Raw genomic sequence first — 72,089 nt, 5'->3', positions numbered from 1 at the left:
GTCCGTCCCAGCAGCAATTAAGTGGCAACAGAAAACAAAGATGTCAAGAACGAGCTGTGATTTGATTTCCGCTCCATGTTGGATATGCTCCGAGGCTACTGGGCCGTGTCATTTCATAATCATCTCTAGCATCCAATTAGATTTGGACTGTCTTAAATAATCCTCAGTTTATCTAAGGTAACTGGGCCTAACATAAACAAGGAAAATAGATTTGGCCCACTCAAATGCAAGTGTACAAGGCCTTCACTCAAAAGCCTAACACTGAAACAAAGGCCATTGTCTCCGAGCTGTGAAATATGGAAAAATCTTTTTTTTTTTTTAAATATTTTTTATATGGAGTCCAAAATTTTTTTTTTTTTTCTTGTTTCTTTTCTTAATACATGTCTACAGCCAAACAGTAATATATTATAATATTATGTACAATTACTATTTCTTTAAGCAACCCTAAACCCTAAACTAAAAATACGACCACAAAGTCATTTATTCAAGGGGAAAAGAAAAGGAATACAACCACAAAGATTCAAGAAAAAAAAAAAATTCAACCATATAGCTCAATCTATCACCATGGATTAGGAGTAATTCAAAAAGGTGGTGGATCAAACTTCTCCAAATCATAATGGTAAAATTGCCTAATTTCTTCATCATCTAAATTGAACAATCCAAAATCAGGGCCACCATACAAGTAGTCCACGTCCATCTCAAATCATTGATCATTCGTGAAATAAATTGAATTTGATACGCATTCTGAAAAATCATGACTGGACAATGACATCGACTGATTTCCACCCAAAAACATAACTTGATCCTTCAAAGACTCCACCTTTTCCAACATTTTCTTGCTGAAATCTAACTTGTAGACGCAAAACAACTTTGTACGGTATGGACATACCAAAGGTTGTGCGCCACTAGAACTGAGTAAGTAATATTCATCAACATCTCCTTCTGCATTTACAAAATTTCCAATGGTGTGTTGGATGATCAAGAAGTCACTTGATGTCTTCACCATAAACAATTGAGTTGAAACTTTGTCTCTAGGAAGTTAACCATCAACATGTTTCAGTGGTGTTGTTGAAGGTTCAATGCCTAAGATTTTCGTTGGAAGAGCACTCTGAAACTCCCACACTTCCACCAAACCATTGTATCTTAATGCATAAAGCCGATTATCATGGCATATAATGTCATCTTGTAAACCTTCTTTTCTGCTAGATTAAAAAAGCGGCTTGTTGTAAAGTCACCTTCTTGGTCACTAGGAAGCATAAGCCATGGAGTACTTTGAATGGAATGAGGTTGTGCTTTTGATTGTGTAATTGCAAATCTCCAGGAAGAACACACAGCTTTGCAGCGAATAGTGTCAACAAAGGGAACCTTTCTTAGGATGAGTCCTAAGAGTTCAGGAGGGAGGTCTGACCATGAACACGCTGATGAGCACTTTGCTTTAGTTTCAGTCTTCCATGCTTTGCTAAAAAATTTTCTTATTTTTCTAAACCTCTCGCCCATGATTGATTTTGTGTTCTATCGACTAAGGATTTTTATCTGGAGTTTTGCTGTTTGGGGAGTTGCGTCCGGAACTCAACATTGGGCCACGTGGTCCAACGGCTACCAGCGTACTTTTAAGCTTACAAAACCATTAAAGTCAAAGTCTAAGAATCACGATAATTGTTGAATAAATATGTAATATGTGTTTGATATAATAGCTTTGATTATTAGTTGTAATAGTAGTTGAAATAAAATAGTGTTTATTTAGATTTAAAGTAATCATGTACTCAATAATGTAAATTTAAAGATATGAAAGTAAAGTCACTTATCTTTGTATGGTTTATAACTTCAGTTGTGTAGCATTAGTGAGCTGATAGGATTTTAGCAGAATGCCAGCGGTAGAGGCTAGTTAAGCTTGCCCCTCTTATCATGCATTTAAATGAGTTTAAACATTGGTTAATAGTTGTAATAGTAGTTGGAATAAAATAATATGTATTTAAATGTGAAGTACTCATGTACTCAAAAGTGTAAATTTAAAGATCATGGAAGCTAAGTCACTTATTTTTGTATTTTTTGTAGCCCCAGCTGTATAGTGTCAGTGAGTTGGTAGGATTCTAGCAGAATGACTCTAGTGGTAGAAACGAAATTTGCCACGATAACTTCAAGATTGAAGGGGAAAAATTGGTGCAACTGGAGGAAGAGAGAGTATTCCCAGTTGTGTGTAGGGGCTAGTTAAGCTTGCCTCTCATATTATGCATTTAAATGAGTTTTCCCCTTGACAATGCTCTTTTAGTTGTTGTGAAGTCATGTATAGTGTTGCATTTTGTGAGAAGGGCTTTTGCATAGAGTACTTGTGCCTTCTAAGAGAAGGGTTTTATGTAAGATGGATTTGTGCCTTCCATGAGAAGGATTTTGATATGAGATCTTGGTGCCTTCTAGGAGAAGGGCTTTAGCATTAGAAGTTTATGCCTTCCATGAGAAAAGCTTTTGGTATGAGTGTTTGATATCTCTTGAGAAGTGTGGAGATGGTAAAAGATATAGATGTTTTTTGGGATGTAGTATTTGTAATATGTATGATATATGGAAGTATGAGAGATATAGAGGTTAAAGATAGTAAAAATATGAAACTACTGGAGAAGTTGTAGAGATTGCTTTCCAAGAGGAAAGATCTTGTAAGAGAAGAGTATGGAAATGTGTTTAGGTATTTATGGATAGGAGTAGTAAGATAGGTGCCCCTCTTATTATGCATTTAAATGAGTTTTTCCCTTGGCAATGTTCTTTTAGTTGTTGTGAAGTCATGTATAGTGTTGCCTTCTGTGAGAAGGGCTTTTGTATAGAGTACTTGTGCCTTCTAAGAGAAGGGCTTTATGTAAGATGGATTTGTGCCTTCCATGAGAAGAGTTCTTCTCCCTTGTCCCCCCTAAGATTTGGCCAAAAATGGTATGTTTAGCTTTAAGATGTTCTTGCTAGTTTGGGTATTAGTTGCTGGGGAAAGAGAAGCAGAAAAGGAAAGTATAGCAGAAAAGGAAAGTATTTTAGCAAGAAAGAGATAGTTACTTTTGTTGGTTTTGGTTTTAGCCAAATGTGGAAAATCAGTAATGCTAAGGCAGTTGGGTCAGCTGTTACATCTATTCTAAAAAAGCTGTCTTAGCTGTCAGGAAAAGCTGTGACAGCTATCATGAGACAGCTATCACAGCTGTCATAAGACAGCTGTTGCTTTGGGCAGAAGCAGATGAGGCTAGCTAGGTGATTTCAGACTACTAGAGAGGACATTCAGCATTTATTTCATGGATTTGGCTGAAAATGGTAAGATCTCTTTCAAGAGTATCTTGTTATTTTGGATATAGAAGTTGGTTCCTGGGATTTCAGCATTAAATGGCTGATGATATCACTTTCAGCCAGGTGTCAAGTGCTAAATACACTGCTGGGGTTCTGTTGGAAATGTTTCTTTTTTTGGGCATTTGTATTTTTGGTCCAATGTTCTATTACAACACATTTTTAGCAAATAATAGAAGGATTGGTTGAAAGTTAATAAAACTTTAGAGATTTAGTCAAGGCCTCATTGTGTTGTGACATGATCTTGGTGAGCAAGAAGAGTATTTAATACTCTGTTCTAGCAGCTGGCAGAGAAATATATGGTTTGATTGTGGCAGACAGCAACTGGGTGTTAGAGATATCATGAATATTTTGTATATAATTGGAGATTAAAGATAGCCAATCAGATTAGGCCATGTGTTTGAGTTGGATTTTAGTTGAAAGTAGTAATAGGATTTATGTAGAATAATATAATGAAGTTTTTAAATTTGTATAGCAACAGTTGGGGATTGAATGAACAGTTATTTTCTCAGCAGTTAGATGGCTAGGGATATTGAATATTTGTCACACGATGAATATTAAGTTTTAGGAAAAGAGCAATGGGGAATTTTATCATCTAAAGTGCTATTAAAAGATGCTTACCATATGTTATCCGCTATACATGGACTCGTCAGAGTTCAGGGAGTTGGAGAAGACATGCCAAGCAACATGTCTCTTTAATCAACTTTAAACCGCTGAAGCTTTATTGAACATACCTCTTGACCCTCCAAACCACCAATACTAAAATTTCTTCAAAGAGACTTATGAGCTTGGATCATAAGCTGAAGATGAGATGACATACCTCGGGTTTTGTTGTCATTTTGTGTAAATATGGAATCTTGTTGAAAAAGCCGTTTGCCATGAGTGTAAGAGAGGTAATATGGACCGTGAGCTTTGATTCATTGTGTGAGCCCAATCCATATGTTGATGTTGATGATATCATGGGTTATGATCCCAATTGATAAAAAGGAAATGTGGGCCATGAATCCGCCTTTTGAAGTAAGAATCTCACGGGCCATGTGAGCCCAATCCATGTAGTTGAATAAAATATGAGCTTATTTTGGATTTTAAATAGATTTATCCAAAAAATCAATAATATGTTGGTGTGGCATGGGTTGCCAAGGAAGTAGTGCCATGTGGGGCGAAAAAATAGTCCTCAACAGTGGTTCCCATATATATTATATAAGAAAAAAAAACTTAATCTTCTCATAATGTACCAAAAACCTAGAGCCTCCAACCCTATATTATATACTAATTTCTTGCATGGTTAGTTGAGGAGGGTTGCAAAAATTAATAACTACCCAATGAAATGGTGCAATTGTACACCTACAATAGGAAAAATAGGGCTGGTATGGTTTGCCAAATGAAAAGTTACATCTTTAATTGTTTTTAATTTTAGACGTGGCAGTAATTTATGTTTCTACGAAAGATTAAAGAGAAGAAGTTACCAAATGAAAAAATTGTTTATTATTATTTTTGCTACTATTGTTGTGACTTGATTCCTGGATTTTTTCACTATTAACCCATTAGTTTCTTGTGTTTTAAAAAAAGATGAAATGGAAGAAGTTGAGAAGAAGTTACTAAATAAATATAAACCACTATCTATACCCAAAGGATTATGACTCTTTAACAAACACCTTTTCATTTAGAATGCACATTTTTCATTCAATAGGCACATTTTCGTTCAACAAGTACCTTTTCAGTCAATAAACACCTTTTTGTTCAAAAGGCACAACTGTTTGATATTTTTAATTGTATATGTGGCATAAATTTGTTTAGCCACGTGGCGCAATAATGAGTGGTCAACAAAAAGTTAAACGTTTTGACTATTAGTTATTATATAGATTTTTTTCAAATCGAAGAAAGGAAAAGTGTTACAATTTAATAAAAAGTTGGTATGCACATTAAAATACATAACCAAATATTGTGTGAAACTCAAATGCCCATTCCAAAAATCCACAAAATATTAACCAAAACTCAAATCACACCAAAGTGATGAAAATACAAAACTTGATCGGGAATTAAACACCTAAACATATAAACCAACACAGATATACCAAATAGAGCAAAATGCACTGGCTTGAAACAGAATTGAATTGAATAACATACTAAAATTTTTGGTAACACTAACATAGCAAATTAGATGCGGTGGTTAAATAAGCATTAACAAAAAGAACCATTAGAGAAAAAATATTGTTGATGATGTGGTGTAATAAGAGTTTTGCAAAATTACATATGATGCTTCCATTATTATATATAGGTATAGATATTTTATATAAATCTTCTTAGTTACCCTCTCACTTTGTTCTAAATTTCAATGTAGCATAAGTTGTATGAGACTGGAAATTTAAACTCTTTGCCTTTTCTATTGGCTGCAATAATTTGGAAGTCCTATAGAAAAAAAATACCCAGTATGATATAGGATTCCTACTGCTATGAAGAAGCCAAATGAGTATCCAATCAACACTCCTTCCCATGAGAGCCATGTCTCCTTACTCTCATCTTTTGATGTTTCTATTGATGTTACTCTTTTGGACATGACACCTGAATTTGCAATCCACACAACCCACTATTATTGGCAAAAAGGTTTGGATCATTCATGGTGTCCATTTGGCCACCAACTAGAATCTTACCTGTGAGTTCATTGTTACTCACATCCAAAACAGACAATTCTTGCAGCTTTACTAGTGATTGTGGAATTAAGCCCGATAGTTTATTATGCGACAAATCCAAACTCTCTAGACTTTCCATGTCACCAAGACTTAAAGGTACCTTCCCAGACAGTATGTTATGTGAGATGTTAAGAAGTTTTAGACCCTTCAATTTTCCTAATGAAGTTGGGACTTTACCAGAAAGTTGGTTCATTGACAAGTCTAACAAAGAGTAAAGCTCAAGATTGCGGCTTGAGAGAGCTTGACTCGACTTCTTCCAATTCACTGTCAGATCATTAAACTCGATTAAGATGGTGTAAAACTCACGGATTAATGAAGTTCTTTTTGGTATTTCAATCATACCAACAAGATCTCCAAACTTTGCAGGGATGTTCCCAACAAGATTGTTGCTTGAGAGGTAAAGAATTCTGAGGCTACTAAGATTGGAAATACCATCAAGGATGGAACCTTGGAAGGTGGTGTTTCGTAAATTTAGGACTTGAAGGGTGCAGATTTGGCCAATAAACTTTGGCAATTCACCTGAGATTTTGTTGTCATGGATATCTAAATGTTCAAGCCGACCCATGTTGGTCAAGTTTCTGGGCAAGTTGCCAGTAAACTTATTTTTTCCCAATACAAGAATTCTAATATCTAGGGGAAAGTATGTTGGAATTTCACCAGAGAATTCATTGGAAGAAAGGTCAATGTACCCAAGCAATACATTGGATCTAAAATCTGGTAAGTTTCCAAGAATCTATTGCTTGACAAGTCTAATATTAAAAGGTTATAAATATTGGCGATAGATTGAGGAACCTTCCCTGAAAAATTGTTTCCATCAAGCATGAGAATTCTGATTTCAGTAGCATTACCAATGTTGTTTGGTAGCTCTCCAAAAAAGTTGTTTCTAGATAGGGAAAGAATTGATAAACTTCGAGAGTTGAAGAGACGAGGTGGAAGCGAACCTTTAAGACTATTATCTGATAGAACTATACTTCCAACTTCCATTTCAACAAGCCATTGTGGATATATTCCTTCTAGCTTGTTCTCACTCAAGTCCAAAAATTCAAGAGTCTTCTGTTTAGAAATCCAATATGGGATTTCTCCTGTAAGACCACAAGACTTCATATACAAATGAGATAGCATACACTTTGGCTCTATCTTTGCATTGCTATTCCAAGTAAGATGATTCCCCCCCAAAAAAAGACGCTTCATGCTCTTGATATTGAACAACCAAGATGGAATTTCTCCACTTAGAAGGTTGTTTTCAAATTGAAGTGTTTCCAACTTCTTCAATTTCTTTATGGATGATAGAATTCTCCCTGTCAACTTGTTGTTGCTCAATTCCAAACTAGTTATATTGGATAGACTGCTAATAAAAATTGGAATCTTCTTTGACAAGAAATTGTTCCTCAAGTCCAATACTTCCAACTCCTTCAGATACAAAAATGAAGATGGAATTTCACCAAAAAAACTGTTGTTGCGAAGATGTAGCTGCCGCAACCTTGTCATATTCCCTATCTCCTTAGGGACATTTCCAACAAGATAATTTTCTTCCAAGTTCAATACCCGCAAGTTTTGAAGAGAGCCCACATCCCCAATAAGAATACCATTGAATGAATTGCTACTTAAATCAAGATATTGAAGATACCTCAAGTGAAAAAGTTGAGAGGAAATGGAGCCATTGAAGAAATTATTCTTCAAATCAAGATAAACCAATTTGCTTAAATTGGCAAAGGCGTCACCTGGCAATTCACCTTGTATATGATTCCCAGCCATGTTAAGCAGCATCAAGCTTCTAATGCGAAAGAGTGGTGTCAAGATGGTGGAAGTCACCACTATGGGCTCCGTAGATTGCATGGAGACAAGGGAGTCAAGATATAGAGCAATCACAATCCTTGGATGAAAACGAGTACTATAAATGACCCTTTCCCAATTGCAACAATCTGAGCTGGAATTCCATGATAACTCAAACAGTGGGATTTCTAATGAAGGTGAACTTGTAGTTTTGATGAGAGAGGATTTAAACTCGAGCAGTGCTTGTTTTTGATCTTCAGGACAACAAAGAGAAGGGGTGAAAAAGATGAGAAGTGCTAGAAGCAGGGTGAGTTTAGCCATTGTTGGTGTCTCCTTTGTTCTTTGTCGGATGATTATAAATAGTTTTTGGAAGAGTGATAGGAAGAGGTTCACATGCTGCACCACTAATCGCGGTGTACTCAAAGTCTAACTCAATGAATATGTAGCCGTAATTTTTTGAAAATCGGTGGCTAAGGAAAGAGAGACTAGAAGGCATTTTGGCCAGTCTGGTCTCTCTTTTCATGGCGTGAGTTTACTCAAAAATTTGACTTCTATTAGGACTTAGAATAAAGAGAGCAAAACATGAAGAGCGTCGTGACTTGTGATATTTTGAAATTTGAACAAATGATTAAGCACTTCCTATAAAACCAAAAAAAAAAAAAAAAAAAAAAAAAAGACAATGATTAAGAACTGCTGAATAAACGACTTGTCGTTTACCTACTACTTTTATTTATTTATTTATTTATTTTTTGACTGGAAAGGTAGAATTTATATTAAACAATGAACCAAGGTATAAGATTAAAAGAAAAGGTCCTGAGACAAATTAGGCTATACCAACTAGCCTGACACCCAGGGCAAAGACAGACACAGGGAAACATCAAATCACCTATCTTCTCAAAAACAGAATTTGCCCGTTGGTTTCCCACTAAAACCTCCATACAATTCCATGCAGAGCGTAACTTTCTCCATGACGTACTGCAGCGCCAAAAAAACAAGTCATATTACAAGCCTTCCCTACCCCGTCCCCTGCGGCCTATATCGTCCTTTGCTGGGCCACCAGTTCCTGATATTCATGCAGGAACGATATTGCACCTCGAAGGATAATTTCAGGCTAAGTTTGCAAGTTCTCGAAGCAGAACCTGTTTCGTGCATTCCATATGGCCCAAGCGATGATAGACCAGCGCTCCATTTCCTCTTTTGGCAATCTTTCTAACATACTTTGTGTCAATTCGAGGAAGTCCGAGGCTTGAGCCACACTTTTCTGAATTTTTCCCTTGACCAGGGCCCACACGTTGCATGCTAGGGGGCACTCCCACAAAGTATGACATACCGTTTCTCTAGGCTGATGGCAGATTGCACAACGCGGCTCCACCTACAATTTTCTCCTATGCAGGTTATCCCGGGTTGGCAGAATATTAGAGCAAGCCCTCCACAAGAAGTTTCTCACTTTAGGCGGAGTATTGAGTGTCCATATTGACTTCCAAACCCTCCCAAATACCCCAGCCCTCGAATGGTCCCCTTCTATCGGGTTTAAGAGTCTCAGCGCCACCCTATATGCTGACTTGACGGTAAAACTATTTGACTTGTTCTCTTTCCATCTTAGTACGTCGTTGGCTATCGTGTTGGTCAAGGGTACACGTAGTATATCATCACACGTGTATCTTTCAAACCAAAAAGATAGCTTGGCTCTATCCCATTGCCCAGTGTCGACATCCACCAACTCCCTAACCTTTTGTGGCCGAGGACCTTCCCTTCGAAAACATGGTGGTCGAGGCAGCCAGTTGTGAGTAGCAATGCCTACTGATGAACCACTTCCAACCTTCCAAGCCGACCCTTCTAAAATCACGTCCCGAGCTTGTAGTAAACTTCTCCACACGTACAACGGATTACTCCCTAGATCAGCTTCCAAAAATGGGACCTCAGGGAAGTACCGGGTTTTGTATACTCTGAAAAATAGGGAGTTCTACTGGTGGATCAGTCTCTAGCCTATTTGGCTAGCATGGCCAAGTTGAAGGCGTTGATGTCCCTGAAACTCATTCCACCCTTCTTCTTTGGCCCGCACAGTCGCTGCCAATTTATCCAGTGTATTTTATTCTCATTGCTAGTTTGACCCCACCAGTATTTAGCAATGATGGAGTTGATATCATTACATAAACCTCTTGGAAGCTTGAATAGGCTCATAAAATATGTTGGTATAGCTTGTGCGACTGTTTTAATCAACACCTCTCTGCCCGCTTTGGAAATGAATTTTTCTTTCCATCCAGTGACCCGCTTCGCTATTTTTTCCCGAAGGTCCTTGAAGGTACTCATCTTATTCTTCCCCCCCACCATGGGCAGCCCCAGGTATTTCTCAAGCTCCGACACTATCCGAGCATTCAGCATGCTACGAATTCTTTCCCTCACTGTCACGTCTGTGTTGGGGCTAAAGAACAGAGTTGTTTTTTGCCGGTTAATAGCTTGGCCTGATGCTTGCTCGTATGTACTCAGTATCTGGATAAGGCGGTTACAATCTGTTGGGGTGGCTGGGCAAAACAAGAGGCTATCATCCGCGAAAAGTAGATGAGAGATGCTTACTCCCCCACGGCAAGACCTTAACCCCTGAAGTTGTTGTGATTCAGTCACTCTACGGATCAAAGCCAATAGTCCCTCAACACAAAACAAGAAAAGGTATAGCAATAGCAGGTCTCCTTGTCTTATGCCTCGCGCTGGGGAGATGAATCCCCTTGGTTCCCTATTGAGGAGGACTGTGTACGTAGTTAATGACACACACTGCATGGCTAAGTTAACCCATTTTTCAACAAGCCCCAACTTCACCATAATTTTATGCAGAAACTCCCACTCCACGCGATCATATGCTTTACTGATATCGAGCTTCACTGCCATGTGGCCAGTTTTTCCTTTCCTTCTGTTTCGCATTCTATGCAACATCTCATAGGCGACTGATGTATTATCGGAAATAAGCCTACCGGGGACAAAGGTGCTCTGCGAGTCAGATATGATGTTCGGCAGGAGAGGTTTAACTCTATTTGCCAAAACTTTTGAAACTATATGACTCACCACATTGCTTAGGCTGATAGGGCGGTAATCTGCAATTGTTTGCGGTTCCTTTACTTTTGGGATAAGTAGGATGTGTGTGAAGTTCATCTTATTGAGCACATAGCCTGAGTTAAGGACTGAGAGCACTGCTTCCGTTACGTCACCGTCGACAATGTGCCAATATTTTTGAAAGAAAAATGGTGACATTCCGTCCGGACCCGGGGATTTTGACGGGTGCATTTGGAAACAAGAATTTCTCACCTCCTCACCACTGAAAGGTCTCAGCAGCTCCTGGTTCATCTCTTCTGAGACTACTCTATCCACCGCGGTAAGCACCTCGTCTATATTGTTTGGGCAGGATGTAGAGAAAATCTTTTGAAAGTATTCCTCTGCAATCCTCCCAATCTGCTGCTCTCCGGTCCTCCATACCCCAGTCTCATCCATTAGACCTTCAATCTGATTTTTTTGACGTCTTTGGCTTGCCCGGTTATGGAAAAAATTGGTGTTTTTGTCCCCTGCGGGAAGCCAGACAACCCTTGACTGCTGCCTCCAAAAAACCTCCTTCTGGTGGAGTAAGTCATTTATCTCGCTTCGCATCGTATTAATCTGTTCCATGTTTGCCCCATAACCCAAGTTGAAGTACCTTTTGCTTTTCTTCCAAGCGGTGTCTAGTGTTACCAAAAGCTTCCCGACTCCAGGCCACCAGTTGCATCCGGCAAGATTTGACTTTTTCAAATAGCCGAAACATAGGGCTACCATTAGGGGGCTGCCGGGACCATGCTTCCTTGATTTTTCCCTCACAATCTTCGTGGGTAGTCCACCTTTCTTCAAACCTTTGAATCCACTTTCGCCGAGGTCGAACCTATTGGTTAACATGCTGAGTATATAGTAATATAGGATCATGGTCCGAGTAGGATACCTGCTGGTGGATCACTTTGGCCGTGGGGAACAACTCTTGCCACTTGGTGTTGGCACATCCTCGGTCTATCCTTTCTTCAACAAAAGCATCCCCCGGTCGTCCATTCTGCCACATAAATGGGTAGCCTTGGTAGCTTAGGTCCTTCAGTTCACAATGCAAGAGTGTTTCCTTAAAAGCCAGCATGGGTGCCAGTGGTTTAGGATGCCCACCTTGCTTTTTAGTGGAATGAAGAATTTCATTAAAGTCGCCGATGCAGACCCATGGAAGAGAAGCTCTTGCATGCAAGTGTCGGAGGAAGAACCACGATTCATGCTTTCGATGGCCTTCCGGTCTGCCATAAAATCCAGTTAGACGCCAAGGCAGCTGATTATCCCCTAGGATATGTGCATCAATGTGGTTTGGGGAGAATGTCTGAATGTGCAGGTTACATTCCGCCTTCCAGAACATACCCAATCCTCCTTTACGCCCTTCACATGGAACAGCCAGGACATATTGAAAGTTAAGATCATGACATAGGTTACGCATCTCTGCTATAGTTCGCTTTGTTTCCATAAGGAACAAAACGGTGGGTCCTTTACTTCTCACTAGTTCAGTGAGTACTTCTACTGCACGTTGGTTCCCAAGCCCCCGGCAGTTCCAACTTAAGATGATCATAATGCTTGGCGGGGCTGCATCTCAGCCTCCGCCTTTAAAACAACACTGCAAGTAAGGTCCTTCCCAGTTTTAAGTTGCTTCTCATTTTCTGTGTCTTCAGTTTCGCTCTCCACAGGCCCATGCACATACCCTCTCTTTGAGCCTACCTTCTCGGTCTTCTCGTCTTCATTTGTCCAACCGTTTGTATTGTTTCCCTCATCCTTGTCATTCGGTCTTGTTCTTCTTGTCCATCTCGGTGCCTTTTGTTGAGGGTGAGTTATGCTTTTGTGGTTCACACTACATGCATCTCTAGTTGCCCTACTTTTAGGGTCCACGTGCATGGTTTTATGTCTGTCATCGTCCTTAGTGTTACCAAGGTGTGGGCACATGTTCTTGTCTCCAAACTCCCCTTCCTCACTGTTTCGTTGGGTTGTGGTCCTGATTTTGTCGCCGAGAAATCCGTCTGTTCCCTTTTCAATGCGTTCAGAAGTAGAGTTTTGTGTCAAGTCATTTCCCATTAAATGTGTGCTGGGCCCACATGCGACTTCAGCCCCCTCTTGTGTAGAAAGTTGCTTACTTTTCTTTGCAAAATCTGAATCATGTACCGACCTGTCAGGTTCTGTCATGCTCCTAGGGCTTACATGGAAAAGTGGCTTCCTAATGCGCTCGCCGTCGCTATCATCCTTCCGCTGTTGTGGGGTGCTTCTTCCCTGTTCTCTAGGTCCGCCCGTGCCTTGCCGTCCCCCTGCTTTCAACCATTCGCCATATGGGTTGTTAGTAGATTCACTTGGGTTCGAAGATGAGCACCGGTGAGGGCATATCTTCATATCATGTCCTAACTGCCTGCAAGAATAGCAGAACCCCATGATCCTTTCATACCTAAATGCAACCCATGATTTGTCCCCCTCCGGGTTGACCATCGGAGCTCCTCTCTGCAGAGGTTTGTCCAACGATACCTTACCCGGAGGAAACACGCCTGCTTTGCTGCAATGGCTTTGCCATCCACGTCCATAACCTTACCCATCGCACTCCCAATCCTCTTCCCGGCTTCTTCATTCATAAGGTCGAAAGGCAGACCCCACATCTAAACCCATAAACGTATACTAGGGAAGAAGACATTGAGTGCGGACATCCCTTTTTCCCACCTCCGAAGGACTAGGAGATGATTATCAAAGGACCACGGTCTGTTGTCTTCCACCCACTTCATTTGACTCACTCTCCAATAAAAAATTAAACTGAAGGAGTCCCGCACCTACCTCCACAATCCTAAGGTCACTCCCCATACGCTAAACTGACCATAGCAAGCTTTTTGCCGCTCAAAGGTTAAGAGTTTTTTCACAAAGAAAATGTCCAATCATACTAAGGGAACATTCCTCCAGAGTTTCTCTACGGTGGTTCACTTGTACTGCTATATCCGTCTCTTCCTCCTCGGTGAGGGAGATCTTCTGTAGTCTCTCCACAAAGTCCTTATCCATGGTCACCACTACTGCTGAATGGCGTAAGGAAGTCTCATCCACAGTGAGAAGGAGCACTCCTACCAAGAGGAGAGAAAAAAAAACTCTTTTTAACTTTTATTCACTACAACAAGTTGTGTACCACTCCATAGTGTTGTTTAGTTCTGTAATTTTTTTTTTTTTTTTTTTTTTTGAGAAGGAATTAGTTCTATAACTTAGGTTGCATTTAACATTGGCTGAAAAAGCCAGCTTTTTTTTTTATTATTATTTAACTTATTTTTACTAATATTTAGCTTATTTTTTCTATTATTCATGAGTCTCATTGTATTGTTTCAGTTAGATTTTAGTTTTATTTACAGTACTTTTAGTAAAAAGTTTTTAATTTCAGCTAAATAAGTTGTTCTCAAACGGACATTTAATTTTTGGAAGATGATGTAATTCATGCAATGATATTTCATATTTGTTTCCTTCACATGCAGTGCTCATGCTTCATTAATATGCGTGTCTTCTTTTGATTGGATATGTGTTTGTTAGCATGTGTGAGTATTTGTTTAATTAATTTTGCTTGTTTTTCAAGTACGTGTGTGTGTATATATAAAACAGAGCTTTATTTTATAATAAAATATTTTTATTGATTTTTTACAAAAAAATTTTAAATCAAAATTTTTTTGTTAATAAATTAAAACTGATGCATTTGAGATAAGAATAATTTCAAAAATGATAAAATTGATGCAAATTAAATAATAGATGTCAATTTCATTTGAATAAAGTGTACTGTGTAATATAAAAATATATATTTAATAGTGATAAAAAATAAATAAATATTTTTTTCTTTTATAAATGACAAAGTAAATTATATCCCAAACTTTTAACTATAGAATCATGATATCTTCTCTTCTTTGGGGTGGGGTGGGGTGGGGTGGGGGGGGGGGGGGGGGGATATCCTTTACTCTCTTAATGCAAATGAACACGAGCTTGTTTTTAAAAAAGAAAAACAACCTTTACTAAAGAAATTTACTTTTATTTTTATAAATATATGCTTTATATGATCTCAAATTAAGGAGTTATATAGGGAGTAGTGAATGTTAGTTTAAATGAGTGTTTACTTTTTTTCAAGAATAAAAATAAATTGGAGGGTGTCATTACCAAAAAGCCACTCATGGTTTTTAGATTTTAATAATAAAATAGTGGGGGAGAGATTATTTTTGAAAAGTAACTGAGAGGGTTCATGGCCCCCTCTCTGCTTATCACTGAATGTTGACAATTTACTATGTAAGAAATTGGTTTACAAAAATTAAATTCTTAGACTGTTAGGAGAAATTAATCATCATTAATGATTTATACATTTACAACAATTAAAAAAAAAAAAAAAACCGTTTAGGGTTTTGATTGGATTAGGTTTTTATTTATCTAATATGTTGGAGGACTTGTTAGAGACCTAGAGGTTGGAAAATAGCATATAATTTTTTTAAAGGAAATTATTATCATAGAATTTGGGTCTTTTTCTATAAAGGAAGAAAGGGGGGTTTTTGTAGTGGGGGACTTAGACCTAGGCCTAGTTGGCCTACATTGTTGGGTTAGCCTACTTATCATTAACACCACTTTTATTTCATGATTTGCGACCTATCAATTCAACAATTTGTAAAAGAAGTTGTGTAGGTGGACTTATTCTAGTTAATTAGTATTTATATGACCAAACTATAATTTTTGTCATTCCTTATATATTTCTCACCATGTCAATTTCGTCCACTAAAAGTTGGGAGGAGTAGGCTAGAGATTTTTCAAATGTTGTGTTTCTTTGTTCTTTGTTGGATGGTTATAAAAATTAGAGTAAAACATACTTTTGGCACATAAAGTTTTGAGTTATTTTCATTTTTGCTTTTATATTTCAAAATTTTCATTTTGACCTTTCATATTTGATAATGTTTTCATATTAGCTTTATTGATCATTTCTATTAGTAATTAGACCATTAACTGCCCTACATGTTTTATTATTTAATGAAATATTAGCTTTTAAATGTTGTGGAATGCAAGAATTTCGTTGTTGTAGGCCAAAAAAAAAAAAAAAAGGACAAAATGACCAATTCGAAAACAATTAAACATTTAGGGTCAAAATAAAAATTTTAAAACATAAAAGGGTAAAATGAAAACAACCCAAACTTGAATAGCTAAAAAAAAAAAAAAAAAAAAAACCAAAAAAAAAATATATATATATATATATATAAATTTAAAATATTAAATATAAAAATTAAGTTGGGAGGAGTGGGTTGCAAGATAAATAAAGTTTCACCTATTGCATTAAAAATCATGGATTTAGTCAAATAAATAAATAATTGTGGGTTCCAGTTAACTCAACTACAAAAGTTTATTATCATCAAATAAATTTTATTGTTATCAAATAAGAAATTGGGGGTTTGAACTCGTTTATACCAAAAATCAATTGGTACCTTAGCCTAATTGTAGAGGACACTCTATAAATTAAAATTCTATCAAACCTATTATAAAAATAGTAAATAATTGATGATGTGAGACTCGAGGGAACATTAAAAATTCTATCTATTTCCCTTCATCAAATTTTGACAACATTAAAGTTTAAAGGGAAAAGTGTGATTCTTAAAATAAATAATCAATAAAAAAGAAAAGAAAGGTAAGGAGAAGCACTAACATCTCCATGAAATTTGGATGTGATGTGGGTTTAAATTTAAGTGGGTATACATTTGTGGTATTTGAATGGGTCTGCTAATGAACTTCCCTAATGGGCTTTAAAATCCCAGTCGTTTCGATGAATCTCCTTGAAGTCCTTCCCTAATGGGCTCCTTAAGTCCCTTAGATCTGATATCAAAAGCCTTATGATGACAGCCGAGTGCCTACTAGACAACAATCTCATCATTTACTACAACTGTACGTGGTGGAATTTTACAACACAGCCTTGCGGGTTCGGCTATTTGATTTTTCAGCTTAAAACCCATTCTCCCAAAGATAAAACATGGTTGTATGTTAGTTCTATAACAAATTAAGCCCTATGGAACTAGTTATTCATTCCTTCTTACAAGTTGTGATGAAGACAATAATTGCAATCTACACATTCACACAATGATTGAGCTTTTTATATATTTTCTTCTAGCCAAAAATATATATATATATATATTTTTTAAATTTAAAAAAAAAAAAAAAAAAAAAAAAAAAAAAAAAAAAAAAAAGAGGAAAGGAAGAAAAACTAAAAAGAAATGGTATGACGAGAGAGAACAATTTACTTGAATTTTATATTCTTATTTATAATGTTATATATTTCCGTGTAGCTGCCCTCTCACTTTCATTTACGTTTCAATTGCACAAATAATTTATTGATACTTATGAAGGGTTATTTGTTACATTGTCGAGTTGAAGGATACATTTTGTGTCTAGTGCATTTTTGCACTGGACACAATATGATTCGAACACATGATCATGCAAAAATACACTAGACACAATAGCTTCACCCTTAATTGAAAGCCTTTACCAGTCGGGAATTAGACATTTGACTATAAAACAAACAACATAACTTGCGTGAGGCTAGAAATTTGAAACTCTGGCCCATTTCGTTGGCTTCTATGATTTTAGGAAGTGGTTAAGGAACAAAATACCCGATATGATCTAGGATTCTCACTGCTATGATGAAGCCAAATGAGTATCCAATCACTATTCCCTCCCATAAGAACCATCTCTCCTTATTCTCATCCTTTAAAGGTTTTGTTGGTGATAGCTCTTCTAGACATGGAACTTGAATCTGCATTCCACACAACAGACTATTGTTGGCAAAAAAGTTTGGATCATTCCTAGCGTCCATTTGACCACCGACTGGAATCTTACCAGTGAGCTTGTTGTTACTCACAGTCAAAACAGACAATTGTTGCAACTTCGCAAGTGATTGTGGAATTGAGCCTGATAATTTGTTATGTGACAAGTCCAAACTCTGTAGGCTCTTTAAGTCACCAAGACTTATCGGTACATTCCCATGGAGGATGTTATGTGAGATGTTGAGAAGTTTTAGACCATTCAATCTGCCTAATGATGCTGGGATCTCACCAAAAAGTTGGTTTATTGACAAGTCTAACAAAGAGTAGAATTCAAGATTATGGCTTGACAAACCTTGTTTCGATTTCTTCCAATTCACTATCAAATCATTATACTCTAGCGAGATGGTGAAAATATTAGAGAGTGATGAAAATGATTTGTTTGGTTTTTCAATCATACCAAGAAGATTTCCAAACTTTGCAGGAATTTTGCCAACAAGATGATTGCTTGAGAGGTCAAGGATTCGGAGGCAACTACGATTGGAAATACCATCAGGGATGGAACCTTGGAGGGTGGTGTTTTGTAAATTTTGGACTTGAAGGGTGGATATTTGGGTAATAAACTCTGGCCATTCACCACTGATTTTGTTGTCATGGATATCTAGTTTTCTCATATTGGTCAGCCTATTTTTTCCCAAAGCAAGAATTTCAATTTCTTGGTAAAATTTTGTTGGAATTTCACCTGAGAATTCATTAGAAGAAATGTCAATGTACCCGAGGAATACATTGGAGCTAAAATCTGGTAAGTTGCCAAAAAATCTATTGCTTGACGAATCTAGTAATCAGAGGCGATATATATTAGAGATAAAGTGGGGGAACTTTCCCTGAAAAGTTATTTTTAGCCAACATGAGATTCAAGATTTCAGTTGCATTACCAATGTTGTTTGGTAGTTGTCCCAAAAAATTATTTCGGGAAAGGGAAAGAATTGATAAACTTTTAGAGTTGAAGAGACAGGGTGGAAGAGAACCTGTAAGATTGTTATCTGACATAATTATACTTCCAACTTTCATTTCAGCAAGCCATTGTGGGAAAATTCCTTCCAGCTTGTTCTCACTCAAGTCCAAAAAGTCAAGAGTCTTCAGTTTAGAAATCCAATATGGGATTTCTCCAGCAAGACCACAAGATTTCATGCACAATTGAGATAAAATACACGTAGGTTCTATCTTTGCATCACTATTCCAAATCAGATTGTTTCCTCCAAGAAAAAGATGCTTCATGCCCTTTATATTGAACAACCATGATGGAATTTTTCCACTGAGCAAATTGTTTTCCAATTGAAGTTTTTCCAACCTCACCAATTTCTGCATGGATGATGGAATACTCCCAGTGTACTTGTTGCTCAAGGACAAACTAGTTATGTTGGATAGTGTTGGTGCAAACACAATAATAATGGAAATAATACACAAAGAGAAACTGAATAGTACTTCTGAATATTATTAATATAAAGAAAGGAAATACACAACACTATTTGGACTGAAGCGCGGCACTCGCTCTCTTTAAGGAGATTCAAGCCCTTGGTTGGCTAACTCTTGTAACCGGTGCAGACCTTTTCTGACTTGTCTCCCCCAGGATACAACAGCCCAACAAGTATTGTATGGCTAGAACAACCTCTGCACAAAGTGTTTAAGCCCAAAGCTCCACCAGAAAGAACACCCTTCCTTGCCAATAATCTCTCTATTTTTTTTTTTTTTTTTTTTTTTTTGTGTATTGTGAATTGCAATAACATGGATTGGGTCTGAATGAGTCTATTTATAGGCTCAATGGGCCTTACGAAATTACTACCCAATTTATTCTGATTAATTAGGTCCAATAATTCTGATGTAATGGGTGTTACAAGATTAATTGTTGGATATTAATCTGATGGGCTGGAGTTACACAATTAATGGTAAGATGAGGAGTTTCTGAAGAATGAATAGGCCCAAACGGATAGTCCATTAAGTGGGTTAATGACTCTTCATTGTCCATAATAAAAATGGAGTATTAATTCGGGCCATTTACTCACCAACGGATATGGTAATTATTTTGAATGGGCTGTTAAGTAGGAGGATCCAAGGGGTTGATTCATTTCCATTTTTGATACCTCCACTCTTCACCTCCCCCTTGCACACGTATCTAGCCCAATATCTGAGACAATTCATATTAGCCCATTAATTACCACAATTAAAAAGAATAGAATAGTCTCTCTCCTTTTCAATGTGAGATTAAACATTTTTCACAACTCTTCATTTTCCATATTCACTCCCACATCTTTACATTTATGTTATAACATTTACTCATTTTAATTATTTAATATTAAAATGTTCCAACAATCCCCCACTCATTTTAATATTAAATTTTAGTTAAAGAGAGATTATCAGGCAAAGATGGGTCACTATGCATCATGAAGGTGTGCTCTGCATTGAACCTTCACTTAGTAAAATAGCGATCTCAACTCCAGAGTCGTAGTGGTCTCCGACTTGAACTAGGACTGCTTTAGGGAAATTAAGCATCACTGCTTACACATAACAACCCAGGTGTTGACATGAGCTTTTATAGCTAGCACTTTACGGCCATGTGCTGATCCTGGTTTCATGAGTGTATTTGAGATTAAGTCAAAATCTCATAGGGAGCGGCCCCACCCCCACACTCACATAGGTGAAATTTGTCAAGGGTGCTCATGCAATTCTGACACCCCACTCATATGAGCTACAAATTTCATTAAGAGTTTTTTACTCAACCTCTCCACGTTACAGGATAAATGCACTTACATCATAGGGATGAACAATTAAAAAATTATTTACAGAATAAATAATTAAAAAAAATAAATAAATAGTGCATTTCTTACGACCATCATATGATTCGTTTTTCCCATTGAACCCAATTCTCAAGATCTCTGGTCCTTGGGTTGGGTATCCTCATACATGGTTCATGATTCTATGGACTTTAGTCCCATCCCCCTCGATGTATTCCAGACTCTATCTTTTGCCAAGGCCTTGGTAAATGGATCTGCAAGATTATCATTAGATTTAATATAATTCACAGTTATGATGCCACTACTCAAATAAGATCGCATGGTACTGTGCTTTCTTCTTATAGGTCTGGATTTACCGTTGTAGTAACGGTTTTTAACTCTACCAATTGCGGCAGTGCTATCACAATGAATTAATATAGGTGGAATTGGCTTTTCCCAAAGTGGAATTTCATATAACAAATCTCTAAGCCAATTTGCCTCTTCACTAGCTGAAGCTAATGCTATTAATTCAGCTTCCATTGTTGAATTAGCAATTATCGTTTGTTTTTTAGATTTCCAACAAATAGCACCACTACCTAAAGTAAAAATATAACCAGTGGTAGAGAGAAAATCACCTGACAAAGTATTCCAATCGGCATCACTAAAAGCTTCAATCACAGCAGGGTACTTTTTATAAAATAAGCCATAGTTTTTGGTACCAATTAAATATCTCATAACTCGCTCAATAGCTAGCCAATGATCTTTACTAGGTTTGCTAGTAAATCTGCTAAGCACTCCTACTGCATATGCAATGTCAGGTCTAGTACAATCAGTAGCATAACGCAAACTACCAATGATACTAGCATAATCCTTTTGATTAAAAATCTCATCATCATTATTCACAGGAAATAAATGAACACTAGAATCAAAAGGAGTAGCTACACTTTTGTGATCATGAAAATTATATTTTCTCAATATTTTTTCAACGTAATGTGATTGATCAAGATATATTCCATCACATGTTTTTGTAATTTTCATGCCCAAAATAAAATTAGCCTCACCAAGATCTTTCATATCAAAATGGCTTTTAAGCATATTTTTTGTTTCATTTATAACATGCATATTTGAGCCAAAAATTAACATATCATCCACATAGAGGCTAATAATAACATGTAAATTATTCCATGATTTAGAATAAATACATTTATCACATTCATTTGATTTATAACCATTCTCAATCATGCAGGAATCAAACTTTTCATGCCACTGCTTAGGTGCTTGTTTCAAGCCATATAGGGATTTAGTTAGCTTACATACCTTGCTTTCTTGGCCAGGTTCTACAAAGCCTTCAGGTTGGTCCATATAAATCTCTTCTCTAGGTCCCCATTAAGAAAAACAGTTTTTACATCCATTTGATGAATTTTCAAATCAAAAATTGCAGCAATGGCAATTAACAATCTAATAGATGTAATTCTTGTTACCGGAGAAAATGTATCAAAGGAATCAAAATCAGCTTTTTGTTTAAAGCCTTTTGCAACAAGTCTAGCTTTAAACTTATCTATTGACCCATCTGGTTTCAACTTTTTTCTTCTAAGGACCCATTTACAACCTATGGTCTTACAACCCGGTGGAAGATCTACTAATTTCCAAGTTCTATTAGAAATTAGAGATTCTATCTCATCATTTACAGCCTCTTTCCAAAATATAGAATCAGGTGATGTTAAAGCCTCTTTTAAATATTGGGGATTTTCCTCAATGTTAAAAACATAATAATCAGGACCAAAATCCTTTTCAACTCTAGCTCTTTTACTCCTTCTAGGTTCCATTTCAAAATTTTCTTGATTTTGTAAATGTGAAGTAGAAGAACTAGGTTGTGACAAGATATTTTCTTCACCCCCACTATTTTTCAATTTAAAAGGAAATTTTTCTTCATGAAAAATTGCATCACTAGATTCAAAAATTATTTTGTTTTCAAGATCAAAAAATCTATAGGCTGCACTATTAATCGCATAACCAAGAAAAGCACAGGTAGTAGCTCTTATACCTAATTTAGGCATTTTAGGGTCAGTAAGCCTTACATAAGCAAGACAACCCCATACTCTCAAATATCCCAAATTTGGCTTATGTCCTTTCCACATCTCAAAAGGTGTGGTGTGTGACTTTTTATGTGGCACCCTATTCAAAACATGACATGCAGTTAAAATAGCTTCACCCCAAAAATGTAAAGGTGCACCAGATTCAATTAACATGGCATTTGTTAATTCAATTAAAGTTCTATTTTTTCTTTCAGCCACACCATTAGAAGCAGGTGAATATGGTGCAATAGTTTCATGGATAATTCCCAAAGACTGAGCAAATGAGTTGAATGCACTTGATTCATACTCACAGCCTCTATCACTTCTTATTCTTTTTATTTTTCTACCGAATTGATTTTCAACTGCTTTTAAAAAATCTTGAAATTTTTCAAAAGCATCACTTTTATTTTTCAACAAATAGATAGTTGTATATTTTGAGAAATCATCAATAAAAGTGATAATATATCTATTTCCTCCACGAGTTAAAATTCCCTCAAATTCACATGAATCGGAATGAATTAACTCAAGCAATTCGGTATTTCTTACAACATTTTTATGAGGCCTTTTTGTAATCTTAGCTTGACTACAAGTTTCACATTTTTCAAAATCTTTTGACAGTCTTGGAATTAATCCTAAACTACTCATGATTCCCACATATCTACTATTTATATGACACAAACGAGCATGCCAAAAATTAATAGAAGAAAGCATATAAACTGAACTGGTAGATGCTTTATTATTCTCAACATTCAATTTAAACATTCCATCACAAGCATAACCCTTGCCCACAAATAATCCCTTTTTTGTGATTACATAATTATCAGATTCCATAGTTTGCTTGAAGCCAGCCTTGTTAAGCAAAAAACTTGACATCAAATTCTTCCTCATGGACGGAGTGTAAGGTACATCTTTCAATGTTAGCACACGTCCAAAAGTGAATTTCAATTCAACCTCACCACTCCTAAGAACCTTGGTTTTACTAGAGTCACCAAGCATAACAGTTTTTTCTTCTTCAAAAGGAGTGTACAATTTGAACCAATTCTTGTCATAGCAGACGTGCCTGTCTGTATTCATAGCCACTAAAGGCTCTTCGGTTACGTTAGCCTGCGGGACAGATTCACGTTTCCGAAATTTGCAAAATCGAGCAATACCTCCACTCTTCACCTCCCCCTTGCGCACGTATCTAGCCCAATGTCTAAGACAATTCATGTTAGCCCATTAATCACCACAATTAAAAAGAATAGAATAGTTTCTCTCCTTTTCAATGTGGGATTAAACATTTTTCAGAACTCTTCATCTTCCATATTCACTCCCACATCTTTACATTTATATTATAACATTTACTCATTTTAATTATTTAATATTAAAATGTTCCAACAGATAGATTGCTAATAAAATTAGGAATCTTTTTTGACAAGGAATTATCCCTCAAGTCCAATACTTCCAACTCCTTCAAATACGAAAATGATGATGGAATTTCGCCAAAAAAATTGTTGCTGCGAAGGTACAACTGCCGCAACTTTGTCATGTTCCCTATCTCCTTAGGGATATTTCTACCAAGAGAATTATCTTCCAGGTTCAATACCCGCAAGTTTTGAAGTGAGCCCACTTCCCTGGTAAGAATACCATGGAATGAATTACTACTCATATCAAGATAAACCAATTTGCTTAAATTGGCAAAGCCTGGTAATTCACCTTGTATTTGATTCCCTGCCATGTCAAGAAGCATCAAGCTTCTAATGCGAAAGAGTGGTGTCAAGATCGTGGAAGTCACCACTATGGGCTCTATAGATTGCATAGAGATAAGGTTGTCAAGATATAGAGCAATCACAGTTCTTGAATGAAAACGAGTACTACAAATGACCCTGTCCCAGTTGCAACAATCTGAGCTGGAATTCCATGACTCTAAGTCAATCAGTCGGCTTTCTAATGAAAGAGAACTAGTAGTTTTGATGAGTGAGGATTTAAACTGGAGAAGGGCTTGTTTTTTATCTTCAGGACAACAAAGAGAAGGGATGAAAAAAAATGAGAAGTGTTAGTAGCAGGCTGAGGGCGCTCAGCGCTGGCCATTATTGTTGTGTTTCTTTCTTCTTTGTTGGATAGTTATAAAAAGTTTGGAGGAGTGTTATAAAAAGAGGTTCTCATTCTGCACCACTAATCACGGTGTACATAAAGTCTAACTCAATGAGCACGTAGCAGTAGTTTTTTGAAAATCGGTGGTGGAGAAAAGAGAGACAGGAAGTGGAAGGCATTTTGGCTAGTCTGCTGTCTCTTTTCATGGAATGAGTTTACCAAAGAATAAAGAGAGCAAAACGTGAAGAGCATTTTGATGTTTTGAAAAAATGATTAAAAACTTAGGAGTAAACGACTTGTCCTTTATCTCCTGCTTCATTCACTGCTTAATGTCGTTTAGTTCTGTAACTTAATGGTTATTAGTTGGATATGTGAGTGTTGTGGGAGTTCAGAGTTTGCTTGTGAGCCTAATCATAATTAATGAGAACGAGTTGCATTCTCCCATTTTCTTCTCCGTTTTGATCATTTCTGTTCTTATTCTTTAAATTAAATGAAAGAAAAGAGACCTATTTGTTTGAATCCGCAAAATAAATGTATATAAATAATTTATATTTATAATATGCCTTTAACATGAGTTATTTTATTTTATTTTTTGGTAAAAAAAAAGAAAAGAAAAACGTGTTATTATGTAAGTTTTGTCCAATATATGAGAAATTTTATTAAGGCAGTTTTATATAATTTAAGACAACTATTTTCTTTGAATAAGTCATGTGTAATTATCCTTTAAATTATTTAATCACAGTCAATATGTTTTAAATATTTAAATCAAATTTTTTTGTTAAATAAATTAAAACCTAAAACTGACACATTAGAGTATGACAATAATTTCGGACTGAACATTTAATTATAGAATCATAAACCCTTCTCTTCTAGTGGGGAAAAAAATCATTGTATTCCTATGTCCTTAACTCTTGAAATGCTTTTCCTTAAAAAAAAAAAAGAAAAAAAAAAGACTCAAAATGTAAATGAAAATAGTTTTTTTTTTTTTTTTTTTTTTTTTGTGGAAAAGAAAAACATTGAAGAAGAGAAAAAGGAGAAAAAAGAATAAGGGAGAGATAAATAGAAGTGAAGGGATGTGTGGGTTTGCCGAGGAGTGATAATGAAAAAAGAAGAGAAAATAAAGGAAGGAAGAGAAAATATGGGATCACTATTCTAAATCCCCCACAAAAGAGAGAAGAAAATATTTGCATGTGTGGCTGTAAAACAACCCACATGTTTAGGGGGCTCATGTTGATATCTAAAATTTCACACATTTCGGGTCAAGAAGTAAAGCCCAAGACCCAATGAATTCGAGTTTTAAGGAGTAGAGGATTTAAGCCCAATGTACTTGATGACATTTTAGTAAATGTGTATTAAGGGGAGGCAAATTGGTAATTGCACTCACACCTCATGGGCAATTAAATCAAGACACATAAACACATATGGGCCAAGTGTCGTACCTACCAAATTCCACTAGTTCCAAGCCGTTTGAACAAAATGAATAGGAAATTGGAGAGAAGCCCATACTTCCTTGGGCATTTCTACAGAGAGAAAAAAGAGATAGAGATGAAAAGTTCAACGCATATATTCTACAAAATTACTCTGGCAGATTAGGGTGAACTGGGTCCAAGACCTTTTTGATCCAATAAAGAGTATTTGGGCCATGAAGGCCTAATTCCTTTTGAATAAAAGAATGGGAATAATCTACTATCACCTCCAATAAGAGACACGATGAAAGAAAATAAAAGTGGCAGTGGTAGATAATGCATGAAGGAGAATTAAAATTAGAGAAAACACAAGAGTAGCAAGGCAAGTGAGTAAGGTAAGATCTAGGCTCTACCCAACTGCATCACAGCCAAGTAAGGGGAGTAGGGCCTATGGTCGACAAAATGCAAAGGGTGTGGTTTGATAGAGGGGGAAAGGACCTAGATTTAGCATCTCGCTGAGACCACTTTTAAGAATATACTTGCTGGAAAAGCATCTTTACCAAAATGGGAAAAGAGCAGGTGAGAACCATATAACGCATGCTAGAGGATGGGAACAAAGAGAATTAATGGAGGCTTTTACCATTTTAGGGAAAAAGATGTGAGGTGGCTACATGGTAGATTGACCTTTACCCAAAATGGGGAAGGTATTTGTCATGAGGGATAGGCTAGAGACTCCTTGATGAGAGTATATAAGGCTGATTGTAGGCAGTAGGTAGTGGGGCAGCACCTAACTGGTCATGGTCAGGGTAGTGGGCAATGTGTTAAATGGAAGAATGCATGCAGTAGAAAAAAGAATGGATAAGGATGAGGGAAAAATGGTAAAAATAGGGATCAAAGTTTAGGTATAAAAAGATGGAATAGTACCCATGAATGGACAAGATGAGTAACACATAAACCAAGGAAAACATATGAGGCAATCTGAAGAAAAAAAATGAGACAATGAAAGAAGAGAAAAAAGAGAAAGTAACATTTGAGAGAAGAGAGAAAGTAGAGTATATACGGTAGGAGAGTATAACATGCATCACTAGGAACTTTTTCCCTCCCTCATAAAACACTAAAGATGACTACTCTAGCTCATGCTCCAATTAGGGGCCAAGCTAGAAATTTTTGTTTGGAGGAGTCAAGTTGCAACGCTAATATATTTATCAATACAACCCCCTCCCCCCCCCCCCCACACACACATATATACAAACACGCTTTTTTACTATACACATACTTTTTTATTTGATAAGTTATATATATACACACACCTAAAAAAAAACTTAGTATTTTCAATTAGAATTTATTTTTGATGGCAATCTTTCATAAAATAAAATTCATTTTTTCTATTTTCATAGTAAAATTCTTAAAAAGTTTCATTTTAAATACAAATTATAAAATTTTATACTAAAGTAAGTAAAAAATCTTTTAATTGAACTAATGAAATTTTCAAAAATATGAATAATCCAAAACTTGGAGGAACTAGTTAGGTTCCAAACATATTTAAAGCTACCTTACTCTAACTCATTATGTGGCAACTAAAAACACATTTAATGTGTAGTTTTGGTGACAAAATTTAATTTTTTTAATAAGTCAATGACTTGTTAATCATCACATAACGGGTTGAAAAAGACAGATTCGAACATGTTTGATACCAAACTTTATTAAATATTTAACAGATTTAAGAGCATATTTTACAATAAAAAATAAAATTGCGAAAAATAAAGTTTTATCTCATAACTATTAGACCAATTATTTTTTTTAGAGCATTATTGGACTAATTCAAATATTTGGGGGAGCCAACTCTATTTTTGTAGACTAAATTTTGAAAACATTATAATTATATATATATATATTTTTTTTTTTTTAATTTCAAAATTTTGGGGGGCCATGACCATATAACTTTATAGTCTTATTTGGTAATAACGTTGTGTCAGTTGCAGTTGAGATATTTTTAGTCAACATCCTGTTGAGAACTCTATTTCTCATAATTATGTCTATTGAAACTTTTGTTACTTTCTGTAATTATGTACTGTAAGTTTCATTTTGAACTAATCATTATTTTATGCCTAGATTGGTTCCTAGGTGTATCATGCAAAGAGAACCAGGCCTAACTCTCCACCCCTATCTATAGAAACCTTGACCCAAAAGCACAAAAAATTGCACCAACACCATTCTTAATGGCTACCAGTTGTTTTAACAGTCCCTTAATAAAATTTGTCCTTTTTTATAATTTATTTAGAGTCATGCTACACGCATCAACAATACAACAAAAATTTTACAAAATCTGACAATCGTTCATTCCACTTGGACCCCATTGCAATACAAAAAGAAAAGAGCCTGTAAAATTATTTAGACTCCCCATTTTATTTAGGACAATTATTGGTTTATATTGTACTATTAATGTAAGATTTACATTGTACACTAAACAAAAGTGTACAACATTGTACATATTTGCAAAAGGTGTACAATATTGTACACATATGCATAAAAATGTATAGTATTGTACACATTTGTTTAGTGTACAATGTAAATCTGACATGGATAGCTCAATGTAAACTAATAATTTTCCTTTTATTTATTAAGTCTGTGCAAACATACAAAAGCCTAGATTTGCAATGGTGAAGCCTCCATCTATGACAATGTTATGTCCACTCACATATTTTGACTCATCACTTCCAAGATAGAGAGCAGCCTCAACTATATCCTTTGGCTGGTGAACTACACCCTTGAGGGTGGAATAAACACGAATAACTCCATCATCATCTAGCTTCAAGAAATCCTTTGCCAAAGGTGTAGCAACCGCATAAGGTGACACACAATTCACACGAATTCCAAACTGTCCAAGCTCCACTGCTGTATTTCTCATTAATCCAACCAAACCATGTTTTGAGCTTGTGTAGCCATGACTTGCAACTCCTCCTATGGTTGAACAAACACTAGCGGTATTGATTATACTACCTTTTTTAGCTGGAATCATCACACGGGCTGCATGTTTGGTGCCAAGGAAATCACCTACAAGGTTGACACTAACCACTAGCTCAAATTCAGCCTTGGTGTTGTCAAGGATGTTAGGTTTGGCTACCCCAACTATACCAGCATTGTTGTGCATAATGTCTAACTTACCATACTTGGAAACAGCATGGTTAACTGCATTTTCTACATCTGTTTCTTTAGTAACATCACAATGGACGAAGGATGTAGATTGAGGATTTAGTTCTTCGCATACAGAGTGACCCAATTCATCTTGGATGTCAGCAATTACAACTTTTGCTCCATGTTTAGAGAAGAGTCTTGCAGTGGACTCACCAATGCCGCTAGACCGACCAGTGATTAATGCCACTTTTCCTTCAAGCCTGTCACATTAATTTTTACAAGATATTTTCTCTCACTTTTATTATTTAGCGTATTTTAGATGGCATAATTGCACAAAATATTTGCTACAGTCCATGGTTAATGGATGCAGTGTCCAACAAAACAAATAGAAAAAGTATTTATTGGGAGAGAGAGGATTTTTTTTTCATAGAGTATTGTTCTTTAACAAATTAAACATATTGAGGCAAGATAGCTAAAAAAATTTTCATACCTTCTTGCTGCAGCCGAGAGTAATGAGAAACTTCCCATGGTCGAAGGAGTAAGAATATGTGTTGGAAAAATGAAAATGAAACCCAAATACATTCACCAATTTGCTTTGTTATCTTTCTTGTAATATATAGCCGAGATGTCATAATCAAGCACAATTTGGTATTTACCCTGGACCCACAGCAAATTAAGTAGAATAGTTAAACTGGGCCACATGCTGTACTAAGTACTAACTAGTAAATTTCCATCAAAAAAAGTACTAACTATTAAATTTATCAAGGAAGTATGGTATTATAAATAATTCTACATCTTTATCACAATTTCGTTATATGACGACTCGTAAATAATGGAATCATAGATCTAGATTTGCAGTGTGTCTGAGCGTGTTGGTTTGCATTTTTGGCCATGTATGTGCGTTCATGAGTACGCCTAGATACAATTGTTCCAAAAAAAACAAGAGTTTGGCAGTATACTAGCATATTTTGGCTGTTTGGTACATGTATTTAAATATGTGTTTTTAGTTTTTAAACAATATTATACATATTTTCACTTACTTTTTTACCTATACATATTTTCAAACAATACAAATAACGTTACTAGAACAATGTTACCAAATAGCCTCTTAGTGCCTGTTTGGTATAGCTTATTTTTCAATTTTGAAAAAGGGATTGTTTGAAAAAGTTGTACCATAAAAAATAAAAAATAAAACAAAAAAAAAAAAAAACTCTATTGAAAAATCCATAAAAAAAATAAAACTAATCCCAACTCAGCAATACAAGGGGAAAAAAAATCCTTTCTATACATATCTCTAAGATATAAAAGGATTCCTCTTCCACGTGAATCAGTCTCTACTAGCCAATACAAAAAAGAAATATATCTCATATATATATAGTCTAGCATCCTTTTATGATCTATATTATCTTATTTTGTTTTTAAAATTGATAATTGTGGTTAGTTATTTTTTATTTATTTATTTTTTTTGTCTGAATGGCTAGTTATTTTTATTTTATTTTTTATGTTTATTGTTTTTAGATGTTTACATTTGAGTAATTATATATATTATCTTATTATATGCTTTTTTAAAATATTATATTATATAATTACATTAGATCAAGTAGCATATAATATCATTCAATTTAATGAGACGTATGGTTCTGTTTAATTGCACACCAATAGAAAGCTATAAAAAAATTAAAAAAAAATAAAATTAGAAGTATCTGTCGACCATGGGGATTCTAACAACCATCCAATAGTCCACTATAACTTCACATGTTTTTTATCCAAACCGGGATAAATTTAGTAAGTCTAGTGTCACAACAATTTTTATTGTATTAGCTACAATTTATCTATGTGGCTAGTTTTAGGTAGTGAAAATGAAATGATGGGTCTATCTGGGTCTATGATTCCATTATTTACGAGTCGTCATATGACAAAATTGTGATAAAGGTGTAGAATTAGTTATAATACCATACTTCCTCGATAAATTTAGTAGTTAGTACTTTTTTTGATGGAAATTTACTAGTTAGTACTTAGTACAGCATGTGGCCCAGTTTAACTAATCTACTTAATATGCTGTGGGTCTAGGGTAAATACTAAATTGTGCTTGATTATGACATCTCGGCTATATATTATAAGAGAGATAACAAAGCAAATTGGTGAATGTATTTGGGTTTCATTTTCATTTTTCCAACACATATTCTTACTCCTTCGACCATGGGAAGTTTCTCATTACTCTCGGCTGCAGCAAGAAGGTATGAAATTTTTTTTAGCTATCTTGCCTTAATATATTTAAATTGTTAAAGAAGAATACTCTATGAAAAAAAAATCCTCTCTCTCCCAGTAAATACTTTTTCTATTTTTTTTTTTGGTTGGACACTGCATCCATTAACCATGGACTGTAGCAAATATTTTGTGCAATTATGCCATCTAAAATATGCTGAATAATAAAAGTGAGAGATAATATCTTGTAAAAATTAATGTGACAGGCTTGAAGGAAAAGTGGCATTAATCACTAGTGGGTCTAGCGGCATTGTGAGTCCACTGCAAGACTCTTTTCTAAACATGGAGCAAAAGTTGTAATTGTTGACATCCAAGACGAATTGGGCCACTCTGTGTGCGAAGAACTAAATTCTCAATCTACATCCTTTGTCCATTGTGATGTTACTAAAGAAACAGATGTAGAAAATGCAGTTAACCATGTTGTTTCCAAGTATGGTAAGTTAGACATTATGCACAACAATGCTGGTATATTTGGGGTAGCCAAACCCAACATCCTTGACAACACCAAGGCTGAATTTGAGCATGTGGTTAGTGTCAACCTTGTAGGTGCATTCCTTGGCACCAAACATGCAGCCCATGTGATGATTCCAGCTAAAAAAGGTAGTATAATCAATACCGCTAGTGTAAGTTCAACCATAGGAGGAGGTGCATCTCATGGCTACACAAGCTCAAAACATGGTGTGGTTGGATTAATGAGAAATATAGCAGTGGAGTTTGGACAGTTTGGAATTCGTGTGAATTGTGTGTCACCTTATGTGGTTGCTACACCTTTGGCAAAGGATTTCTTTAAGCTAGATGATGATGGAGTTTATCGTGTTTATTCCAACCTCAATGGTGAAGTTCTCAAGCCAAAGGATATAGTTGAGGTTGCTCTCTATATTGGTAGTGATGAGTCAAAATATGTGAGTGGACATAATATTGTCATAGATGGAGGCTTCACCATTGTAAATCCAGGCTTTTGTATGTTTGCACAGTCTTAATAAATAAAAGGAAAATTATTAGTTTACATTGAGCTATCAATGTAAGATTTACATTGTACATTTTTATGCAAATGTGGACAATATTGTACACTTTTTTCAAATATGTACAATATTGTACACTTTTGTTTAGTGAACAATATAAATCTTACATTAATAGTACAATGTAAACCAATAATTGTCCTCAATAAAATGGAGAGTCTAAATAATTTTACAGGCTCTTTTCTTTTTGTATTGCGATGGGGTCCAAGTGGAATGAATGTTTGTGGGATTTTGTTAAATTTTTGTTGTATTGTTGGTGCTTGTAGCATGACTCTAAATAAATTATAAATATTGATAAATTTTCTCAAGGGGCTGTTAAAACTTAAAACAATTACTAGCCATTAAGAATGGGGTTGGTGCCTTTTTGTGCTTTTGGGCCAAGGTTTCTATAGATAGGAGTGGAGAGTTGGGCTTGGTTCTCTCTACAAGAGGCACCTAGGTACCAGCCTAAACAGGAAAACAAAAAAATATATATATATATAAATATATATATATATATATATTTATATATATACACATATGACAAAATAATGATTAGTTCAAAATGAAACTATAGTACATAATAAAAGAAAGTAACCAAAGTTTCAATAGAAAGAGCATTCACATTTGGACTGCGAAATGCCATATGTAGGACAGATTTAGCATTTTAGCCCAAAAACCACTAATTATGTCTACTAAAACTTTTGTTACTTTCTTTTATTACGTACTGTAGTTTCATTCTGAACCAATCATTATTTTGTCATATGTATATATATATATATATTTTTTTTTTTTTGCTTAGGCGGGAGAGAACCAAGCCCAACTCTCTACCCCTATCTATAGAAACCTTGGCCCAAAAGCACAAAAAGGCACCAACCCCATTCTTAATGGCTAGTAATTGTTTTAACAGTCCCTTGAGAAAATTTATATAATTTTATAATTTATTTAGAGTCATGCTACAAGCACCAACAATACAACAAAAATTTTACAAAATCTCACAAACGTTCATTCCACTTAGACCCCAGCGCAATACAAATAGAAAAAAGCCTGTAAAATTATTTAGACCCTTCATTTTATTGAGGACAATTATTGATTTACATTGTACTATTAACATAAGATTTATATTGTTCACTAAACAAAAGTGTACAACATTGTACATATTTGTAAAAAGTGTACAATATTGTCCACATTTGCATAAAAATGTACAATGTAAATCTTACATTGATAGCTCAACGTAAACTAATAATTTTCCTTTTATTTTTTAAGATTGGGAAAACATACAAAAGCCTTTATTTACAATGGTGAAGCCTCCATCTATGACAATATTATGTCCACTCACATATTTTGACTCGTCACTTCCGAGATAGAGAGCAGCCTCGGCTATATCCTCTGGCTTGAGAACTTCACCCTTGAGGTTGGAATAAACACGATAAACTCCATCATCATCTAGCTTAAAGAAATCCTTTGCCAAAGGTGTAGCAATCAAATAAGGTGACACACAATTCACACGAATTCCAAACTGTCCGAGTTCCACTGCTGTATTTCTCATTAATCCAACCACACCATGTTTTGAGCTTGTGTAGCCATGAGATGCAACTCCTCCTATGGTTGAACATACGCTAGCGGTATTGATTATACTACCTTTTTTAGCTGGAATCATCACACGGGCTGCATGTTTGGTGCCAAGGAAAGCACCTACAAGGTTGACACTAACTACTTGCTCAAATTCAGCCTTGGTGTTATCAAGGATGTTGGGTTTGGCTACCCCAACTATACCAGCATTGTTGTACATAATGTCTAACTTACCATACTTGGAAACAGCATGGTTAACTGCATTTTCTACATCTGCTTCTTTAGTAACATCACAATGGACATAGAATGTAGATTGAGGATTTAGTTCTTCGCATATAGAGTGGCCCAATTCATCTTGGATGTCAGCAATTACAACTTTTGCTCCATGTTTAGAGAAGAGTCTTGCAGTGGACTCACCAATGCCACTAGACCCACCAGTGATTAGTGCCACTTTCCCTTCAAGCCTGTCACATTTTTACAAGATATTATCTCTCACTTTTATTATTCAGCATATTTTAGATGGCATAATTGCACAAAATATTTGCTAGTCCATGGTAAATGGATGTAGTGTCCAACAAAACAAATAGAAAAAGTATTTACAGACAAAGACATTGGCGGCTCCACGTTAGAGTCAGGGTGGTCACAAGACCACCCTGGCCTGGAAAAAGAACCATTATTATATATAAAATTTAAAAATTTTATGATTTTCTTACCTTAAAAAAAAAGTGTGACCACCCTAAAAATTTTTTAGGTCCAATATAATTAAACTTTAGACAAAGTTTAGTAACAGACTTGATTGTAAGGTTACAACTTCATTCAATATTTTTTTTTATTGGATATGAATTTTAACAATTCCACAATCGGATTATATATATATATATATATATTATATCATTCATGCTTGCAAAACTTCAAGAAGATTAATGATAAATAGCTTATGTCATCAATCAAATGTTTAATTTTCAAGTTTTTGTAGTTTAAAATTATACACAAAAAATAAGTTTATGGATCAAATAGTAAATAACATCCAATTGACATGAAACTTGACATGTGTTTTAAAAACATAAAAAAAACATACAATTCAACGGTTAGATTTTCAAAATATGTATTCATGTTAATTTATTTAGTGAAAATTGTAATTTTAGGCTATAATAAGTTCGTAGTCAAACTTGGGTCATTTTAACAATATATTGAACCTTTACAAACAAAAAGAAAATTTCAAAAAATATTTAACTAAAATTTTGAAAGTGATATAGTTTACAACATTGATAATGAAATATAACTATCTTTTTTATTAAATATTGTATAATTTAAATTTCATGATGATCACCTTGAAAAAAATTTCTAGAGCCGCCCTAGGCAAAGAGGATTTATTTTTTCATAGAATATTGTTCTTTAACAAATTAATCATATTGAGGCAAGATGGCTAAAAAAATTTCATACCTTCTTGCTGCAGCCGAAAGTAACAAGAAACTTCCCATGGTTGAAGGAGTTAGAATATGTATTGGAAAAATGAAAATGAAACCCAAATACCATCCACCAATTTGCTTTGTTATCAAATTTGCTTTGTGATCTCTCTTGTAAATATAGCGGACATGTCAAACCCAGTATTCCAAGTACGTCATAATCAAGCACAATTTACTGGACCGACAGCAAGTTAGGGAGAATAGTTAAAGTGGGCCACATGCTGTAGTAAGTACTAACTACTAAATTTTTTATTCTTTATTTTTTGTAGCTTTCTATTTACGTGCTACTTGATCAAATGTAATTATATAATATAATATTAAAAAAAGCATATAACAAATAAGATAATATATATTATTACTCAAACCAATGTTGTCGAATGTAAACATCAAATAAACAATAACTAGCCACAATTATCAATTTTAAAAATAAAATAAGATAATATAGATCATAAAAAGATGCTGGACTATATATATATATATATATATATATATATATATACATATATATGAGATATATTTTTTTTTTTGTATTGCCTAGTAGAGACTGATTCACGTGCAAGAGGAATCTTTTTATTTCTTCGAGATATCGAGAAATGATTTTTTTCCCCTTGTATTGCTGAGTTGGGATTATTTTTATGGATTTTTCAATAGAGTTAGATTTGGATATTTGTTATAGAGACTAATTCACGTGGAAGAGGAATCTTTTTTTTTCTTCGAGATATTTAGAAAGGATTTTTTTTCCCCTTGTATTGCTGAGTTGGGATTATTTTTATTATTTTTATGAATTTTTCAATAGAGTTAGATTTGGATATTTGTTATAGATTTTTGATGTTAGGATTTGGAAGATTATGGACCTAAGGGAATGGATGGGCCAAATGGTATTTTATTAGGTTCTTTTCAATTAATTTTTGGATAAAATGCAAATTGCACTTTTTAAGTTTAGGGTAAATTACAACTTATTCACGTGTGGTTTGACAAAAATTTAAATTGTCTACTTGTGATATAGAAGTTGACACTTTGTCTACTTGATATTCACTCATTTAGGCTTCCGTAACCCACATATGTGATTTCACTGTTTTGGTTTAAGAAGATTCTCTCTCTTTGAAAGAACATTCTCATGCCTATCAATTCAAACAAATCTGTCAATGGGATAGAAAAGATTGAGAAAAAATATTGTGGTGTGTTTGATTTGGTTTTAATTTTTGGTTGTAGTGGCTGTGGGTAGATTTCTGGATTTAGTTCTTGGTGTGAGTTTATGTTCAAAAATTCTGGAAACATAAATACAATCTTATGCAATAACAGCAATACTGCCCAAATAAAAGTCCCAACCATTTCAAGGTCTAAAAATTGAAGATTTTTGGATAAGAATTAGAGAAGAAGCACGCGACTTGGGGACATATGGCCGTCTGATACAATAAGGGGCATTTTTCCTCTGTGTTTTTAAATAATACTGTATGTTATAAAGGCATAGTGGTAATGCAAAAATTCAAAAGCTTAGGAACAAATTCCAATTACAAAGTACAATATGATAATATCATTTTTTTTTTTTTTTTTTGCTGAATATGATAATATCAATCTGAAAGAACAAACAAATCACAGGTCCTATATAAAAAACAAAATGGGAGAAATGTGGAGAACAACCTCGTCGTCCATTTCGACAAAGACATTTCCTAAAGTTTTGTTTGATAGCCACCACACGTTCCCCACATGGGTTTCCACATTTGTGAAGAATTGACAAATTATTCCAAGAGGCACTCGACCGGCAATAAATTTTGAACATAAACCCACAGCCACTGCAAGCAAATCAAACACACCATAAATTTCTTTCTCAAATTCATTTATCCCCTTGACAATTTTGTTTGGATTGATGGGCTTGAGAATGTTCTTATGAGGAGGAAGAATGTTCTTAAACCAAAACTTCACCATATTAAGAAATATGTTTTTAGATCTTGGTTTTTATGTTTTTGTTGTGTTTTTAACGGTAAAAGTACATAGGTAGGTTATGAAAGGCTAATGGAGTGAAGCTCAGGTGGGCAAAGTGCCAACTTTAAACCATAAGTGTGCAACTTAAATTTCGGTCAAATCACAGGTGGATAAGTTGTAATTTACCCTTAAGTTTAACTTAAATTCATTTTAGTCTTCTAACTTCGTTTTTGTTCAATTTTGTCCTCTAAGTTTCAAATTTATTCAATTCAGGTCTTTCGTTCAACTCCATTAAAAATTTTAGTTAAGTATGCAATTAATTTTGAAAATAATTTTTTTTAAATAAAATAAAATTTATCACATGATGAAAAAAAAATAAAAGAGTGGGGTCCTAGGAGGGTTTGTAGGTTGTGTCCGAATTTGCCACCCTAAAGGAAGGGACCCATAGTCCCCTAGCCGGCTAGCCCTTCCTTAGATCTACCAGGCTGCCACAAGTTTAATACATGAAAAATTAAAGTGTATCGAATATCAACAACCTCCTTAAATACGCCACTGGTCTAATACATGTAAAATTAGAGTGTAACAATTTCCTTAGGCTTTTTCTCTTTCTCTGACCCTAAATAATAACATGCATATTTTGGTGGTTCCTTCACTGGAAAACTCTTTTTTTTTTTTTTTTTTCTATTTTTTGTGATAGGAACCTCCACCATCATATTATTTTAATAAAACTTTCTTTTCATTAACCTTATAAAATGGTAAAGTTTATAATGTAGTTGTCGGGGCGGAAAAGTTTCCTTTCCAACAAATAAGATTTATATTGGGTCGGGGGTCTAAACCGAAACTCGACGATGGGCTTGATGCACAGCCCAAAGGCTATCGATGAAGATCCAAGGAGTCCAATATATTTTATGCCTTGGGCCTAGATTGGGACTGACAAGAGTGGCCCATGAACAATCCCTATAGCGGACACGTCAACACGGTTAAAAAACATATTGTAAGAAATACCCGATAGTAAAGCGTTTATGTAGAAAACAACCTAGTGGTAAGATATTTCTGCAGAAAATAGCCCAGCGGTAAAGTATTTCTGCAGAAGATAGCCCAGTGGTAAAGTACAACAAAACAAGATAAATCTCCAACTATTAGTTATTTCACAGGCTAGGGGAAATATCTACATTTTCAAACTCGTTGTCCATTAGCTCTAGAGAGGAGTCTTCTAATACAACAATATGGGAAAAAAACTCTATAGTAACAGTTACATCATAACCATTGATAGTAAAAGAATAAGTAAATATCATGGGTTCCATTATGACAAATAATGAGGAAAACTTAGTGTGAGATGAAGGGAGAAAGAGAGATCCCAGCTAATGCAGCAAGATCATTATGGTGCCAAGACATGCTCGTGAGTAATGAGTAGAGAGAGTCATTTGTAAGTAGTATGAGTAATGAGTGAGAGAGTGTAGTAAGGTTGCTGGAGCTTTCAGCTGGGGGTAGATAAGCATTTGTGAGTAGAGCTATGAGAAGTGCTTTTGAGTTGGGAGCTGGGGACTTAGTCTTTAAGCTTGAAACTAAGAACTCAACGACCTTTTCAGAGCTTGGAAGAGGCTTAAGCAGAGAGGTCAAGGAAAAGTCCTCTCTTGTGTATGCCTTAGTATATTTTGGTGTCTTAGTGTGTTGGTGAAGTATTAATGGAGAGTTCCATTTATATCTGGGTTTTAGGGAGTGATTGGCAAATAATTTCTGCTAAATCTTGCCCAATCCTCAGAAAATCCATAGAGAATCGTTATTGGGATTTTAGCTAATAGTGGTAAGCTCAGCTTTTAGAAGGTTGTTGCTGTTTTGGGTAATAACAGCTGGGATTCTGACTTAGTATTGATTGCTGATTGGCCTTAGCTGATGGGATTAGAGCATGCTTAAGGCTAATGATCTTGGTTATGTTGCAACTAGAATCAGAGCTCCCTAGAGCAGATTAGATCACCCTAAACCAGGTGTCAACCTTGAAGCTCTTACTAGGAACTCTGCTGGGATCCCTTTGGTGCCCTCCAAACTACATTTTCTTAAGTTTCCCCATTTGGGGTTCATGTTCTTGATCCATGAACCAGAGAATACACATTTTTAGTATGAAAATGAGTTGATTTCATGTTGTTTCAGGAGTTTTAATGGCTTGATCATGGCTTCTCTCGATTTTTGACCGGCTGGGTTGGAGAAGAAAGAAGGGACAACTAGCTGAAACTTCCTAGCTTTCTGTCACATCCCTCTCAGCTTTATGTCACATGAGAAATAATGGGATTTCAGTTTGTAAAGGAAGGATTCAACCCTTGAAAAACACATGTCCTCTTCTGATCTGATTGGACAAGTTGAAACCTGATGGGAAGGGGCTCCAACTGTTCAGTTGTTGCTGAAATTTGGCTAGTCAGCCCACGTGACCTCCAATTGCTGGGATTTGTGTGTGGGCTAAGCCAACTCATCCAAACTTTGTAGTTGAACTCCTTTGGACTTGGTTATGACTACAAAATGAAAAGTTTTGTCATGGGTGATATTCATGGGCTTTTATAAATCTCGTAAGAGAGGTATTTCTTGGGGGATGAATAATTATATTTCCCATGAGTGTGGGATTTAGTATATGCAAAACAAGTATCAAAGTAATATTTGCATTTTGTAAATATGTGCCAAAATATCATTTGGGCTTCATGAAATAGGTGCTAAATTAATATTTGAGTTTTGTAAAATAAGTGCCAAATTAACATTTTGGTTTTGAGCATAAAGTAATTGATTTTGCCAAAATAATATTTTGGGCTTTGTAAAATAGTTGCCAAAATAGATTTGGGCTTTTGTAGGAATAATTGCCAAATTATTATTTGGGCTTTGTAATAAGTGCCAAATTAACATTTGGGCTTTGAGCATAAAGTAATTATTTTTGCCAAAATAACATTTTGGGCTTTGTAAAATAGTTGCCAAAATAGTTTTGGGCTTTATAAAATAGGTGCCAAATTAATATTTGGGCTTTGTAATAAGTGCTAAATTAACATTTGGGTTTTGAGCATAATGTAATTTGTTTTTGCCAAAATAATATTTTGGACTTTGTAAAATAGTTGCCAAAATAGATTTGGGCTTTTGTAGGAATAGTTGCCAAATTATTATTTGGGCTTTGTAAGATTTTGTAAAAATATTTCCGTGTAGCAACGGACTTAGTAAAGATGCCGTGTAGCAACAGGCTTTGTAAAGGTGTCGTGTAGCAACGGACTTTGTAAAGGTGTCGCATAGCAACAGGCTTTGGATGTGCCATGTAGCAACAGGCATTGTAAAGATGCCATGTAGCAACGGGCTTTGGAGAGGGTTTTGTTGGGCATTTTGGATTTTCCCACAAGGTAAGTGCTTTTGGGCTTATTATAGAGACGGTATGATTTTGTGGCTCAAGATGGTAGCAATATGGTGAGTAAATTGTCAAAACCCAAGTTGTATAATATGTGGGCTATAATGGGTAATATTTTTAAGAGGACCCAAGGCAATTTATGAGACTTATATATGGAATATTTGTGAAACCCCAATAACATGGAGAATATTTGAGTAATAAATATGGGGAATATTTATGTGGGCTTAAAATAGTTTAGGGGCTTGTGTAGGTGTTTTTGTGAGTGGGCTAATGAAATTAAAACCCAAAAATTTGTACCTCAACAGTAGTTACAATCAATCCATCATGACTCAATTAAATTCACAAGAATATTATTTTTATATAACCATTCCAGCATGATAAAAATGCATTGTTTGTCTCATACTCCATTTCTATTTCCTTTTACTGGAGAAAAGTTTTTTTTGTTGCACTGCCACTTATATATAGGGGCGCACGAAAAGATTGTGTTAAATACGGCAATACCTCTCAATTAGTATATTTCAATTACCATAGCTGGTTAACGCCCATGTTTACAGACTAACTTTTATTTATTTATTTAATTTTACGAAAAATAAAATCATAAAAAACAGTGGGATTGCGTGTGTAATTAGACCCCTAAAAGATAAGAGAGATGCTACGTATAAAGTGTTGCGCTCCAGTGCTCCACACTTTCATTGAGGGGCCGGGGGCGGCTAAAACGTGTTCAATGAATTTAGGTATCTAGAACTTGCAGCCCCTGTTAGGCAATTATTAGTTTACACCATGTGGGTGTCGGGCAAATTTTTTTCAAAATTGTTATTTTCATAAAAAGATTTCAAAATTTAAAGGTATGTTTGATTAGGAGGGTGTATAGGTCGGATTGGGTCGGGTTGAGGGGATTTTTTGACCCAACCAACCATGGCGGGTCAAAAAAAACCCAACCCAACCCAACCTATCACATAAGTCCAACCCAACCCACATGAGTCGGGTTGAACTCATGGGTTTGAAATTTTTTATTATTATTATTATTATTATTAAATTGAGTATAAAAAAAAAATAAAATATTAAAAAAACCTAAAGATTAATATCAACACTAATGACTAAACAACAATAGTAATTTATTAGGATTTGTGTGAACTAATTGGCTTTTATATAGGATAGGAAGAACTAACTATTTTAAAAAAATTATTAATTATATAATATATTATATATATATTAAATTAGTATTAGTAGAAGGAACTGAGGAAATACTGTTCTACAACTGTTTTTTTTTTAAATTATTAAATATATAATATATATTTAAATGTATATATATATATATATATATAAAAGTTCCCTACAATTGATTTTAAAAAAATTATTAAATATAAAAATATATTTTAAATATATATTATATATGGGTGGGTCGGGTTGGGTTTGGCGAGTTTATAATTTTATGACCCAGACCCAACCCAACCCACCATAAAATTTTTTTTTGTAACCCAACCCAACCCACCAAGCCTTAAAAACCGACCCAACCCGACGGGTCGGGTTGGGTTGGGTTGGGTCGGGTTTAGCGGGTCGGTGGGTTTTCTGCACACCCCTATGTTTGATAATTGTTTTTTCCTCTTATTTTTTGTTTTCAAAAATATTTTTCTATTTTTGAAACTAAAAAATTTGTTTGGCAACCTAAAATACACAAAAAACAAAAACTGTTCTCAAAACTCAATTTGTAAAGGAAATTAAAAACATACAAAAAGCTGTTTTCAGTTTCTAATTTTTAAAAGTCAATGAAAATGCGCATTTAATTTAATGAATCTGTCTCATTTAATGAGTTAGCATTAAAGTTTAAATCCTAGTAACAACATATTTTAGTTTTTTTTTTTCAAAACACTTTTTTTTTTTTTAATTTCAACTAACCAAACATGTTTTTGATTTAAAAAATACAAGAAATTTTTTTTTTCTTTATATTCCCAAAAACAAGTTTTTGAAAATAAAAAATAAAAAATGTTATCAAGCATAACCTAAACTTTCTTTATTCATCAAAAGAAAACCTTTTAAATTGGAACTCTTTTATAGAAAACATAAACTAAATTTGTCATCTTTTATAAAAAAAATTAAAGTTGAAACTCTGTTTTTAATTCTTGGAATCCATTTTCTTGAAAATAAATGAAACTTTTTCTCACCAAAAAAAATGCTTTTCTAGCCTCTTTTCTTTAAAACCAACGTTCTTCTTCCATTTTTTTTATCAAGAAAAATCCTTTTTATATATGAAAAAAAAAAAAAAAAACTTTTTAAGTCTTTTACTAGAAAAAAAGGGCAAACTTGTTTTTCTTCAAATAAACTCTTTTTTTCAAACAATCTTTTTTTCAAAATAATTTGTGCATTTCCTTTTAGGTAAGTTTTTAAACTTTTCATCTTTACACATTCAAGCATTGTTGTTTTAAATCTTTTTCTAAGAATTGCATCTTTTAGAGATTTGTGCCTATGGTTCAATTTCAATGAAATTGAACCAATAGGCACCAATCAAGCTAACATGATTCTCCCCTTTTTGGCACTAATGTTTTATCCTATTTTGTTGTTGCAAGAAAAATGAGAAAAATATGGTGAATGACAACAAGGTGCTATCTTTTACTTTCCATCTTTTTCTTTTATGTTGTAAATATTGACATGCTAAATATATAGTATATAAATATTCACATGCTATTGTATATATTATTTCTTGCAACGTGGTAAAATGTTTCTCACATGCTATGTATATATATTTCACATGCTTTGTTTGTAAATATTTTTTTGAAATAAATATTCACATGCTACGTTAAATATATATTATTTTTACAAAACCTTTTTCGAAAAACCAAAATGCCAAGTATCTATTTTTTTCACTAAAAGATAAAGTTAGAATTAAGTTAAAATGGGGACTATCCTTTGGATAGGTGGTGTGGGGTGCCTAACACCTTTCCCACATGTAACCGAATTTCTGAGTCCAAGGTCTTTGGTTTGAGACTTCTAGTTTACCTTAATTAATAAACCATTAACATTGGTTTAGTTAATTAGGTAACTTTAAAAACAATTAGACAAATAGGTGACTAATCACACCTCATACAAAACCAATAGTTGGTGGCGACTCCTAAAATAAAAATAAGAAAAAGGGACTCACAAATGCACACACACACAGACACGTCACCCTAGAAACACATGCACACAAAGAATCACGTCACTGAAGACCCAATGTGCGATAAACCAAAAAAGAAAAGCCTTCAACAAGCTTTTTTAGCACTCTCTTTTTTGGAGCATCCACAGGGGCATTACCAAAAAGTCACTCAATATTTCAACCCCCTCCTCTGCCATTGAATGTTGACAATCTACTAAATTAAATTCTCAAATTTTTAGAAAAGATTAATGACCATTAATGATTTGACAAATTTACTACATATAAAAAAAAAATTATGGTTCAATTGTTTTAGGTTTTTATTGATCTAATACATTGGAGGCCTTGTTAAAGGTGGGAAAATAGCATACCATTTTTTTTAATTTAAAAAAGACAATTATTATCATTAAATTTGTGCCTTTTAATAATGGGGTGGGACCTTTTTTGTAAAGGGAGTGAGGGATTTTGTAGTGGTGAAATGTTTTGCTGCATACTTGTATTGTATGCAACAATTGATACATAATGGGTTATGTGATAGCAAAAAGAGAATAACAAGTGTTTAAGGGTCATTTTTGCTGCCACATAACCCAATATGTAGCAAAACCTTTCCCTTTGTAGTGGGGTTTTTAGGCTTAGGCCTAGGTGTCCTACGTGTTGGATAGCTCTTGCCCATCACAAACACCACTTTTATCTTCCATGACTCATAACCTATCAATTCAACAAGTTGTAAAAGAAGTTGTGTCACTAGACTTATTATTCTACTTAGTATTTATATGACCATACTATAATTTTGGTCATTCCTTACATATTTCTCATCGTTTCAATTTCATCCATTTTAAGTTGGGACGAATGGATTTGAATTTTTCCATTGTTGTGTTTCTTTGTTCTTTGTTGGATGGTTATAAAAATTAGACTATAGTACATTTTTGGCCCTTAAAGTTTGAAGTTGTTTTCATTTTTTTTTATTTTTACATTTCAAAATTTTCATTTGACCCTTCATGTTTGATTATGTTTTCATCTAACTCTGTCGGCTATTTCTATTAGTAATCTAACCATTAAGTGTCCTATACATAGATGACAAGATCAATATGAAAACAGAATCAAACATTTAAGGCCAAAATGAAAATTTTAAAACATAAGAGGCTAAAATAAAAATAACCCAAACTTTAATAACTAAAGAAAAAGAAAACTTTAATATGAAAATTGAGTTGGGAGGAGTGGGCTGCGGGATAAATGGTAGAGGACATTCATAAGTTAACGGGCGGAATAAATTAAAATTCTATCGAATCTATTAAAAAAATAAGGTAAATAATTGATAATGTGAGACCGCAAAGCACATTTAAAATTCCATATATTAATTTTCTTCTAAAAAAAATAAAAAAATAAATAAAATTCCATCTATTTCGATGAATGGGTGCACATGAACGTCCCTAATGGGCTTCAAAATCCCAGTCGTTTCGATGGATCTTCTTAGATTCCTTCCCTAATGCGCTACTTGAGGCCCTTAGGTCTGATATCAAAAGCCTTATGAGACTGCCAACTTGACAGCAATCTCATTATTTAATACAACTGTGGTGGAATATTATAGCATAGTCTTGAGACTCCAGCTATTTGATATTTCAGCTTAAATCCCATTCTCCCGAAGATGAAATGGCAGTGTGTTAGCAGCGGCTGTTCCAGAAATTTTGTTTAGGTGGTTATTAAGAAGTTTAAATTAAACAAAATTTCATAAAAATAAAATTTGAATATATTGACATAAAAAAAACAGTCGTAAATACATAAAGTTTGAAAATTTCATTCTACAAGTTTTTCTTATTTTGAAATTGTTGTATGATAGCTTCATTATTAATGCTATCAATTACATCTTTTTCAATATACACAGTTAAGTAATCATTAAACTACTGATCTCCCTTTCAATTACCAACATTTTGCCTAAATAAGTAATAATATAAACAAAATGCATCAATATCCTTTTTTATGATATGTTATATTCCGTATTCTTTTTATTTTCTCTCGATTATTAGGATGAAAAGATGAGAACTTTCTCATAGCCTAGGATCTAAAAGAAGATTATTCAAGAGAACACGAATTTGCTTAGAAGATAAATTTTGTAATAAAAGTGATTTCCTTATAAGAATTTTGTCTATAGTGATAACAAAAAAATAAAGGGTAAGTTACAAGTTCATTCAACGTATTCAATTTAGGCATTAAACCGTTACATTAATCATGTTCAACAAAATATTGAGGTATTATTTTAGTGCATACGTGTATGTACAAGATGTATCACATAAATCCAATAAATTCATCTAAAGACTAAAACAAGTACTAACTGACTAACTATTGGAAAATATGCATTTTTTATATTAAAAAAAAATAGCAATTTTGAAATATGTTTTTTGTAAACATAATTTAAAATATCACAATTAAACATTTGATTTGGGCTTTTAGGCTAATTTATTTGTTTTGACAATTTTTGAGAAATGTTACATACAAAATATTTTCATAATAAATTCTAGCTGGTAATTGTTACTAGTTTTAATTTACATATCATTAAAAATAAAAATAACAATTTGATACTTAAGATTTGTTATGAAAGTGTTGAGGACATGTTGTGAACATAGCACTTCTCATAATTTTTTGGTTCAATCTTCAATGGACCAAAATTTTGGAGAAGTCAAATTTTATTTTTAATGGACAAAATTTTATTTAGGATGTTCAAGTTTTTTTTTTAGGGTGGCTAAGTTTTTTTTTTTTTTAGAGTGGTCAACAATCCATATTAATTTAGAATTTCTTTTTTTTTTTAAGGTATAAAATTTATTTATCTTCAAGTTTGAGGATGATCCTCAATTATATATGGCACCGCCCCCGTGTGTTAGCCCTATAACAAAGCTTACTAGAACTAGTTACTCATTCTTTCTTACAAGTTGTTATGAAAACAATAATTACAATCTACACATTTGCACAATGATTGGGCTTTTTATATATCTCTTCTAGCCAAAAAAAAATAAAATAAAAAAGAAAGAAAAAAGAAAAAGAAAGGAAGAAAAACCACAAAGAAATGGTATGACGAGAAAGAACAATTTACGTGAATTTTATATTTTCTTTTATAACCTTATATATTTCTTCTCAGTTGCCTTCTCACTTTCTTCTACATTATAGTCACGGATATATATTTTATTAAGACTTATGAATGGCTATTTGTTACAATGTTTAATTGAAAGTTTTTGCACGTCAGGATTTTGATATTTATCAATGGAACAAACAACATAACTTGTGTGGGACTAGAAATTTGAACCTCTTGGTGCAAGAACAAAATACCTGATATGATATAGGATTTCCACTACTATGAAGAAGCCATATACCTGATCTGAGCTGGAATTCCATGACTCTAGGTCAATCAGTCGGCTTTCTAATGAAGGAGAACTAGTAGTTTTGATTAGCGAGGACTTAAACTGGAGAAGGGCTTGTTTTTTATCTTCAGGACGACGAAGAGGGGGGATGAAAAAGATGGGAAGTGTTAGTAGCAGGCTGAGGGCCGGCGCTGGCCATTTTTGTTGTGTTTCTTTCTTCTTTGTTCATTGTTGGATGATTATAAAACGTTAGGACTTAGGAGGAGTATGATAAAAAGAGGTTCTCAGGCTGCACCACTAAATCACGGTGTAATCGCGGTGTGCTCAAAGTCTAACCAATGAGTACGTAGCAGTAGGTTTTTTGAAAATCGGTGGTAGAGAAAAGAGAGACTGGAAGTGGAAGGCATTTTGGCTAGTCTGGTGTCTCTTTTCATGGACTGAGTTTACTAAAAAATTTCACTTCTATCAGAACTTGAAGAATAAATAGAGCAAAACGTGAAGAGCATTTTGATGTTTTGAACAAATAATTAAACACTTCTGACTAAACGACCTGTCGTTTTTCTCCTGCTTCATTCACTGCTTACTGTGGTTTAGTTCTGTAACTTAATTGTTGCAAGATGCTGTAAGTCGTGCAGGGTTTTTTGTTGGATATGTAAGTCTTTAGGGGAGTCAGAGTTTGTTTAATTAGTTCTGCTTGTTTTACGTGTGTATATATAAACATAAAACAGAGCCTGTGTAAGCCTAGTCATAATTAAGTGAGAATGAGTTGCATTATCTGATTATCTCATTTTCATTACAGTTTTTGATAATTTCTGTTCTTATTCTTTTAACAAAACGAAAGAAAAGAGACATATTTGCTTGAATCTGCAAAATACATATATATATAAATAATTTATATTTATAGTATGTCTTTAACATGAGTATATATGTTATTTTCTCATATATATAAGAAAATTTTATTAAGGCAGTTTTATATAATTTAAGACAACTATTTTCTTTGATTAAGTCATGTCTAATTATCTTTTAAATTATTTAATCACAGTTAATATTTTTTAAATCAAAATTGTTTTTTTTTTAAATAAAGTAAAACTAACACATTAGAGTATTACAATAATTTTAGACCCAAATTTTAACCAGAGAATCGTATCACCTTCTCTTCTAGTGAGAAAAAAAAATTATTAGGGAGCGAGAATTGTAGCTATGAAATTAGGTGTATATCTGCTTCGCCTTCGATTCTCAGGAAGATCCTTAACTGAAAGACATATCCCGAAATCAAATCTAAAGCCTTGTAAATTTGTAATACGAGATTGGAAAGTTGTTGAAAGAAGACAACTCAACTTCCCTCTCATTCTCATTACACGGAACTCTTTGTATTTCTATATCCTTAAGTCTCCATATGCAAATGAAAGTGAGTTTGTTTCTACAGTGTCTCGAATTAATGAGTTATATAGGGGGAAAGAGTAGATGTTAATTTAAAGAGAGAGTTTAAAGAAACAAAAAGTTTGACACCTGGTTATCTAGCAGATTATTAGTGGTAGATAAGAAATGATGTCAAGGATGGGCTTAAATTAGAACCAGTGGAAACTTGCCAACTCAACAGGTGTCAAAAAAATGGTCAATTTTTTTGTGTATGAAACATTATTCTAGTTTAAATGAGTGTTTACTTTTTTTTTAGATAAAAAAAAAAAAATAAATAAATAGGACCTGGGGGGTAGGGAATACTCATGAAATTCCCAAATCTGTGAGATGCATAATAAAGAAAAAAAGATGCGCCAAAGAAAATAATCACACAAGACAATATTTACATGGTTTGGCAATTTGCCTACATCCATAGGGTTGCAGTGGTTTCACCATTCATAAGGAAAAATACAAGATGTGGCAGTATATTTTTCTCTCTCAAAACAACACACACCAAACCCTAATCTGAAACCACAGTTTTTTCTATCCTACACACAGTTCTGGCTTCAACCAATAGGCCCAAGGCTCCACTCCATGGACTACATCTCAAAAAAAATCTCATTAAAAGCTGTAGAACTTTTATATCGAACCGGGTCATAATCCAGATCAAACACAACTAGGCTCCACATAGCCCAACAAGGGGCATTACCAAAAAGTCACTCATGATATCAAGAGTTTAATAATAAAATAGTGGGGGAGAGGGTTCATGTCCCCCCTCTCTCTCCGCCATTGAATGTTGACAATCTACTATGTAAGAAAGGAAAATGTTTGGTTTACCGAAATTAAATTCTCAAATTGTTAGGGAGAATTAATCATCATTAATGATTTAACAAATTCACAACATTTCTTTTAATAAATAATATAAGGTTTCAATTGGTTTAGGTTTTTATTGGTCTAATATGTTGGAGGCATTGTTAGAGGTGGGAAAATAGTGTATCATTTTATTTTTTAATGACAATTATTATCACAAAATTTTTGAGTTTTTTTTTTATAATGAGGTAGAGCCTTTTTATTAAGGGAGTGATGGATTTTGTAGTAGGGGACTTCAAGCCTATTGCCTAGGTGGCCTTCATGTTAGGCTACTCCTACCCATCACCAACACCACTTTTATCTTCCACGACTCACAACCTATCCATTTAACAAGTAGTAAAAGAAGTTGTATCACTAGACTTATTCTACTTAGTATTTATATGACCAAATTATAATTTTGGTCATTCCTTATATATATATATCTCATCATGTCAATTTCATCCATATAAAGTTGGGAAGAGTGGATTTGAGTTTTTCCATTGTTGTGTTTCTTTGTTCTTTGTTGGATGGTTATAAAAAGTTGACTAAAACATACTTTTGGTCCTAAAAATTTGGAATTGTTTTCATTTTTGCCTTTTAAATTTCAAAATTTTCATTTTGACGCTTCATGTTTGATTATGTTTTTATATTGGCTCCATTGACCATTTGTGTTAGTAATTTGACTGTTAAGTGCCTTACATGTTTAACTATTTCAAGAAATACTAGTTCCAAAATGTTGTGAATATACAAGAATTTCATTCTTGTAGACAGAAAAACATATTATGGACAATTATATTAGTAAAGAAAATGGACTACGGGACCAATAGGAAAACGAAATCAAACATTTAGGGACAAAATGAAAATTTTGAAACATAAATGCTAAAATGAAAACAATCCAAACTTTAATAACTAAAAAAATAATTTAATTTAAAAATTAAGTTGGGAGGAGTGGACTGCAAGATAAATAGTGTTTCACTTATTGCACTACAAATCATGGTCTAGTCAAATAAAGTAAATAAGCGCAGGTTTCAGTTATTTTAACTGGTGAAGTTTATTGTTGCCAAATAAGAAATCAAGGATTCGAACTTCAACTACATCAGAAATTAATTGATATCTTGGTCTGGTGGAAGGAGTGGACTGAATGATAAATAGCGTTTCACCTTTTGCACAACAAATCATGGTCTAGTCAAATAAAGTAAATAATTGTGGATTCGAGTTAATTCAATTGATAAAGTTTATTGTCATGAAATAAGAAATCAGTGATTCAAACTCCAACTACACCAAAAATTAATCGTTATCTTAACCTGATGGTAAAGGACATTCATCATGGATCAAACACCATAACTAAGTTAAAATTCTATAGAATCTATTAAAAAAAAAAAGAGTAAATAATTGATGATGTGAGAATGGAAAGCACAATTAACATTCTATCTATTTCCCTTCATCAAATTTTGACAACTTTAAAGTTTAAAGGGAGAAGCATGATTTAAAAAAAATATATTATTTAAAAAAATAAAAAAAAGGTGAAGCACTAGCACCTTCATGACGTTTGGATGTGATGTGTTAGAAGTTAAATTTGTTTTTAATTAACCTTTCATAAATAAGTGAGAGTTTCATAAGTTAAATGTAGTGGGAGGTTTATTGAAGTTATGAGTGGGATTTATGAATGTAAGAGTTAGAAAATAAATGTTGTGGGAGTTAGAGGTTGGATGGTGTACTATATAAACTCATTCATCCGTCAAGTCCTAAGCAAGAGTTGAAGAGAAATACAAAGCATTAAAGTGTTCTAACTCTTATCTCTTCAGTCTCTCTCCCTTTGTTTAATTTGTGAGTGTGAGTCTCTTCTATACACTACGTAGTGTGTGAGTGTTTGTGAGAGTAAGTGAAGAAAGGCCTATCAGTATTTTGTTTTATTCCCAACAAAGTGGTATCAGAGCCAATCGGTTTGTGGTGAGAATGGCTATTGCCAATGGGATGGTATCGTTCCAATTTCCTTGACTTACTAAACAAAATTTTGAAAATTGGAGTATCCAAATGAAGGCATTGCTTGGATCCCAATATGCGTGGAAGATTGTGGAGAAAGGTTATGTGGAGTCACAAGATGAAGAATCTTTGACCCCAAACCAAAAGGAAGCCTTGCAAAAGGCTTGGAAGAAAGATCAACAAGCTCTTACATTGATATATCAAGGTTTGGATGAAACTATGTTCAAGAAAGTTGCAAATGCAATTTCATCCAAGCAAGCATGGGAGATTCTTAAAGTGAAGAAAGTTTGCCTTCAAACATTAAGAGCTGAGTTTGAAGGTTTGCACATGAAAGAATCTGAATCTATTTCAGATTATTTTTCAAGGGTATTGCCAATTATAAATCAATTAAATAGATATGGTGAGAACTTAGATGATGTCCGTGTGATAGGAAAAATCCTATGGTCATTAACTTCTAAGTTTGACTACATAGTTGTGGCGATTGAGGAATCAAAAGACTTGGGGTCAATGACCATTGACCAGCTCATGGGATCATTACAAGCCCATGAAGAAAGGCTCAATAAGAAGAAGCAAGAGCCTTTGGAGCAAGTCCTACAAGCTAAGCTCAGCTTGAATGAGAAAGGATGGCATGAAGGTAGCCAAAGAGGTCGAGGATGTGGACGTGGTAGAGGGAGAGGATTTGGAGGAAGGAATGGTCAAAACTCTCCCAATTATGAAGAGAGGGGTCAAAGTTCACAATGCACAAGAGATCATGGAAGAGGAAGTTTCTCAAGACCATTCAGAAGAAGGTATGATAAGTCTAATATTCAATGTTATAATTGTTAAAAATATGGGCATTATGCTATGTTGAAGATAAAAATGAAGAAGTAGAGCCGACTTTGTTGTTGGCATACAAAGGAGAAGACAGAGAAGAAAATGGTGCATGGTACCTTGACATTGGTGCTAGCAACCATATGTCTGGGAATAAAAGGATGTTTATGGAGATTGATGAATCGGTGGTCGGGAATGTTACCTTTAGTGACTCATCCAAAGTTTCAGTGAAGGGGATAGGTAAAATTCTTATTCGTTTAAAAAATGGAGACCATCAATTTATTTTTGATGTATATTATGTGCCAAGCATGAAAACTAATATTTTGAGTTTGAGACAACTCCTTGAGAAAGACTATGATATTCAATTGAAAGATAGTTACTTAATAAGGGATCATTGAAATAATGTGATAGCTAATGTGCCTATGACAAGAAATAGAATGTTCTTGTTAAATATTCAACATGATGTTATTAGATGTCTGAAAGCTTATTTTAAAGATTCTTCTTGGCTTTGGCATCTAAGATTTTGGGCACTTAAAATTTGGAGGACTACAGTTGTTGGTAAAGACAACGATGGTGAGAGGATTGCCTTCCATTGAGCATCCTAACCAACTTTGTGAAGGATGTCTCCTTGGCAAGCAATCAAGGAAGTACCTTCCAAAGGAAGCTAGTACAAGAGCAACCAAGCCATTGCAACTTGTTCATATTGATGTGTGTGGACCTATCAAGCCATCATCACTTGGTAAAGGTAACTACTTCTCTTTATTGATGATTTTAGTAGAAAAATGTGGACTTATTTTTTCCAGTAGAAATTTAAAGCATTTGGAGCATTTAAGAAATTTAAGGCATTTGTAGAAAAGCAGAGTGGCCATGAAATTAAGGCCTAAAGATTTGATAGAGGAGGCAAATTCACATCAAATGAATTCAAAGAATTTTGTGAAGCAAATGGGATTTGGCGCCCTCTAACAATTCTAAGGTCACCACAACAAAATGGTGTGGCAAAAAGAAAGAATTGTTCAATTCTTAGTATGGCCAAAAGCATGTTGAAGAGCAAGAAAATGCCTAAAGAATTTTGGGCTGAAGCTATAGATTGTGCAATCTATTTGTCTAATTGTAGCCCCACAAGAAGTGTACTAGGAAAAACCCCACACAAGCTTGGAGTAGGAAGAAGCCTATAGTTTCCATCTTAATGTGTTTGGGAGAATTGCATATCCACATGTACCAAATCAAGAGAGGTCCAAGCTAGACGACAAAAGCAAGAAGTATGTGTTCATTGGCTATGATCCAAGCTCTAAGGGCTATAAGCTCTATAATCCGAGCATTGGAAAGGTCATTGTTAGTCGAGATGTGGAATTCGATGAAGAGGGCTTATGGGATTGGAGCACCCAAAAAGAGAAGTATGATTTTTTTTCCTCTATTCGAAGAGGAAGAGCAAGGGAATGAAGTTCACGAAGAGCCTGTCACTTCACCTCCATCACCAATAGCATCATCTCCCATTCATGAAAGTCCATCATCATCATCATTACTAGAAGGAAGTTTTAGTGAAAGACCAAGAAAAATGAGAAGTCTCCAAGATATTTATGATTCAACAGAGGTTATAGATAATGTAACACTTTTTCTGTTTGTTGATTGTGAACCTACAAGATTTGAAGAAGTGGTGCAAGACAAAAAATGGAGAAATGCTATGGACGAAGAGATCAAGGCAATAAAGAAGAATGATACATGAGAGCTTGCAACTCTTCCAATTGGAAAGAAGACAATTGGTGTAAAAGTGGTGTACAATTTGAAGAAGAATGCAAAAGGAGAGATAGAAAGATACAAAGCAAGATTGGTGGTGAAAGGCTATAGTCAATGGCAAGGTATTGATTATGATGAGGTATTTGCCCCAGTTGCTTGTTTGGAAACTATACGATTGCTAATTTCTTTAACAACTCAGAATCAATGGAGAATTTTCCAAATGGATGTAAAATCCGTATTTTTGAATGGCTACCTTAAGGAAGACCTTTATGTTGAGCAGCCTATAGGCTATGTTGTAGAGGGGCAGGAAGATAAAGTTTTAAAGTTGAAGAAAACTCTATATAGCCTGAAACAGGCACCAACAGTTTGGAATAGCAGAGTTGACAAATACTTCTAGGTTAATGGGTTTTCTAAATGCCCACATGAACATGTGCTTTATTGTAAGGTGCATAAAAATGGAGACATTTTAATTGTTTGTTTGTATGTAGATGATTTGATTTTTATAGGCAACAAGCCAAGTATATTTGATGGTCAAATTAGCTAAAAATTTGATGCTGGAGATGCCTATTATTTGTAGTAGAATGAACAAAATAAAAATCACAAATAGATTTGAGAAAGACGCATAGGATTTCTAAAAGAAATTTTACCAAACACATGAGATGCAACAATAATAAAATTACAACACCGAATACTTTTTGACTTTTTGACACTCTACAAACAAGCACAAAAAATGTTCATTATCATATGTTTCATATCAACATTAGGAATTTCCACAACAATAATAGGCCATAAAACTGCAGTAACAATTCTAAGTCAGTTAAAAATAACAAAAGTCAATATCATTGAAAATTTTGGAAAGAAAAACAATAGAATCACTTCAGAAAATGCAAGAATACTAAATAGAAAGGAAAAAATAAGATCACTTTTTTATTGCGCATTTACCTTAATGGTCTTCCTATTGTTGCCTTAACTTTGAAAGTTTCAGACAAATATAATTGATGTCTTCTCAAAATAGTGAAAACTAAGGCTTGATTGAAAAACATGGAGAACAATTAGTATTGTGCTAATTTTTTTGTTGTAGATGATGGGTGATTGTATCTAGAATGTGCATTGGTATATATAACATTGTAAAACTTAAATAAATAATCAATGTATGAGTAAGAGAGAGATAAGGTTGTGAAAAACTGAAATTTTGGAAGAAAAAACATTATAACGATAGATAGATGAAGAGACACTTAATGCTTGATGTCTTCTCAAAATGGTGAAAACTAAAATTTGATTGAAAAATATGGAAAACAATTAGCATTGTGCTGAATTTTGTTGTTATAGATGATGGCTAATTGTATCTAAAATGTGTATTGGTATATATAACATCAAAAACTTAAAAATAAATAATCAATGTATGAGTGAGAGAGAGATAAAGTTGCGAAAAATTGAAATTTTGGAAGAGGAAACACTAACAGTAGATAAATGAATGGACACTTGAAATGTTAATTTTATCCACTAAAAAGATAATGACTTATTCAATTTTGAAAATTTTGTCCATGATTTGTATTTAATTATTTTATATAAAAAAAAAATTAAAAAATCATAAAGAGAAAAATGATTATAAAGAAAAAGAAAAGCAGTATGATGTGGCTAATGAAGTGACTTAACAGGAGCATACCAATATTAAATGCTACGTTTCAACTTTTAGATATACTAGTCGCTAACCCATGTGATGTACGGGAAAGCTATTAAGTATGAGAGTTGAAAAAATATTAAGTTAAATTTTTATGTTTTTTGTGTGTGTGTGTGATAGTCCGATTTGATAGGCATTTCAAAATATGAACAAAATATCATACTTCTTTGTAATAAGCTCGAGGGGAGAGAGAGAGAGAGAGAGATCAACACCTTCTCTCTCTTGCTATTTTTATTGAGAAAGGACCAAGAACATATAGAAAACATAGTGAAGGCAGTTGTCACAATTATGATTACAGTAGTTATTGGTGAGTGTGACCAATGCCAAATTCTAGTTGGTTCATTAGTCCAATTGTGGGTCACATATTTTTTTAGAGCTTCACATCAGGATTCCGAGAATTTCCTAAATCAATTGTAGATTTTTCATTAGTCACACTTCTGCATTTGTGAATACTATTAATAATACCTTCAAAACTAATTGAACTAACTTTTACTTTGCTACAGTTTTTTCCCCAACTTAGTACCCAAACAGATAACTAAAATAGAGTACAACATGCAAAATCTATAAAAATCCAATACGACATCCAATATAGCAACTTGTAATAAGCACTCTGAAGATCAATAACTAAAATATAAATTGACCTTATATTAGAAGGAAACTCCCACTCCTTTTCTACGAAAACATACAAGCCTAAGAGGCTTGAGAGAGCTGATATTGAAATGACTTAATGTTTCAAATTGCAGAAATATTTGTAGATTTCATAAGGGTTTTTTTTTCCCCATGTAAAACATATGATCATGGAAATTCTCTCCTATCAGTTTTGTTAATTAACTCTTTAAACTATAAAACTTATACAACAAATGCAATAAAGATGCATTGGTACAGAAAATTTCTTACAAAAGTATTGTTTATACATTAAAGCTTTCTAATTTTACATGAACTATCATAATTTTAAGAATAATTGTAAAAACATAAAAAATAAAAAGTGAATATTCTACATTGTATGAATACTATATTCAAAAAGTTATTATAACATATTATAATTCCAAAGGTTGAAAAAGAGCACTTGAGTTAATTATTTCAATGATTGTTTTGGCTTTTTCCATCACACAATAGATAATAATGTTAGTCACACAGAAAGAAGATCTCTATCCCACAGAGCTATCACTCAAGGATATTGGTGGCCGGGTATGCAGAAGGAAGCCCAAGAATACGTCAAGAAGTATGATCAATGCTAGAGGTTTGCTCCAAACATCCACCAACCAGGAGGGGTCCTCAATCCTCTCCCTAACCCTTAGCCGTTTTCTTAGTGGGGCTTGGATATTGTAGGCCCTTTCCCTAAAGGGGCAGGAAATAAGAGATACTTATTGGTCGATATAGACTATTTCACCAAATGGGTCGAAGCCAAGCCCCTAGCCAACATCAGGGATGTGGATGCTAAGAAATTTATTTGGAAGAACATTGTTACTCAATTTGGAGTCCCTCATACCCTCGTTTCGGATAACGACCTTCAATTTGATAGCAAAGCCTTCAGGAGATACTATTGTGACCTGGGAGTTACAAACAGATATTCCACTCCGGCCTACCCCCAAGGGAATGGACAAGCTAAGGCTGTTAATAAATTCATAGCCAATGGGCTAAAAAAGAGATTGGATGATGCAAAGGGAAGTTGGGTGGAAGAGCTGCCACATGTTCTGTGGACGTATCGGACTACACCACGTCGGTCAACAGGAGAGACTCCATTTTCCATGACTTATGGGGTCGAGGCTGTCATCCCCCTAGAGACTAGCTTCCCAACGCTAAGAACGAGCACCTTCACTCCAAGCAACAATGACGAACTGCTATGAAAGAGTTTGGATTTAATTGAAGAAAAAAGAGAAAAGGCAATGATACATTAGCCTATTACCACTAGAAACTCAAGCAATGTTATGATGCCAATGTAAAACTACGGCCACTAGCACTTGGAGACTTAGTGCTGAGAAAAGTTTTGGGTAATGCCAAGAACCCGTCCTGGGGAAAGCTGGAGCCCAACTGGGAAAGTCCATATCGCATTACTTCAGTAACAAGAATAGGTGCATATCATTTAGTAGACTTAGATAAGAGAGTTGTACTCCGCCCATGGAATGTAAATAACCTAAGAAGGTATTATTATTAATAAAAACAATTTTGTTTGCACTCTGATTTATTGTAATTGCGTGTCATGCGGTTCACTACTATTCAAGTATTAAACAGAACCTAAATCCTGCATGGCTCTTCGGACCACAGGTTTAGGGGAAATTAATAACTTATGACATCTATTCAAGTATTAAATAGAATCTAAGTCCTGCATGGCTCCTCGGACCACAAGCTTAAGAGAAATTAATAACTTATGACATCTATTCAAGTATTAAACAGAATCTAAGTCCTGCATGGCTCCCTAGACCACAGGCTTAAGGGAAATAATAACTTATGACATCTATTCGAGTATTAAACAAAACGTAAGTCCTGCATGGCTCCTCGGACCACAGGCTTAGGGGAAATTAATAACTTATGGCATCTATTCGAGTATTAAACAGAATTTAAGTCCTGCATGGCTCCTCGAACCACAGGCATAAGGGAAATTAACAACTTATGGTATCTATTCAAGTGTTAAACAGAACCTAAGTCCTGCATGACTCCTCGGACCACAGGCTTAGGTGAAATTAACCACTTCTATTGATTTCTCAAATAACAAACGGATCTTAAAATGGGTCAGGCCTTTCCAACCACATATGGGGATGAAACTATGCATTCTATGATCTTAAAATGCATATATGTAGATGTTTAAATAGGACTTGAAGCCAAAACATATCCAAGGCAAATTTAAACTTATATTTATGCGCAATATACAGACTGTCTACCCTTTTTTGTTCTTTTCCGCATGATATAAGTCTATGCATGTCAGTCTTCATTACCTAAGATTCAATTCACAACTTTACCCTTGACACTTAGTCATATTGGCAAACAAAATATTATTGTAAACTCTAATTGAAGGCACAGTTACATTAACTCAAAGCTATGCAATAAAATTCAAATCACATCAGGCAAAAGAACAAAAAATGAAAGGAAGAGCATTCTCATTAAGTAATAAAGATAGTACATTATGCTCGGACGTGATGTCTTTAAAACAAAAACAAAAATACACTTCTACTACAAATGGTATTATAAGAGAAACCCTAGAGGCTAAGCTCAGCAGGAGGGTCTTCATTTTGGCCTGGCTGAGAAGGAGGGACATCCTTAGCTTGGGTCAGCTCTATGATTCTCGGCCTCTGCTACCTTCTCCTTGGCGGCATCCTTTAACTTGGCAGAGAGTTTCTTCCCTTTGCCCTTGCCTTTGCCCTTCTCCCCCTCGGCTCCCTGGCCTTGGTCGATAGCTTGGCTTGACCCCTTCGTAGTTTCAGTTAACGGGATAGCATTTGGGATAGTCGTAGATTGCTCGGAAGATTCTGGGGCATCAGCAGGGACTTCCTGAATCTCTGGGGGATAGAAGATGCTTTCAGGCAGCCTCCAAATAGAGTCTGCAGGGACACCCGCAACGTTGAAGGCCTTGTCCTATGTAACGCTGCAATAATCCCTACATACCTCTGATAGCTCCTCAGTAAGCCTTACTTGCGTCTCCTCCACGCCATTGGTATGCAGCTCTCTTCTCGGCCTCGACTGCTTCCTTGGCCAGCTGGGTTTTCTCCTTGGCCTTCTGCAATGCAGCTTTGAGATCTAAGACCATCTGTTTCTCAATGGCTAGATTGATCTCAATCACGTGCAACTTCTGGCGCTGATCTTTAGCTTGCTTCTTCGCGGTTTTCAAGCTAGCCTCGGCACTCAAACGAGCTAATTGTGCCTCCTTCAGCTTATCAGTTAGCTTGCATTGCTCCTGTTTGATAGCCCCTAGTGTTTTCTCAGTCTCGGCATGAGAGAGGGCTTCAGCATCGGCCCGCTTGCGAGCGTCACTATACCACTCCTCGACCACAAAAATTTGCTGAGTAATCTGCCCAAAGGTCACAAAACAGCATGAGTTAAAACAAAATACGATTCAGCATTTATGTGTGTAAAGGGATAAGTTGTCTTACCATCGCAAGGTCCCTCTTTAGGGACAGGAAGAGGTCATTTTACAAGTGTGGTAGGCCTTTTTGTGGTTAAAGTGGGCTGGGCTGCTTTCTACGATATTGGGCTAGAGTATTCTAACTAAGGGAGTTGAGACCGGTCCAACTGCAACTCAATTTAGTCCGGCTCGTGCGCAAACTATGTTTCGTCTGCCAGGAGCATGCTTACGGCGGACAGAATGTGGTGCTTATCTTTTGTTTCTGCTGCAGAAGTAACTTTTCTCCAGTTTCTACCACAAAAGGAACTTTTCTCCAATTTTTGCCGCAAAAGGAATTTTTCTCTAGTTTCTGCCACGGGACTGACTTTTTTGCTATGTAGCAAAACTTTCTATTATGCAATAAAACTTCCTGCTGTGCAACAAAGCTTCCTACTGTGCATTAAAGTTGTCTGCTGTGCTTTAAAGCTGTCTGCTGTGCTTTAAAGCCTTCTGTCATGCAGTAAAACTTTTTGCAATGTAAATGACTACTCTTCATTTTTATTGCAGAAATACTTTTCTACTTCCTGCACATAAACAAATCTAAAGCCCAAAGAAAATACCCATCAAACAAATGTTAGTTTAAATGGGTTAGCATATTCTCAAATATATACATACATATATGAGTGTATATACTTATACGTAATCACATATACATATATAAAATATATTTTGCAGAATATGAGAAACAAGATATATGTATATATATACTTATGGCAAGATAATAATTAGTTTGTGTCAACAGTGAAACACGTAATAACAAATAAAGAAAAAAGTTTCCGCAGAAAAGGTTTAGCTAGTATAATAGCTAACACGGTACATATAATGAAAATGTGCTACAGCAGAATAACTAGTACAAAAAGTAAAGATACCACAATAGGACAATTGATGCAGCATATATGATAAAAACCGTGCTACGGCAGGATGACTAAATACAGCAAATATAATTTAGGGATAATTACACATAACCCACCTGTGGTTAGGGCGAAAATCACTTTGCCTACCCGTGGTTTGAAAAGTATCACTTAACCCACCTGTGGTATGTTTCCTTCAATCTCCATAACCCACCTCAAGCCCAGCTGTTACAAAAACACCTCTTAACACCAAAACACAACATAACGCGAATCAAAACACCCAAAACTCAGAAACTTTTCAAGAGAGAGACTTGTGGTGAGATCAACGTGTTCTTCGTGGTTTTTAGATCTCTTTTTCAGCCTTTCCCGGCCCGGTGGTTTCATGTCGTCACGGTGGCTCAAACTTTATGTCTCTCTCCTCCCAAAACAAAAAATAAAGCAAAAATGCAAGAGAAACAAAATCAAAAAGTGGTAACTGGGTTTTGGGCAACTGGGTTTTGATCATTTTCTAGTTTCTACAGTTTCAAATGGTGGGTCGGGTGGCTATGGAGGTTCTGGTGGGAGAGGTGAAGGTAGTGGTGGTGGTGATGGTGGTGCTGGCAGCAGTTTATGTTGTTAATGGTTCCCAAATGTAGTTTATGTTATGCTTTTTGGTTTCCAATCTTTTTTTTTTAAATTCGAGGAGTTAGCCAAAGGGTTGAGGGAGGCAATGGGGAAAACTTCTATCTTTCTTTTCTCTCTATTGTGAACCCATAACCACTGGCCATCGTGATTTCTGCCAAAAAAAATAAAGCACACCCAAATGCAAAAACCAACAAAACCCACAAATGGTGACACAAAACCACCAAATGGAAAGCCACAACTCATTAATGGCGAGAAAATTTGTAACCACTTATGGAGAGCCAGAACCACCGTGATGAGATGAAACCACCGGGCCAGGACAGGCTGAAAAAGAGATATAAAAACCACGAAGAACACGTTGATCTCACCACAAGTCTCTCTCTTGAAAAGTTTCTGAGTTTTGGGTGTTTTGATTCGCGTTATGTTGTGTTTGGTGTTAAGAGGTGTTTTTGTAACGGCTGGGCTTGAGGTGGGTTACGGAGATTGACGGAAACATACCACAGGTGGGTTAAGTGATACTTTTCAAACCACGGGTAGGCAAAGTGATTTTCGCCCTAACCACAGGTGGGTTATGTGTAATTATCCCTATAATTTATAATGAGAGAAATCAAATATATTTGCAATCAAAATCAAGTATTGAATCTTCCCATAGGATAAGTAAAACAAGAAAGAACCCAAACCCCAACTTGAACAACCTTGTAATAGGCATTTACTATCAAAGTTGTGCATTTTGGAGAATAGGCCTAAATGGCTACTAGCTATTACTTTTGAGGACATCAAAGAGTGGGTTTGCCAAGAGGGAGGGAAAAAATGGTCTATTGAAGCATGCCCCTACTCTTGCCATATTTTCTCTCTTTGTTTTACCACTTTCTTTCTTTCTCTCCATTCTTTCTTTACTTTTAGTTTTTTTATTACTCTCCTACCGTGTGTTGTTCCCCATTTGTGGTCTTTCTTTTTCCTGGGTCCTTCTCTGTAGTCGCTTACTACTCTCTTACCATGAGTTTTCCTCCCTTAAGTGCTTCCCTCCATTGGGTCTCTCTCTTTCGGTGTTTTTCTCTCTTACCCTTAAAGCTTCACCAACTGTTTTTGGTTTGTTGTGGGCATCCTTTCAAGATTACCCACTCACCCATTGGTCGCCCAAACCATTGCCATTGTTCAGTTCATGTCTGCTGCACTACTACTCATTTCACGACAAAATTCCCTTTTGTTTGTTCCTGCTGTATACCTTTACCTCACTACCTAGCTCTATGGCATGCATCAGATGGTCCCAACCATTTATTATTTCTTTTGGGTAAGATACCATCCCAGCAAGATATATTCCCCAAAAGAAGTCACGACAGGAAACCAAATATAGACCCCCTTTTCCCCCCACCACCAAACCACGCCCTCTGAATCCCCTTGATCGTGGGCTCACCTCCCTTGTATTGGCTGGGTACAGGTTGGTGGTGCCCTGACCCTTCTGTGCTTACTCCACTGTCTTCTGTGTTTGTCTTCCATGTCGTTTCTGCTGTAGCAGCTTAGCTTTGTTTTGGTCTGCTGTGTGTTTTGTCTTATTTCTTCACGCGTTTCCTACTACATTTGTCATTTTCCTTTGGTTTGGCTTTTCTTTCCTTCACGTGATTCCTGCTGCTGACACTTCCTGCCGTTCCTTGTTTCTTTTCATCGTGCTTCTTCATATCAGTTTTCACGCTTATCCTTTTATACAAAAGAATTTGGGCCTTTGTGGGCCAGATAATGTTGACTGGATCAAAAGAGTCTTGGGCCTAATTTGTCTTTATTTGTCGAAGCCATTCTGCCAGGGAACTATATTATGCGGTCGCTCTGTATTCTGCGGCAGATTTGCATTTTGCTGTAGATTACTTTCACTTGCACTTATTTCTTTGGACCTTTCTTGCACTTCGATCTTCTTGGTGGGTCTTTGGGCCTTGCTTTTTCATTGGGTTTTCTTCCTCATGGGCCTTTAGGTATAGTTTTGCAAAAATGGGCATCAACGCGAGAAACACCTGTAAGCATCCATGTCCCTGGGAAGGAGTATGGGCTGCTCCAGGGTTTCAGCAATGTATCCTGCTCGGCCCCTCTGATATTCTCAAACAGAGGCGTTCCAGGGAATTGGTGCCCCATCCACCTCGAGCCGAGGGCTCCAAGTACGTTGTGCCATGCGCACTTCAGCTCTATCTTGCTCCTCGTTGCTGTCCACGGACTGGGCCCTCTTGTCTCGAGGCTCCTGGACCACCTTTTGATGTTTTGTCCCTTGCCGAGGACCCACCTCGCCTTCTCGAGCGACTCGGCTGGCCTTTTCTTCTTCAGGTCAGGGTTAGGCTTTAGGCCGAGGTCGGCGGGGACTTGTGGAGGCGCAGGAGGAAGGTTGGAGGGAGCTTGGGACTTAGTGGGTACCTTCAAGGTTGACCCCTTGGCCCTGGCAGCCATGAGCTCCTTAAGCTCTTATTGCCTTTGTTCAAGGCCATATTGTCTTCCTCTTTGTCGAAGGAGTTATCCTGGCAGGCGACCACAACAACAAGGGTGTGAATGCCAGAATTCCTGTCTGACTCACCCTCGACGTTCGAGAGGTTAATCAAAGGAGCCTTTGGATTGTTTTCTTTGAAATAGAACTCGTCTATCTCCTCCTCTAATGAAAGGCGAGATAAGGCAATCTCCTATTCAAGAAATGTTGCTGCTTCAGGATGGTCTTATGGAGGTGGCTGTGCAGTTGGTGGAAGGTTTTGTGGAATTGGCAAGGCAACTAGGGGAAGATCCCTTCAAGCCAAAAATCATGGCTTAGAGACATTGATTCGAGCTAACCTTGAACTCCCGGCTCTTATTGATTGGCCTATGTCCTGAAAGATGCAGGACACAGACTCGTAATCCAAGATCAGGTGAGCGACTCACAATTGTCCGTCCTCGCTCACAAAAATTTCCGACCTCAGAAGGTAATTAAGGGCCTGAACGTTGGTATGGCTAAGCCGTGGAGCAACGTGAGCTTTATCTGCAAAACAGCTGAGAAGGAAATCATGGTCAGATTGCTAAAAGAATATTTTCTACCAAAAGAAGATGAAGTGTCAAGTAAAAAGAATAAAGCTAAAAGGTTAAGTCCCCTTCCAAAGGGACTGATCCTAAAGGTACTATACCTGGATCTCCTGCCCGAGTTGGATAATGAAGACCATTCCCCTGAGGCAATCAGGTAGTCATCCTTCATACCCTTATTGGACTTAGGAAGACAAGAGATTAACCTAATGACCTCGGACCAGGATTTGAGGTAGTAACCCACACTGGCAAGCTTGTGGCACTCGTACATGTGAACCACATCGTACCACGCGAGCCCTAAGCCCATCTGCTCGTTCAAGGCATCTACGCAGCCCAAGACCTTAAATAGGTTAGAGGCGCACTGGTAGGAGGTCAATCTATGGTTAATCAAGTAGTCTTGGGTTATCCTACCCATGGGAAGCATCATTCCTCCCTTTATGAAAGCGATTATAGGAATGACGACTTGACTCACATCTCTATCAGTCAGTACTCGGTGCAGGAGGCAATATTCTAAAACCACCCCCTGTGGAATACTGTACCTAGCTCTAAAGCCCTCCATACCAGCCGGTGTGTCTATTAAATGATTGAATCTACCCATCTAGATAAATTGAGAGGCTGAGAAGAAAGGCAGAGAGGAAAAAAGGGTAATATAAAGAAATGAAAACTTACGGGTACTCGTACGACAATCTCTAAAACTTTCAAAGATTTTTTCAAAGGAAAACTTCTTACAGGAAATGACTACGGAAACTCAAGAGTTTGGTGCGTTTTATGAAGACTGGGCGCTGGAGTTCTTTGAAGTTCTTGAAGATTCATAAAAAAAAAAAGGAAAAGGGGGGGGCTCCTTCAAGGCTTTATATAGAAAGAGAAGATGGAAGGGAGTACTCCCGCTCAAAATACTAGAAGAAACGTCAGTCATTGGATCTGCGTTTCGCCGTTGGATGCAGGGGACACAAAGCCGCCTAGAGTAATTAATAGCGCCTCGTAGACTACGAAGCGTCAAAAACAATCATGAAGCGTATAAAACCACACTCCCACATGTGTGAATCAAAAATCAGTTGATCTTATCTCTTAAAAATCAAAATCCCACTTTTCCTCCTCGGATGGGAGGGAAAAATTAAAATTTTGAGGGACTATTGTGGGGACTAGGGCCCAAAATAACGTATTGGGCCTTGGGCCTTATCCGGGGACACTAACAAGTCTGAGGATGAGGAGATAACTATTAAATGATTCCCAGTAAAAGTCTCATCAGCGGGAGATGAAGGGAAGGAGATCCGAGGAGGAATTCCTCCTCAAACACGACGAATGCAGTCCAAGTATGTACTCTATCAATTGAAATGTGTCCCATGAACATGTGAGAGGGAAGGAAACCCGAAATATCCAAGGAAAAGCTACTACCACCGCATTAAATGCGCTGCAGCTACTTTTCTGGCCGCATTAAATACGCTGTAGCTACTTTTCTGGCCGCATTAAATACGCTGTAGCTACTTTTCTGGCCGCATTAAATACGCTGTAGCTACTTTTCTGGCCGCATTAAATACGCTGCAACTACTTTTCTGGCCGCATTAATGTGGAGAAGACCTCTAAACAGTGTTTCCTTGACTACCACAACTCACAAAATGCTGAAAGGGGTGTCTGATGGGATGGACACTTAAGTAGGGATCCAAATGATCAAAAAGTGTAAGGTCTAGATGATCAGAAAGACGTTATATAATGTGGAAGAACCCCATGAGAAGGGGGGCGAAAAAGACGGAGAAAGAGAACACTATAGCATGCTAAACTATTTTAATATCCAACTATGATCAGTATACAATAACTTTGGCCTCCTCGGACTAAAAGTCCATTAACGCCAATATCTCTTATTTGTGCTTGATTTTCTTTTAATCCAACATTAGCTGTTGCCTAATTCATTAAGACTAGGGGTGTCCACGGGTCGGTCCGGGTCGGGTTTGTGCCTAACTCGGAACCGACTCGATGACATCGGGTTTCCGACAAGAAAACCCATAGCCGACTGCAAACACCAACGGGTCAGGTCGGATTGGAATTGTTTGATCGACGGTCGGATCGGTCGAAGCCGACGATGATGATGCTGACGGCGACTGTATTTTTTACCGGATCTTTGCCGGATTTGTGCAAAAATCACCAGATCTAAGCAAAAAAAATAAAATAAAATCGTCACCTGATTTTTGCAAAACTCATGAGATCTGAGCAAAAATACACCAAATCGTCGCCGAATTTAAGCAAATACCATCGGTGTTTCACCGAATTTGAGCAAAACCCATCTTATTTTCAACGGATTTGAGCCTTATTTGAGCAAAATCCATTAGCTTGTAGCTAGATCTGAGTGTAAATGACGAGATGTCGCCAAATCCGGTGGAGATTTCATGGATCTAGCTGAAATCTCGTCGAATTTAAAAAATCTCGTCGGAAAATGCTATAGAGCTCTGTCGGTTCGGGTTTCTTCGGGTTTTGGGGAGAAGATCCGAGACTGAACCGCCCAGATCAGATTCTGGGGAAGAAAACCCACCACCGACCACCGGAGTAGTCGGGTCGGCTGGCGGTCGGTCCGGGTCCGGTCGGATTTACTGGGTGGGTCGGGCCACCGGTTGAGTTGGACACCCCTAATTAAGACATAATTCTTTGATCCATTCTCTACAAATTTATTGTATTGGGCTCATTAGATCGAGACTCCATACATTTTGGGTTTGGACTCCAAATTGTGTCCCTACAAAATATATATATATATATATATATATATAAATAGATTATTGACTTTACATATTCATCTTTGTTGGTTTTAACATCTATATATATATATATATATATATATATATATATTTCTTTTTTATTTCCAATTTTTCTATAATTTTTTTTACAATCACTTATTTTTTAAATATTTACACTTTCTTCAACCTTTCTTATTCCCTTACTTTTTCTTTTTTCTTTTTTTCGGTAAAACAAGCTTTATCATTACTTAGGAATTCACAAGTCTATTACAACGTAAATTAGCCTTATCAAAGTCTAATATATCCTCCACCACAGATGGTGGGTTACAAAACATTACAAAGCTAGACAAAAGTTGCGCTCCTAATTTAGCCAAAGCATCAGCGCATTGGTTTGCTTCCCGGAAGGCATGGATCACGCGCTTGCTTGGGATTTCCTTCAAGAGACTCCTGCAATCAGATAAGAGAGGCTCCATTAAGAGATTTTCAGTTTCATTATTCATTAGAATAACTATACTCAAAGCATCAAGTTTAACAATAAGTTGCTGAATGCCCATCTCCTTTGCTAACAACAACCCGTCTCTCAGAGCCCAAAGTTCAGCCAATGCACTATTAGTGAGCCCAAGGCCTCTAGCAAACCCCTTCAGCCAAGTCCCCTCATGATCTCTAATTAAACCCCCTCCACCAGCTCTATCCGGCCTCCTCATTGCTGAACCATCGGTATTAAGTTTCATCCAACCCCTTGGAGGCTTCTCCCACCCCACGGGGACAATGGTTTTTTGTTGTTTGATCTTAGAAGCAAGACCAATGGCAAAATATTCAGTACCGGCTTGGATACATTTCCTCCAAAAGTGAGAATCCACCACACCAGTCCTAAAAATGAAATTATTTCTATGAGTCCATAGGTGCCACAAACCCATAGGAAATAGCACTCTCCAAGGAATTCCTTTCACAGCAGCATTCATGCCATCTTTACAATTGATTTCCAGCCAAGTTTTAAAGGGCAAATTGAAAGAATTCATGTTGCAATGGGGCACTTGCAGCTGTGACCAGAACTGATGAGCAACTTCACAGCTCCTAAATAAGTGTTCAATAGATTCATTATGCTTGCAACACATTTTACACAAAGGATCAAGGCTTAAACCTCTTGAACCCAACACTTGTGCTGTAGGAAGACTATCATGAAGACATTGCCAAATAAGGAATTGGATCTTTGGCAAAGTTTCAGATTTCCAAACCCAATTAAATGACAAAGTACCCGGGTTCAGGGGATTTAAGCCCCTTGCAAGCAGATATGCAGCTTGGATAGAGAATAATCCATTATTAGAGTATGCCCACATGAGACTATCACACTCTTGGTTAACAAAAGAGAAAGGAGTAGCCTTAATGGTGTTTTGCACACTTTCAGGAAGCTCAAAGGAAATGCTTGAAGGCCTCCACACAAGGTTATCATCAAAGCATTGCCTCACAGTCAACACTTCCTCCTCCCGGGTTAGTGGTCCTTCAATTAGCTCCCTAAGTCTCCCACAAGGCAGCCAGAAATCCCTCCACATGCTCACAGACTCCCCCTTTCTTATGGTCCATCTTAAGCCTTTAACATAAGTAGGCCCTCCCTTCTTACAAGCAGCCCATACCCGAGAGCAAGGCAAATGCCTGCCAACATCAGTAACTCTGTTAGGACAGAGATATTTGGCTGCTAGCATCTTTGCCCAAGGTTTCTCCCCCTCTTGACCAAGCCTCCAACAAAGCTTGGCTAAAATGGCTTCATTTCTATGTTTCATAGAAAAAAGCCCCAAACCTCCCAACTCTTTAGGCAAAGTAACAGTGCTCCACTTCACCATATGCATCCTCCTCCTTTCCTCTGTTGACCCCCATATGAAATCCCTCATCATTTTGTCCATGGCATCACACACCTTGACTGGAAGGCAGTGGCACTACATGTAGTACTTGGCAATGGGAGCAGCAGCAGTCTTTGCAAGCACAAGTCTCCCAGCTTTAGACAGAACTTTAGACTTCCAACCAGCTAGTTTACTTTGGATTTTGTCCAAAATAAAATTGAAAGCAGTGCCAACTCTACCTTTGTGGATGATGGGGAAGCCTAAGTATTTACCTAGGTTATTGGTAGCAATGATTCCCATTTTCCTGCATAAAGTCCTCCGCCTCCTAGCAGGAACATTTGAAGAGAAGAAAATTCTAGATTTTCCATAGTTAACCTTCTGCCCAGCCATGTTACAAAAGTTATTAAGAACTTCCATAATAGCATTACAATTCTTGGTATTAGCCTTAGCAAAAAGCAGAATGTCATCAGCAAAAAGAACATGAGAGAAGCTAGGCCCATTTCTAGAAGCTTTAACCATATCCCACTTCTTATCCTCACACTTCTTGGTAATTTGAGCTCCAAAAAACTCCATGCATAAGAGGAAAAGATAGGGAGAAATAGGATCCCCTTGCCTTATTCCTCTTGAAGGGCAGAATGATGGAAGTTTACTTCCATTGAAGAGAAGGGAAGTGGAAGACGTAGCCACACAACTTAGGATGAGCTTGATGATGTTCTCAGGAAAACCAAAATGTATGAGAATCATCCTGATAAAGCTCCACTCTAATCGGTCATAAGCTTTCTCCAAGTCTATCTTAACCACCATATACCCATCTTTCCCTCTTCTATTTCCAAGAGAATAGATAAGCTCTTGAGCAATGATTACATTGTCTGAACCTCTCCTTCCCTCCAGAAAAGCAGCTTGCATGGGAGAAATAAGCTTAAGCAGAAGGGGTTTAATTCTATGAACGAGAATTTTTGAAACGATTTTATACACAGTGTTATCCCTTACTTTTTCATCTCTCCACTACCCTCTACTTTAATATTGCTATTCATATTTCTCTTCATCTTCCTTTATTTGTCTCTTCTTATCCGTTCTCTCTTACTATAAATTTGTCACTCTTTTGTATTCTTTGCATAGTTTTCTGTCACAAAAAAGTTCTCTCTGTCTCTCTGTCTCTCTGTCTCTCTGTCTCTCTCTCTGTCTCTCTCTCTCTCTCTCTCTCTCAATGTTTTGGTGGATTTTTATTTTTTATTACATCTCCACTTTAGGTTGATAAATTTTTGTGTTTTTAAGAATTCTAATTTAGGTTGATACAATTTAGTTTTGTGTTTTAAGTTATTATTATTATTTTTCTCTTAATTTGATTGTTAAATTTTATCTGATTACATTATAAAAAATTAAAGATAGTAGATAAAAATAAAATAGTATTCCATTACATAGCATAATTTGGATAATTTAGTGTTTATTGTTATATTTTTTAATTTTTCTTATTTGTTTCTTCTCTTCTATTTTACTCAATATTGAAATTCAACCACATCCTCATTATCATTAAATTATTTATATTTTCTCTCTATTTTTGTTTTAAAAAATAAAAAATGTAATATTTTACTTAAATTCAAATAAAAGAAAATTGTGCTCATACAAATTGTACTCATTTTTTTTTTAATATTTACACTTTCTCTAACCTTTCTCATTCTCTTTACCTTTTCATCTCCCTAAACATTCTACCTTGATATCATTTTTCCTCTTTTCTTTTATCTTCCTTTATTTTGTCTCTTTTTATTATCATCCTCTGAGTATAAATTTGTCATTCACTCTTCCATTCTTTACATAATTTTCTCTCACAAAAAAGTGGTTATTTCCCACTCTTTCTCCCTTAATTTTTTTGTGGATTCTTATTTTTATTTTTCTTGCATCTCTATTTTAGTTTGATTGTTTTGTATTCTTTAGAACTCTATTTTGGTTGATGGGATTTAGTTTTGTGTTTTAAGTTTTTTATTTTTTTATTTTTATGACTTTTATGACTTTTATTGTTAAATATTATCATATTGCATTATAAATAATTAAAAATAGTATATAAGAATGTACTATTATTATATTACATAGAATTATTTGGATAAGTTAGTGTTTATTGTTATGTATTTTATTTTATTTTTTGTCATATCATTTTATTTAACATTTAAATTCAGCCACATCCCCCATATATATCATTAAATTATTTATATTTCCACTCCTTTTTTATTTTAAAATTTTTAAAATATAATATTTTTCCTAAATTAAATAAATAAAATTGTCCACATTAAGTGGAGTAATGCTAGGGAAACACTCATTCTCACACCCAATGCATCAAAGGAAGAATGAAATACAAAACAAATCAAGTTAGAGAAACACTAAATTTAAAAATTAAAAAAAAAAAACTAATAATGCATATTTAATGTCATAGAATCATCATCAAATTATGGAAAACGATAGGTTGCAAATGAGAGAGAGAGAGAGAGAGAGAGAGAGAGAGAGAGAGAGAGAGAGAGAGAGAGAGAGAGAGAGAGAAAATCAATACAAAGTAATAAAGAGTAGGTAAAGAAAAAAAAACCAGAGTTGGTAAAGAAAAAAAATCAATACAAAGTAATAAAGAGTAGGTAAAGAAAAAAAAACCAAACGTCAATTAGTAATTGTTGATTGGAAAACAAAGAGGTTGTAAGGAGAAGTTAAAAATAAAATAGAGATTACCGTGTGAAGAACATTAAAAACTTTACAGTGTAATAACATAAACCGTTAAATTCACTTAAAAAATTAAATCAACAATCAACAATTAAATACAATCATAGTACTAAATTTAAATTTAAAACTAATCAAACTCTAACTATGGAAACCATATTAATCATAACTAAAAAAGAGATGTTCTCTGATAGTAGTAGAAATTACATAGAAAATAAAGTTAGAAAATTTAAAAATTCATTTTTTGACATTTCATATAACCTTATTTATAATATATAAATAAATATATATATATATATATATAATTTTCATACACTATTACATTCAAAAATCTAATGAACAGTGCTATCTCTCATTTATTGTCTTTATTATGCAAATCATTAGTTAGTAAATATATGATAATGGTAAGAAGCGTTACAAATGAGATCACAAAAAAATAATATAAAATTAATTAGCCACTATCATTATGGAGTAGTAATCTATAATCTTACGCATTCAAAAAAGTGAAATATAGAATTTTCTTAAAGGTATGTGTAAAGATTTACTATATTTTTTTGTGTGAGTGTGTGTGTGTGTGCGTGTGTGTGTGTGAAGGTAAAAAAAAGGTATCTTTAAGGTTTTTATTAACTTAAAACTAATGAAAAACTAATGGTTAATAACAAAAATTAT

The 72,089-nt window shown here is 35.3% G+C and overlaps 3 protein-coding genes and 2 pseudogenes across 3 annotated transcripts; 1 reads left to right on the top strand and 4 right to left on the bottom strand.

The window, feature by feature from the left end:
- Window positions 1–5,853: 5,853 nt before the first annotated feature.
- LOC115993751 (receptor-like protein 46) lies at window positions 5,854–8,096 on the bottom strand. Its single transcript, XM_031117728.1, has 2 exons — window positions 6,795–8,096; window positions 5,854–6,735 (listed from the first exon to the last, which is right to left on the bottom strand). The coding sequence occupies exons 1-2, from the start codon at window positions 8,094–8,096 to the stop codon at window positions 5,854–5,856; spliced, it is 2,184 nt and encodes a 727-aa protein (XP_030973588.1).
- A 9,328-nt stretch (window positions 8,097–17,424) lies between these two features.
- Window positions 17,425–25,539, bottom strand: LOC115993739 (annotated as a pseudogene).
- Window positions 25,540–28,535: 2,996 nt separating this feature from the next.
- On the bottom strand, window positions 28,536–29,629 carry LOC115953253 (secoisolariciresinol dehydrogenase-like). The gene is made up of 2 exons (XM_031071199.1): window positions 29,541–29,629; window positions 28,536–29,310 (listed from the first exon to the last, which is right to left on the bottom strand). The coding sequence occupies exons 1-2, from the start codon at window positions 29,576–29,578 to the stop codon at window positions 28,536–28,538; spliced, it is 813 nt and encodes a 270-aa protein (XP_030927059.1). The 5' UTR covers window positions 29,579–29,629.
- Window positions 29,630–31,203: 1,574 nt separating this feature from the next.
- LOC115962470 lies at window positions 31,204–32,295 on the top strand (annotated as a pseudogene).
- A 1,024-nt stretch (window positions 32,296–33,319) lies between these two features.
- LOC115952585 (secoisolariciresinol dehydrogenase-like) lies at window positions 33,320–35,410 on the bottom strand. The gene is made up of 2 exons (XM_031070110.1): window positions 35,329–35,410; window positions 33,320–34,349 (listed from the first exon to the last, which is right to left on the bottom strand). The coding sequence occupies exons 1-2, from the start codon at window positions 35,364–35,366 to the stop codon at window positions 33,575–33,577; spliced, it is 813 nt and encodes a 270-aa protein (XP_030925970.1). The 5' UTR covers window positions 35,367–35,410; the 3' UTR covers window positions 33,320–33,574.
- Between the last annotated feature and the right edge of the window lie 36,679 nt (window positions 35,411–72,089).

This window comes from Quercus lobata, chromosome 1, assembly GCF_001633185.2.
Source record: "Quercus lobata isolate SW786 chromosome 1, ValleyOak3.0 Primary Assembly, whole genome shotgun sequence".
NCBI classification, from domain to species: domain Eukaryota; kingdom Viridiplantae; phylum Streptophyta; class Magnoliopsida; order Fagales; family Fagaceae; genus Quercus; species Quercus lobata.
The sequence above is the reverse complement of the archived record's forward strand: the minus strand, read 5'-3'. Positions and strand labels throughout refer to the sequence as shown.

What these genes read in the sequence shown, in the direction of transcription:
- LOC115953253 (XM_031071199.1), bottom strand. Translation starts at nt 29,578, where the DNA reads ATGGGAAGTTTCTCATTACTCTCGGCTGCAGCAAGAAG. An exon ending in CTCTCGGCTGCAGCAAGAAG is followed by an intron (nt 29,311 to 29,540) that starts GTATGAAAATTT and finishes TTAATGTGACAG; the next exon opens with GCTTGAAGGAAAAGTGGCAT.
- LOC115993751 (XM_031117728.1), bottom strand. Translation starts at nt 8,096, where the DNA reads ATGGCTAAACTCACCCTGCTTCTAGCACTTCTCATCTTTTTCACCCCT. An exon ending in GAAACAATTTTTCAGGGAAG is followed by an intron (nt 6,736 to 6,794) that starts GTTCCTCAATCT and finishes GTCAAGCAATAG; the next exon opens with ATTCTTGGAAACTTACCAGA.
- LOC115952585 (XM_031070110.1), bottom strand. Translation starts at nt 35,366, where the DNA reads ATGGGAAGTTTCTTGTTACTTTCGGCTGCAGCAAGAAG. An exon ending in CTTTCGGCTGCAGCAAGAAG is followed by an intron (nt 34,350 to 35,328) that starts GTATGAAATTTT and finishes AAAATGTGACAG; the next exon opens with GCTTGAAGGGAAAGTGGCAC.